General features: G+C 41.8%; 4 protein-coding genes across 5 annotated transcripts in view; 3 read left to right on the top strand and 1 right to left on the bottom strand.

The window, feature by feature from the left end:
• sv2bb (synaptic vesicle glycoprotein 2Bb) overlaps nt 1-12,657 on the top strand; it is a 41,334-nt gene extending 28,677 nt beyond the window's left edge. For both annotated transcript variants that reach the window (XM_029757979.1, XM_029757978.1), the window contains exons 2-13: nt 1,420-2,162; nt 5,587-5,767; nt 6,732-6,883; nt 7,355-7,488; nt 7,689-7,778; nt 7,908-8,021; nt 8,124-8,212; nt 8,413-8,577; nt 9,098-9,231; nt 9,552-9,752; nt 10,081-10,240; nt 10,406-12,657. In XM_029757979.1, coding sequence (XP_029613839.1) covers nt 1,700-2,162; nt 5,587-5,767; nt 6,732-6,883; nt 7,355-7,488; nt 7,689-7,778; nt 7,908-8,021; nt 8,124-8,212; nt 8,413-8,577; nt 9,098-9,231; nt 9,552-9,752; nt 10,081-10,240; nt 10,406-10,589 — 2,067 coding nt within the window. In that variant the 5' untranslated portion in view covers nt 1,420-1,699 and the 3' untranslated portion in view covers nt 10,590-12,657. The remainder of the gene's footprint in view (nt 1-1,419; nt 2,163-5,586; nt 5,768-6,731; nt 6,884-7,354; nt 7,489-7,688; nt 7,779-7,907; nt 8,022-8,123; nt 8,213-8,412; nt 8,578-9,097; nt 9,232-9,551; nt 9,753-10,080; nt 10,241-10,405) is intronic.
• Nucleotides 12,658-14,838: 2,181 nt separating this feature from the next.
• mespbb (mesoderm posterior bb) lies at nt 14,839-15,946 on the top strand. The gene has a single exon (XM_029759567.1). It carries the CDS (start codon nt 15,113-15,115, stop codon nt 15,944-15,946), a length of 834 nt encoding a protein of 277 aa, XP_029615427.1. The 5' UTR covers nt 14,839-15,112.
• A 7,806-nt stretch (nt 15,947-23,752) lies between these two features.
• LOC115197772 (mesoderm posterior protein 2-like) lies at nt 23,753-24,891 on the top strand. Its single transcript, XM_029759568.1, has 3 exons — nt 23,753-23,770; nt 23,976-24,659; nt 24,841-24,891. Exons 1-3 carry the CDS (start codon nt 23,753-23,755, stop codon nt 24,889-24,891), a joined length of 753 nt encoding a protein of 250 aa, XP_029615428.1.
• Nucleotides 24,892-26,721: 1,830 nt separating this feature from the next.
• On the bottom strand, nt 26,722-60,355 carry LOC115197773 (aminopeptidase Ey). Its single transcript, XM_029759569.1, has 40 exons — nt 59,654-60,355; nt 59,406-59,548; nt 59,140-59,288; nt 58,849-58,975; nt 58,105-58,259; nt 57,738-57,851; nt 57,412-57,555; nt 57,192-57,257; nt 56,917-56,982; nt 54,902-55,089; nt 54,626-54,702; nt 54,293-54,426; nt 54,133-54,188; nt 53,873-54,020; nt 53,648-53,739; nt 53,355-53,465; nt 52,814-52,981; nt 52,441-52,581; nt 52,224-52,305; nt 51,943-52,098; nt 42,491-43,026; nt 39,466-39,608; nt 38,825-38,949; nt 38,480-38,606; nt 38,223-38,377; nt 38,006-38,119; nt 37,694-37,837; nt 34,359-34,424; nt 34,055-34,120; nt 33,450-33,625; nt 31,763-31,839; nt 31,490-31,617; nt 31,334-31,389; nt 31,088-31,235; nt 30,882-30,973; nt 30,674-30,784; nt 30,354-30,521; nt 28,958-29,098; nt 28,238-28,319; nt 26,722-28,008 (listed from the first exon to the last, which is right to left on the bottom strand). The coding sequence occupies exons 1-40, from the start codon at nt 60,304-60,306 to the stop codon at nt 27,856-27,858; spliced, it is 5,778 nt and encodes a 1,925-aa protein (XP_029615429.1). The 5' UTR covers nt 60,307-60,355; the 3' UTR covers nt 26,722-27,855.
• Nucleotides 60,356-60,948: the final 593 nt, after the last annotated feature.

Here is a 60,948-nt window from a genome sequence, read left to right on the forward strand (position 1 = left end):
ATGTCAGACTTGATTTGCCCTAACAAAAATTGTATCAATTATAACCCACATAATAGTTCACATTGCCTGTTACTGCAAGATTATTTTCCTGCTGTAAAAAACTGGCTCAAATTAAGATCCTACATTGGTGTGATCATGTCCCTACAAAGGAATACCAAATGTATACTACTACACTTCAGAATGTAGGCTATTACATCCTCAAAGGTTGGCTGATATAGAATATTTGGAGGAAAAAGGAATAACTAAACATTTTGATTATTCTCAGTGAGACACGTTTGTCTGATTTCTAATGGATTAATGATTAAACTATGATACCCATGTAACTCCACTTCCTCGACAGCAGCCACAGTGTCCTCTCAGTGTAGTGACACAATGGTAGTAAGTGATAGGGGGGGGGGGCGATGCGGTGTAGTTCAGGCATCCAGAGAGCCAGTAGAGACTAGTGACAGCCAGCCAGCATTAACCCGGGCGAGACAAATCTCATTTGCAGCATTACCAGGTTCTTTGGTGTGTGAGAGGGCTGAAGAAAAGGCTTACTTGTGAATGTGACAGCGTGGCTTCCCTCCTTTACCACACTCAGGCTGTAGAGATGTAAAGAGAACTGTTATGGGGTGGATTAGTGGGGGAGATTTGTTCGACTGGTTATGTCATTATCAGAGTTGTCAAAGACGTGAAACTGCTTCATCTGAAATAGAAAAAAGAAGACAAAATATAAATAAAATAATTATCCTTCAAATTGTATTGTTTGCTCGGCAAAGAGTTGATACAGAATTACCAAGATGTGATCTATAGGTTTAGAGGTTTAAACTAGAATCTAGATTTCAAACTGCGCCATGTGAAACAAATTAACTACAAGTAGTGCAGAATTTATTTTGCAAGTGATTCATATCCAAGAAATAAGAAAAATATGTTTTTATACGCTTAATAATTACACAATTATACGTCTCATTGGGTGTGGTGTGTGTTAATATTGTTGTCTACTACATTCCATTTGTGTTGTAGTGTGAGCTGAATGATCCAAGAGGGTAGGACATTATTCATCAAGGCTATGGCCTAAGGTAGCATATTACTACAGACATGTTTAGGTAGCGGTAGGAATTCTCTAAGGAACCTATTAAAATGGATCATTTCAAGGAATTAATTTATCATGCCAGTGAACCTCCGGTGACATTTTCATGCAATTTGAAACTGCATCCAGCTGTTTCAGTATTGAGTGCATTAGGACTGGGAAAAGACCCTACAGTAGATAGACGCAGTAGGTCCCAATGATCTACAGCATGCCTAGTGTCAGCTCCCAGTCAAATCTATACAAAATGGATGAAACATTCCCAAGTGTTCTGAGTAAATCAACAGAGTATTGATTTTGCTATCAATCATAAAAAATATGAATAGCATAACTGAATGAACTTTCTCTTTCAGGTTCAGCATGAGGCCTTGTGAAGAACTGAACAGGCAAAGGTAGCTACTCGACAAAAAAACACTATTGTTCCAATACAGGTACTGCTAAAAAGAGTAGTTGAACAACAACCTCCTCAGAACAGGAACAAGAAACAGCTGCAGCATAGCACCTGGAATACAAGAACACACACGGAACAAAGCACCGGAACAAGGTGCCCAGGAGTATGTCAGTCTAGTCCAGAATCATCTGAAGGATTTCACTGCAACAGTGCTGACTTGGCTGTAGCGTCTCAGCGGCATCATGGCTGACCCTTACCAGAACAACGTGTACAACCAAGAAGGAGGTGACCCCTACGGCACCTACGGAGAGGGAGGAGGCCAGGGGGGCTACGGTTACCAGGGCGAGTCCTACCCTCAGGAGGAGGACGCAGCCAGCGATGCCACGGAGGGCCATGATGACGAGGACCAGATGTACGAGGGGGAGTACCAGGGGATCCCCCACCCTGACGAGGTGAAGGCGGCCCAGAGGGCAGCGAGGGCCAAGGCCAGGCAGGCTCAGGCAGGGGCCACGGAGCTGGAGGAGCTGGCTGAGCAGTATGAGGACATCATGGAGGACTGTGGGCATGGACGGTTCCAGTGGACCCTGTTTATAGTGCTGGGCCTGGCCCTCATGGCTGACGGGGTGGAGTGTTTTGTGGTGGGGTTCGTGCTGCCCAGTGCGGAGAAGGACATGTGCTTATCCAACGGAGAGAAAGGCATGCTAGGTGAGTCATGGCTAAATGCCATTACTTGTTAGAAGACATACAGCCCATACTAACACGTTTACAATGTCTGGGTCAACTGATTCCAGCCAATAGCAGCCTGGCAATCAATGCAAGCCAGCAGGTACTTAAGTACTCCGTAAATTAGAAATGCTCTCAAATTAGCTAATGGCACAGTCGATTTCAAGATTAATCTGTTTGCTTGTCATGCTGACTAAAAATGACTAAAAAAATGCTCTACTGGACGTCAATATATTCCTGCTTAGTGAAGCAGGTGGGAAATTTATGATCCGTATCCCCACAGCAAACAGCACATTATTTTTGGCAACCGGAACGGGTCTGCGGCACGCCACCAATCACACTGATTGAGACCATGCAGCATTTTGCAGGTCCATGTCTGAGGGAAATGGGGTCCTCTTTCCATTCCACCTTAACAACAGCAGCTAGCTAAATAAGCACGTCAGACGAGTTCACAACATTTCTGAACGGATCTTCTCAGAGACTGACTCAGAGAATAATAGAACACATAAAAGGGCATTCAAATGTTCAAGGTTTTCTACTCAAAGGCTTGATAAATGTCCGCCTATCTAAAAGAACCGGCCTATCTAAAGTAACTGACGGAGATAAATCAAACTAGACATGGGAAAATTAGGTTGAGAATAGGACGTCTTTGAAGAGTGGGACACATTGTTCTAGTGCAGTGGTGAATTAGTAATTCAGAGTTAACAACGCGAGACAAGTCCTTCACTTTGAAGCCTGTGGGTGGAAGCTGTCCAAGGAGACAAATATCTGGGATGAGAGGGCAGTTTTTTTTCTCCCTCTCTCCAGCCAGCAGCCTCCTCCCAGCGGCCACAAGCAGGCTGTACTGACAGTACTGAGTCAGCAGGTAGCTGAGGAGAGGAGATCGATAACTACTCTACTGACCTTGCGTCTAGGATACGCACTGTTCGCCTGCTGCTTCACTTTCCTTCGGCTAACTTATGCTGCAGCAATCACAATCAACTTTTATTCACTGCACTGTACATTCTGCAGCCCTCACATCTCAGACTGACTGACATGCCCAAAGTAATGGCACTTCGGGTATAAATAATGTTTTGAATTTAATTCAATTAAATTGAATAGGTATGGTGGTGTCAGGGTACTTTTAGGTACTCGGAGGAAACAGGATATGCTTGATCACAGTGGAACATCTCATGTAGCATCTCCTTTTAAAAGGAGTAAGTTAGCAGATGTTCTGTTTAGGTGTGGCATGAATGCTGCTCTTTACAGTAATTTTATCTACATATTTTAGTCCAAATTTACAGAATACACTCTGGTTTCTCTTCAAGGGTTGATATGTTCACTCCTTAACTATAAGCAATCAGCTTCAATGGGACTGAAATATGAGCTGCCTCTAATTCACACTTTCACTGTGATCACCACAGCATACATTCTGACTTAATGGGGGTAAGCTGTCCAATCAGAAGGCAGAGTGGCAGCAGTGTCACTATCCTTCGGGGAGAGGAGGGTGGGGGATTGGTCGTATTCTCCTTATCCGGTGATGGGCGGGCCTTCGCTCTCACACCAGTCATCGCCCACACCCCCCATGGCAGTGCCATCTGCAGTGACATCGTGGCCCAGAGCGTGATACCAGGCTTTGGCGCTAGGCACATTGATACATTTAGTTATTTTGGGAAGATTCTTCCCCGGTGATAGATGGGTATGGTTGATAGGCTACATGTAAGCTGAGGGAAGCTTTAGGCGTACATATACAGTACAGTGCATAGAAAAGTGTCACAGAAAAGTACTGGAAGGGTCACATAAGTTATAGGTACTTATTTGGGGCTTAAATAGTCTTTATCTGAAAATACTGTACTTGCTTGCTGAGGCACAAACACAGCCAACTACAGGATTCTATCAAATGTCAGCATTTACTTGAACTAAAATAAAATTATACTTGACACAGGCTTTCATCATATGCTAAAAATACTTGTTCCAGCTGAGCTTTGCAAGATGGACAAAGGTACACAATAAACAGTATGTTCTAAAAAGAGACACCCCACTGAGAAGTAAAAACACAATAAATCATTATGACATCTAAATAGCATACCTGTTACCATTGTTAAGGCTTAAGGCTTTACAAAAGACCACTCAAGGCTATTAAATTTGACCAAAAACACTTAGTCTGTTGTTACCTTAGAAACACGATTTTACCTCTCTGACCTAGCCCTTGAGAGAGTAAGAATGCAGAGTACAAAAAATGGGTATAAACATGTACAATTATTCCAATAAATGTTTGTGTTTGTCTTTGAGTGTGTCCAATTAAACATATTTTTTATTACACTAATTATTTCACTAATGAGAGATTTCTCAATACTTTTCCATAGGACACTGTCCTGCATTTTGGACGGGGTAGGCCATCATCTCTCAGGAGAGATGGACAAGCCTGCCCCATGGTGGACAACATCAAAGTGTCACCAATGCCCAGCTATCACAATGTGCTGGGGCTACTGTGGCTCTTTCAGTAGTTGAGCAATTCAAGAACAACTCTGTATATTGTATGTTCCCTAAAATACAATGCTGGGATCCATAAAAACACAACCAGAATGTATGGTCACAACCAGAATGTATGGTCACAACCAGAATGCATGGTCACAACCAGAATGTATCAAATCAAATCAAATAAAATGTATTTATATAGCCCTTCTTACATCAGCTGATATCTCAAAGTGCTGTACAGAAACCCAGCCTAAAACCCCAAACAGCAAGTAATGCAGGTGTAGAAGCATGGTGGCTAGGAAAAACTCCCTAGAAAGGCCAAAACCTAGGAAGAAACCTAGAGAGGAACCAGGCTATGAGGGGTGGCCAGTCCTCTTCTGGCTGTGCCGGGTGGAGAATATAACAGAACATGGTCAAGATGTTCAAATGTTCATAAATGACCAGCATGGTCAAATAATAATAATCACAGTAGTTGTCGAGGGTGCAAGTCAGCACCTCAAGAGTAAATGTCAGTTGGCTTTTCATAGCCGATCATTGAGAGTATCTCTACCGCTCCTGCTGTCTCTAGAGAGTTGAAAACAGCAGGTCTGGGACAGGTAGCACGTCCGGTGAACAGGTCAGGGTCAGGGTTCCATATGGTCACAACCAGAACGTATGGTCACAACCAGAATGTATGGTCACAACCAGAACATATGGTCACAACCAGAATGTATGGTCACAACCAGAATGTATGGTCACAACCAGAACATATGGTCACAACCAGAACATATGGTCACAACCAGAATGTATGGTCACAACCAGAATGTATGGTCATCTCAACAGTGTGTTGAGTGGAATCTGCCTTCCACTTTATTCACAGAGTTAAAATCACTAGATACATGTCTGCTAGTGAACTGTAGCTTGGCTGGCCTCTGACTGTGTCTTGCCTCTCTCTCTCTCTCTTCTGCAGGTTTGATAGTGTTCCTGGGCATGATGGTTGGGGCGTTCATCTGGGGTGGAATGGCAGACAAACTGGGCCGCCGGAAGTGTCTGATCTGGGCCCTCACCGTCAATTGTGTCTTTGCCTTCCTCTCCTCCTTCGCCCAGGGATACGGCTTCTTCCTCTTCTTTAGGCTCTTCTCTGGCATCGGGTAAGAAAGACCCCCCGTCTATAGAGAAAGTGGAAACAAGGGATGAATTGCTCCTCGAAGGAATTTGGGTTATAACTGGGATTGGGGCTTAACCTGAACATGATCCTCTCCACCTGATAAAATGTGTGCTGTACAATGTTACGTATGTGTCGCACGACGTGATGCTTACAGAGCTTCTAAAGATCTACAACAAAGAAGAAATAGTTACTGCAGGACAACACATTCAGAGCCTTCCTCCTCCTACAACAATGCAGCACTGTGCTGTATCAGAATAGTGTTGCTCCACAGGGATGTAAGCCTATGCAGACTCCAGAATCAGGTCAAAGCTACAGTACGCAAAAACATTGTGTTGTGTAGAAAGAAAAGCTCAGCTGCAAGAGCATGGTGTATTAGGTCCGTGTGTATCCATGTATGTTTGGATATTTGTGGACGCTCAAACTACTGACAAAAATCTACCAAAAAAATACTATTCTCCTTTATGTCTCCTGCTCCAAAAATATATTTCAGTACCAGTAATTTCCACACTATGAGGTTGGAATAATACTGTGTAATTGTGAAAATGATCATGCCCTTTTAGTGTAAGAGCTGTTTGAAAAGACTGCTTGAAATTTCAGCCTGTTTTGGTGGGATAGAGTTCTGGCCTGTCTTGTGACAGGCAGTAAATTACTTAATAGACCAATAAGAAAGAGAGTTCCAAACCTCTCTGCCAATAAAAGCTTTTTCCCACTCAGAACATTCCCAGTCAGTCCTAGCAAAATTCTTGCTCGAGAAATTGCTCTTTGCTAAGAAGCTGTTTTTCTTTCTTTTTGACCATTTTAATTGAAAACAATCACAGTAAAGTAATTCATTGTTACCCAAAAAACGGCTGCATTGGACCTTTAAATAAAGATAATACTTGCAAGATTACACATCTGTTGTGTAGTCTACAATCTCGGTGAGTTCCTTCCTGTGTTTCTCCCTTCAGCATCGGAGGCTCTGTCCCCATAGTCTACTCCTACTTCTCAGAGTTCCTGCAGATGGATAAGAGAGGGGAGCACCTGAGCTGGCTGTGTATGTTCTGGATGGTGGGGGGCATCTACGCCTCCTTCACTGCCTGGGGCATCATCCCTCGCTACGGTATAGTACACACTAAGCTCTCAACAGGAAACTCTTACTATGACCTGGGATCAATATTATCTTGCTGACATAAGCAAGTTTAGCCACAGTGGTCCATGTATTGGATGTTGTGTAAATGTAACCAAATTATAGCATATGTATTGAGTTCATTAACTGGCTGATTGATTTTTTAAGATATTAGTCTGTAAACGCACAGTGAAATATATTTCAGTACCAGTAATTTACTCTCTAGGTTTGCATTGAAATACATCTCAGTGCAGTCCAAAATGTGATTTTCCTGTGTTTTACATATATTTCTATGAGGTTGGAATAATACTGTGAAATTGTGAAAATGGTCATGCCCTTTTAGTATATCTTAGTGTGATGGTTTTCTTGACACATTGAGAGATTTTGGTTGTGTTATGTTCCAGGCTCTTGAGTCTAGACGTAAAGAATGAATAAGGATTGTGTTGTGGCTGTGTTGTGTTCCAGGCTGGGGCTTCAGCATGGGGACGGAGTTCCAGTTCCACAGCTGGAGGGTGTTTGTGCTGGTCTGTGCCCTGCCTGCCATCACCTCCCTTGTGGGACTCATGTTCATGCCTGAGAGCCCCAGGTTCCTCCTGGAAGTAAGATCTGTTTTCTCCAATTAAAGATTGTTCACAGATGAACAGTTCAGGAATGTTATACTCTGGGTTTAACATATTGTGTCGATCATTTTTTTCCGTTCATAAATCAACACCGATTTTCTTAAATAAAACTGATCGATAAAAAGTGTGTGGACTACTATCCTGAGGTTTCACTCAGAGCGTGTGGTTGTCTTTGTCAGAATGCCAAACATGACGAGGCCTGGATGATCTTGAAGAATGTCCATGACACCAACTGGAGGGCTAAGGGCCAGCCTGAGAAGGTCTTCCAGGTGAGTGGAGACACGACAACAGTTTGACAATAAATAACACGCTCTTGAAGGGCTGCTTTGCCGTTTCTCAGCATCACAGAATATAATGAAACCTAACTAGAGGAGTGACCATCATTTCATTCCCGTCAGGTGACCCACATCAAGGCTCCTAAGACCAATGAGGATGAGTTCATTGAGATCCAGAGTGCCACAGGGACGGCTATACAGCGATGGGCCGTTCGAACCCTCACTCTGTGCAAACTGGTAGGCCCCAAAATGTCCTGAAAACAAACGTGTTACCTAATGAGACCAACAGTAACAGGCTATTAGTAGGTGACGTGTCACTATGCCATGTTTTCATTGCAGATGCTGAAGAACGTTGCTTCTCTCTTGGGACCTGAGCTGAGACTGAGTACGCTGTTCATGGCCATCATCTGGTTCACCATGGCCTTCAGGTAAATATATGCACAATATATGTGATTCCAAAGAGATAAGAGTGTATATATAGTGTGTGCAGCTGATTGTAAATATATCAAGACTGTGTCACAAATGGCACCCATTCCGGATGCAAAAATACTGTATGTGTATTCTAACGTTGGTTGTCAATGTTCCTTTTTACATTGGTCCAATAACTCTTGTTACCATTGTGTTTCAGTTACTATGGACTGGGTGTGTGGTTCCCTGACATGATCAAATACCTGCAGCAAGAGGAGTATGAGTCCAAAGTCAAGGTGTTCCACAGAGAGAGAGTTGAGCGCTTCCACTTCAACTTCTCCCTGGAGAATCAGATCCACAGAGAGGGAGAATACATCAATGACAAGTATGGCATCTCTATCGCCCCCTTCTGGCCCTTCTCACTACTACACCACAGTACCACGTGTAGTAATATTACAACAGTCATTTCATTATCATGTCTCTTTAATATGACAATGTAACATATCATTCTATGTAAGTATGGCGCCCAGGGGAGCAACTTTGGTTTTAGAAGTGGGGAGGACATAATTATAATATATATTTTTTATCCAGTCAGATAAACACTCCAAACAGCCTACCCGACCGCTCGGAGACGTCCGCATGGTCCTAAAGCACACCGTTACCTCGATTTGTATCACATTCCAATGATAAAACAGGGGGGGGGACAAAAAAGCTATTTCAGAATGTGGGGCCCCGTCCCCAGTGAAAGTTGCGCCCCTGATGGAACGTATAATTTCTTTCAAAATTCTACAGACAATTTTGAAGAGGGATAGTGCTGTCTGTCACGCTAGCATGTAACCATTAGTTAGCTGTGTGCCACTTGGTCAAAAAGTCAGGAATCATGCTTTTGTGTTTCATCCCTTTAGGTTCATCAACATAGAGATGAAGTCTGTAAAGTTTGAGGATTCACTGTTTGAAGATTGTTATTTTGAGGACATCAAGTCCACTGAAACAATGTTTGAGAACTGCACCATCAGATCCACCGTCTTCTATAACACAGGTGGGAGCTGCTGGAGGTGTTACAGTAGGCCAACCAATGCATCACATAGTTAACAAGTTTAACCCTTTGGAAAGTTTCCAAAATGAAAAAAAGGTTAAACGGAGATTGAACTTTTGCAATAATCAAGTCCTGCTCAATATGAATGAAACATTGTGACCATACAGTATCTAATGCATGCCAACATCATCAATTACTATTGCTATGTTTCACTGTAAAAAGACAGTACATATTGACCAATGGACTAAGAATTGCAAAGCCATGCATGTTGCTCCATGTATACTATTTATGTATTATCAATGCCATTGTCACGTTTCCTCCAGACCTGTACGAGGAGAAGTTCATAGACTGTAAGCTGGAGAACACCACGTTCCTCCACAACAAGAGGGGCTGTCACCTGGACATCGGCGAGGAGAACGACGTGCTTATCTACCTGGTCAGCTTCCTGGGGTCCCTGGCTGTTCTGCCCGGCAACATCATATCAGCTCTGTTCATGGAGAAGATAGGCAGGGTCAAAATCATAGGTGAGTAGGTCTGTATTGGACAAAGTACAATGGTAAAAGCTTCCTTTCATTTTAGCTGTATTAGCTCTTACAATGGACAGGTAGGACAGATAATGTGTAGAGCAGCAGCTCAGCTATTGCTCCCCTGGGATTCTGCTCTGCAATTGTCAGATGACAAAGGTGTTATGGAGTTATATCTATGGGTGTGAGCCTTGAAATATGATCAAGGAACACTGAAGTGTGAATTAATCGTACCGCACACCTCACGGCTACATCCCCCTCTGCATACGACGTGCCACTGAGCTAAGCGACATTCTACCGTGAGCCCGCTCTGCTTCTCTCTTTGCAGGCCTCTCCATGCTAATCTCAGCTGGGTGCACCTTCTTCCTGTTCCTAAGCTTCAGTCAGGCAGCCATCATAGCCTGGCAGTGTCTGTTCTGTGGGGTCAGCGTGGCAGCATGGAACGGCATCGAGGTCATCACAGTGGAACTCTACCCAGCCTCCAAAAGGTACAGTACAGCAATTTCTTAAATTGGCCTATTGGAAATAGCTAGATCATACTATATCGTATGATTGATTTTTATACTCTTAGAACTATGTCAACCCATTGTTATAAAGTTATAAAGTTAGTTTCCTGTGGTTACTTAACCTGTGTCCCTAACCTCCTCCCACAGAGCCACAGCGTTTGGGGTGTTGAATGCCCTGTGTAAACTGGCTGCTATCCTGGGTAGCTCCATCTTTGCCTCCTTTGTGGGGGTCACCAAAGTTGTCCCCATTCTCCTCTCCTGCGCTGCTCTGGTGTGCGGAGGCCTGGTGGCCCTCAAGCTACCCGAGACCCGGGAGAAGATCCTCCAGTGAGGTGGTCATACTTGCCAAAAGGTCAAAGGTGCCAGGAGCAACCTTTACAGGCGGAGTTACTCTGAGAGACACACAGGCATTAAGCCAGATTGGCTGTAACCAACAGGAATTGACGAGAGTTTGTTCCAGCAACATATTGAGAACCTTTAATAACATGCTAACTAACAGTGTGCTTCATTGTCTGTTCTGTCTCACCAGTCATGACGTGTTTGGAGTGAAATGCTTTAAAATCTACTCCATATATAAATTATTCTTGGGACCAAATGGACATTTTCTCTAATTCAATCGCTTATTTATCAGTCTATGAATCCTAATTTGCCCTACTAATGTATGATACTGTACATCTGAGTCAAGATGAAAAATCTGAAAATCTATAAACCTCGACGGAGACTTTGGTAACCAGAAACAGATTTCTGGTCATGGAAATCTTTCCCCAGTGCCATTTTGAATTCACATACTGTTGTTTTGTTCTGCCAGAATTATGTTTTTTTTTTATCTTGGCCCTGCCTCGATGAATAGCTCTCAACTCACACCCTCTTTTACTTTCTCGCCAAAATGTAAACTCTCTGTAGACTGTCCCTCCCTGTTCTTGTCTTGTGTTACAATCAACCTACAGTATGGAGTGGGAGAACAGCAAATATCCTTCACCACATCTGTACTGTATTTTTGAATTTCTAACTTTAGTTGAGTGTTAAGAAGTTATAGTCCCTCAGTAGGTCGCCACAAGGGAAACATCACAGAACTGAAATTTACTGCAGTATTTGCCCGTTCCACTCTAATATTATTTTCCTGATGAATATGCCCTCGGAAACCACAATAAATCGATTTCTTTGTCGATTTTTGTGTTCCAACTTCACAATTGAATCAAACAAGCAACTTCATTTAGCAAACTGGTTGGTCCTAGAGTGTGTTTGTGTGCTTGCTTATAAATGTTCTCAGTTTCAGCCTCCATGTTACTGCACATGATGCTCTTGGCTGTGCTTTAGTTGTGTTGTCTATGCGACGGCATCTTTAGTTTTTCTGTTTAAGTGGTACCACATAGAAATATGAAGGAAAATGTGTTTTACAATATGTGGGGGAAATGCTCTTATTGTATTGGGGATGGGGGATTCACTGAAGCACACAGTGCTGTTACTGATAACTGTCGACTGAGTTGCATGTGTGTGTGTGTGTGTGTGTGTGTGTTATCTACCTACCAGGTAATGTTTCTGTGTCTTTTTCATGTGTTGTTCAAAAAGCAAGTAGCCTGAATGATGTTTGCTGTCAATGTAAATAACTGACTGGATTGTAGCCTGTACCGGCTCGAATTAACATTCATTTTAGTTAGTTTAAGCATTCATAAGCTGTTTCTTGTCAAGTATTGAGGAGCCAATTGCATTTCTTTTCCAATACAAAACAAGACTTTTGCCAATTATTTCTGTCATACTAACAATCAAACAGTTACACGCTTTGCTGTTGAAACACTATTTTACATTTGACTATCGTTATTGTATCTACACTATATTCACACAATAACGTAAGGCATTTTTAAATAGAGAACGTTAAAAACCAAGAATGAAGGTGATATTGAATTATTCTTCTTCAAAGTGTAGCTTTGGTTTCCTTTAGCTAGTCTATCGAGCACCTGTACCATCCTCCGGAGGTAGACACAATCACATTATTGCCGATACATTATGTAGTAATACCTGTTATACCTCTCTTGAAAACATACACTGATCTGTTATCAACTGAGCTGCAGGAAGTTATCAGCCTTACCTGAATGCAACGGTTCTGTCGAGCCGTAAGGCACACAGTGTTTCCAATAAAACCTTGTTTCTTTCTCAAGCATACGTTTGAACTGCATCACCACCGTTATCAAGGGATCGGCTTATGAATACAGTTCTTAGGCGGTTTGTTTTTCTGAGTTAGTTTGTGTGTCCGTCATTGTAAAACAGAAAAAGCCATGCTTTGTTCTTTGATTTTTCTATTTTGATCTCAAAATATTGTCTGTCGCGGTAAAAGACATTAATTTCACATACATGTTTCGTTTTGTGACTGTGAAAAAAAATAAAATCAATCTATCAGTGTACTGTGAGCGATGTCTGGTTTCTACTTGGCATTAGGGCTGTAATACGCCACTCGGTGGTAGACAGACCTGGTTCAGGTTTCTCCAGTGATATGAAAGGAGTAAAACACGAGCATGAGGAACTACACAACTCTCATAATGCATTCATTCTGAGTTGGAAACACGCTCTCTTTACGCTTGGTTGAGATGTTTTGAGTCAGACATAGAACCCATTCAGGGCTTCCCGTCATTTCACCTGTTTTGAGTGGGGGGACATTGGAGGCGTGGGGGATGGTCCTCAACAGAGAGCATTGAAGGGGGGGGGTAGATTTGTGGGTGGTGATGTTTACTCTACCAGAGGTGTGAAACAACTCACTTCCCCAGGGACAACATCAGGACACCAGGTCCAATACAAGAGTAAAAATGGGAGCTGTGGATATTTATAGGTAGGGCAGGACAGAATACTAACAGTGAATCAATCATATTCCTTGGTTTGCATATTGTATGAGGAATTGTAAACAATTATACAGGACATAATAGAGGTTAACTGCTATACAAATATGAATCTGGTGAAAATCCATCACAGCTCTTCTCTAAAACCACAAACTGGGTTCTAAGGCAAAAACTAGACTCACTGCTTTAAACAACTGTGGAGTGCTGAGTGTGCGCCCCTGGGAAGGCCTGGGCCATGTCAGGCAGGCTGAGGGTTCTGGTTGCGTGGGGGGCGGACAGGACAGGTGCCAGCTCTGTCTCTAGCTGTAACTCTGAGGTGCCAAAGGCCACCACAGGCCCACTGGCCTCACCCCCGCAGACCCACTGGCCCCTCTCCCCCCGACCAGGGTGAGCCTAGGGTCACTCAGGGCCAGGGCAGCTGGGGATGGGGATGGATGCCAACCATTGTACAATGTGTACAATAATGGAACACTGTAATACAGATACACTACTGGCTCCACTTAGAAACGTGACTGAGAATGATTGGCCAGCATTTTCAAGTATCCGGTAGCTCAACTCTCAAATGAAATGAACACATTTTCTTTTGTGGTTTAAATGTTTAGTCACGTAAGGAAAAGCAAAGTTGTGTGTACAGCACAGTGCTGTAGGTACATTTTTTTCACAATGTCCAGATCTAGACATTCTATTCAAAGCTATATACTTGATCTATCTACGGAGGGAAATTCAGTGATCTTGACCTGTTCACCAAGGGTCAAGACGGGTCATGTAATTCCTAATCCTGCATTGTTTCCCATGGAGATGTTCACGAGTTCACAAAACCAGGCTTCAGTATAAACATAAACGTGTGAGGAAAACCCCCACGGACCTCCCCCAGTCTCAGTCCCAGTGCATCAGGTGGGCAACTCATCCATGGCTTATGGTGCTACTAGTGGTTGCGTAACTATCAATAACATTCTCTTTGGCTCACATTTGAATTAATGTCAATATATAAGGAGTGTGTGTTGGTGTGGGAGGGGTACAGATGTGTCGTTCAGGGTGAATGTACATATCTACTATGGCAGCCTAAAACCACAACATGACAGGTCAACTGGTCACAGAGTACACCGATGGTCAGTTTAGAGGTTCAGAGAAGAGTCCGGAGTGACTCTCTCACAGCCAAGGCGTCACTTGGCACCTCTAATGAGCTCAGCTAAAGACACAACCACTGTGTGAACCAGTAATGGAAAGTCACGCCACACGTATAACTGGGACTAAAGAGATAATCAAACATAATTAAGACCTTTGATAATGGGCTGTGATGACCAAAATGTACATATAATGCCATGCCCAGGAGATGGTATGCTGTAACTGACTTATATTGTTAAAAATGATACTACGCAGCAGTCTTTCACATTTTCCCTACATTATATCAATGATTAATGATCAAGTGATGGATTGACAATTATTATAAATATTAAATTATATTTAATTTAATGTGTGATAATGGCTCTATATGCATAAACATTTGTTTCAGTCATTGTGTTTGGAGCAAATATTTCCCACCTCATGAAAAATGAAGGCAGTCAATGAATCTGAAAATTCTGCCTCTGAACCACTATGGTCTAAATGAATAACTTATGAACAGTGGCCTTTTTCAAATTAGTGGCTGATGTAACTCATGAGGGGAATTATTACAAAACCAGATGACTTGAGGCCACAATGGCAAAAACATTATGAGAGCAAAAATGTTTATTGTTTTGGTCAGGGGTCAAATTTGACACGTCTCTCTCTGAGCAGCAGTAGTTGTATTATTTCCCAGCAGAGGACTGCATGGTGGCGCCTCTCTCTGTCCAGTAGGGCTGAGCTCTGGGAAGCTCTGAGAAGCTCTGGGAAGCCATGTTGATGGCCTGAGAGGGCCTGCAGAGGTGTCACTTCACACCTCCAACTCCTGCATAAAACCAGGGCTCTCCTCTTCACCAGCCCACAGGCCAAGCTCTTCAGTTCAGTCATACCGCTCAACACGCAGGACAGGACGCAGACAGACAGCATGGATATCTCTGCCCCTCTTCTCAGCAACTATAGTGTTGGTGTTCAGTACCACTGGAGTTATCCCAGTTCGGACTCTGAGTTCTATAACGTCTCCTCTCCAGAGACCTGTATCCTCTCCCCTTCTGCCTACACGGACTTCTCATCCTCCCGCCTGCCTCGGGGGACCGCCACAGAACCTCACAGATCCACACACTCTGGAGGAGCCAAGGCATCCGCTTCCCCATCCTCCAGCGATGAGGGAGGACTCTCCGGAGGGAGGATTAGAAAGAACCGCTCCAAGAACCCCAGCAAGCAGAGACAGAGTGCCAGCGAGAAGGAGAAGCTGAGGATGAGAGACCTGACCAAAGCCCTCAACCACCTCAGGACCTACCTGCCCCCTTCTGTGGTTCCGGCTGGACAGACTCTGACCAAGATCGAGACGCTGCGCCTCACCATCAGCTACATCTCCTACCTGTCGGCGCAGCTGGAGCTCAGCGAGGAGGCTGTGTGTCAGAGGAAGGAGCTGAACGTCAACGTGTCGGGACACCACGTATCACCTCAACAAGACTCTGTGGGCCTGTGCCAGTTCAACACCTCCTCCTCAGGGTACTGCTGGGGCGAGGAGGCAGAGGTGGGGAGACGTGCAGGGCAGGAACAGATCCTCCACACAGCTACGCCCACGTACCCGCTCCACAACACTGGGATGGAGAGGCACCCACTCAGCAGTGAGATGGACACGTGTGCTTACGACAACAGCTTCAACTCTAGTATGGATTCGCTGTTGGAATCGCCAGAGTACGCAGAGAATGCACAGTCATGTCAGGTATGTACAGATTCAATGTACGGTATTTAGATGTTCAAATATTTGTTCATTTATATGGTCAATGACAAGTTTTACTGCTGTTAATTTTGTTTACTAACAATAATTTGTATCACTCACTGCAACTTTTCAGTTTGATGGTTTTAAGGAAATTAGAATATCTGTTTGAACCAGTAAACAAAATCTTTTTTTTCTCCTATCAGATATACAGAAAAGAGGTCCACTATCAGAACATTCCTCAAGACTTCTGGATGTAACAGAAGTCCTCATCAAGAGAATCTACTGCCCAGTCATAGACGTTTACTTTGATCTACAGAGTATTTATATGTTAATTTAACTCATTTCTATTACTTTCAAATTCTAGATTTTATACAACGATCATTGTAAATACAAAACTATTTTTAAATGTAGAATAAAATATTAACTAATAACTAACTAATGTGTCTTTGGCTATTCCTGTATTAAAAAGTAAGGGTTTTGTAAGTAAATTAGTAAGTTTGTAAGTAAAGAAGCATTTTAAGTTGTAAGTAACAGTATTGAAATATTAATGGAATATTCTGTACTTTTAAGAGAATCTACTGTCCAGTCATAGACATTTCAAATCTACAGAGTATTTATATGTTAATATAACTAGTTTATTTTACTTTCAAATTCTAGATTTTATACAACGATCATTGTAAATACAGAGCGTATTCTAATATGTATAATAAAATATTAACTAATAACTAACTACTGTGTCTTTGACTAGTCCTGTATTTGATTCTTAAGGGTTTTGTAAGTAAAGTAGTACATTTGTAAGTAAATAAGGATTTTAAAATGTAAGTAACAGTATTTAAATATTAATGGAATATTCTGTACTTTTTCTGTCTAGACAGTTTTACTTCCTCCATATAAATCAGCCCACACCACCAGACATCTACAGAGGCATACGACACGGAGTGCATTTTGTGATTATGGAACACAGCATGGCAGACTTGCCAGCATTATAACGGCTTTGATAGAAATTAACTCAAACAGTTCGGCTGCCAGCTAACATTACCACAGCACCAATTGAATGAAAGCGAGCGCTCTGTCGGTCAAAAACGTCATTTTCAAACCAATATTTTAAATGCATTAGTAGCCTATACCTTCCACATCAGTAAACACACTGAGGAAAGAATAACATAATCAAAAATGACTATGAAACACAGGCCATCAATAAGTCCACTAAACTTTTGACTCCATTAAATAGTTACTATGCAGATGTAGGAACTTAATTTGAGCTACAGCAGGAAAATAATCCTGCAACAACAGGAAATGTGAATCATTATGTGGATTATAATTAAAGGACATTTTTGTAGGGGTTGATCAATTTTTCCTTAGGGCTAATCACATCTGAAAGTGGAAATGACAAACGTTAGAATACTTTTTAAAACTCAAATACACTACAAGTTTGCATTTCCTGCTCAGCAGGAAAATTATCAGCAACAAAGGAGTGATCAAATTAAGATCCTACATCTGTACATACCAAAGCTTCAATCGTTGGTCTATTGTATGCTTCCACACAATCTCCTTAACTTCAGAACACTGTTTATCTTTCACAGAGAAGCTATAAGTCAGGACCCACACTCCTCACTGACATTAGCATTCTAATGACCCCTCTTATCCTAGTCCAGATAAAGAGCTTAGCACTCCCATGCTAATACAAGGATGAGAGAGTACTGGTTAGAGCCCTGGTGGGCAACAGTAAACAACAAGCTATTATTTGCCCTGAATCATAAATCAGATGCATGGAAGATAATTAATGAACTCCTTCACTTATCTAGAATCTTTAACTTTGACTGAAACCATGGTTGCCGGTAACCTGTTGGTAGAACTGACTATATTGCAGTGATATACAGGTAGATCAAGCTTGGATCAAGTGCCATGTTGTGGTCAGTATGCCACTATGTGGCAGAGACTGGAAGTGCTGTCATTCCACACACGTGTCACAATATCAGCTATGTATCGGCTATGTATCAGTATCAACTATGTATCAACTATGTATCTGTATCAACTATGTATGAACTACGTATCAACTAAGTATCAACTATGTATCAGCTTTGTAACAGTATCAACTATGTATCAGCTATGTAACAGTATCAACTATTTGTCAACTATGTATCAACTATGTATCAACTATGTAACAGTATCAACTATGTATCAACTATGTATCAACTATCTAACAGTATCAACTATGTATCAACTATCTAACAGTATCAACTATGTATCAACTATGTATCAACTATGTAACAGTATCAACTATGTATCAACTATGTATCAACTATGTAACAGTATCAACTATGTAACAGTATCAACTATGTAACAGTATCAACTATGTATCAACTATGTATCAACTATGTAACAGTATGAACTATGTATCAACTATGTAACAGTATCAACTATGTAACAGTATCAACTATGTAACAGTATCAACTATGTATCAACTATGAATCAAATATCTAATAGTATCAACTATGTATCAACTATGTATCAACTATGTAACAGTATCAACTATGTAACAGTATCAACTATGTATAAACTATGTATCAAATATCTAACAGTATCAACTATGTATCAACTATGTAACAGTATCAACTATGTATCAACTATGTATCAACTATGTAACAGTATCAACTATGTATCAACTATGTATCAACTATGTAACAGTATCAACTATGTAACAGTATCAACTATGTATCAACTATGTAACAATATCAACTATGTATCAACTATGTATCAACTATGTATCAACTATGTAACAGTATCAACTATGTATCAACTATGTATCAACTATGTAACAGTATCAACTATGTAACAGTATCAACTATGTATCAACTATGTAACAATATCAACTATGTATCAACTATGTATCAACTATGTACCAACTATGTAACAGTATCAACTATGTAACAGTATCAACTATGTATCAACTATGTATCAACTATGTAACAGTATCAACTATGTATCAACTATGTATCAACTACGTATCAACTATGTAACAGTATCAACTATGTATCAACTATCTAACAGTATCAACTATGTATCAACTATGTATCAACTATGTAACAGTATCAACTATGTAACAGTATCAACTATGTATCAACTATGTATCAACTATGTATCAACTATGTAACAGTATCAACTATGTATCAACTATGTATCAACTATGTAACAGTATCAACTATGTAACAAATATGTATCAACTATGTATCAACTATGTAACAGTATCAACTATGTATCAACTATGTATCAACTATGTATCAACTATGTATCAATATCAACTATGTAACAGTATCAACTATGTATCAACTATGTAACAATATCAACTATGGAACAGTATCAACTATCTATCAACTATGTAACAGTATCAACTATGTATCAACTATGTATCAACTATCTAACAGTATCAACTATGTATCAACTATGTAACAGTATCAACTATGTATCAACTATGTATCAACTATGTAACAGTATCAACTATGTATCAACTATGTATCAACTATGTATCAACTATGTAACAGTATCAACTATGTAACAGTATCAACTATGTATCAACTATCTAACAGTATCAACTATGTATCAACTATGTATCAACTATGTAACAGTATCAACTATGTAACAGTATCAACTATGTATCAACTATGTATCAACTATGTATCAACTATGTAACAGTATCAACTATGTATCAACTATGTATCAACTATGTAACAGTATCAACTATGTAACAAATATGTATCAACTATGTATCAACTATGTAACAGTATCAACTATGTATCAACTATGTATCAACTATGTATCAATATCAACTATGTAACAGTATCAACTATGTATCAACTATGTAACAATATCAACTATGGAACAGTATCAACTATGTATCAACTATCTATCAACTATGTAACAGTATCAACTATGTATCAACTATGTATCAACTATCTAACAGTATCAACTATGTATCAACTATCTAACAGTATCAACTATGTATCAACTATGTATTAACTATGTATCAACTATGTAACAGTATCAACTATGTAACAGTATCAACTATGTATCAACTATGTATCAACTCTCTAACAGTATCAACTATGTATCAACTATGTATCAACTATGAAACAGTATCAACTATGTAACAATATCAACTATGTATCAACTATGTATCAACTATGTAACAATATCAACTATGGAACAGTATCAACTATGTATCAAATATGTATCAACTATGTAACACTATCAACTATGTATCAACTATGTATCAACTATGTATCAACTATGAAACAGTATCAACTATGTATCAACTATGTATCAACTATGTATCAACTATGTAACAGTATCAACTATGTATCAACTATGTATCAACTATGTAACAGTATCAACTATGTAACAGTATCAACTATGTATCAACTATGTATCAACTATGTAACAGTATCAACTATGTATCAACTATGTATCAACTATGTAACCGTATCAACTATGTAACCATATCAACTATGTAACAGTATCAACTATGTATCAACTATGTATCAACTATCTAACAGTATCAACTATCTAACAGTATCAACTATGTATCAACTATGTATCAACTATGAAACAGTATCAACTATGTAACAGTATCAACTATGTATCAACTATGTATCAACTATGTAACAATATCAACTATGGAACAGTATCAACTATGTATCAAATATGTATCAACTATGTAACAATATCAACTATGGAACAATATCAACTATGTATCAAATAGGTATCAACTATGTAACACTATCAACTATGTATCAACTATGTATCAACTATGTATCAACTATGAAACAGTATCAACTATGTATCAACTATGTAACAGTATCAACTATGTATCAACTATGTATCAACTATGAAACAGTATCAACTATGTATCAACTATGTAACAATATCAACTATGTAACAGTATCAACTATGTATCAACTATGTAACAATATCAACTATGGAACAGTATCAACTATGTATCAACTATGTATAAACTATGTATCAAATATCTAACAGTATCAACTTTGTATCAACTATATATCAACTATGTAACAGTATCAACTATGTATCAACTATGTATCAACTATGTAACAGTATCAACTATGTATCAACTATGTATCAACTATGTAACCGCTAGGTATCAACAGCTATGTATCAGTATCAACTTCTGAGTGATGCAGCAGTCTAAGGCACTGCATCTCAGTGCAAGAGGCGTCACTACATTCCCTGGTTCGATTCCAGGCTGAATCACATCCGGCCATGATTGGGAGTCCCATAGGGCGGCGCACAATTGGCCCACCATTGTCCGGGTTTGGCCAGGGTAGGACGTCATTGTAAATAAGAATTTGTTCTTAACTGACTTGCCTAGTTAAATTAAAAACTATGTAACAGCTAGGTATCAACAGCTATGTATCTGCCATGCATTAGATATGTAGCTATAATCTATGCATCAGCTATGTATCAGTTATGTATCAAGCCGCAGAGAGACAAACTGATCCTCAGGTCAATAGAGACAACGCTTTGGCACCTCTCAGTCTGGAGAGAGAGTATGATCCCTTATCTTAACCACCCTAATGTGAGAGGGGATGAGCTAGGCTATGCATATCATTGGAGAGGTGAGGTGTTGGATATCTGAGGAATTAAAATTAAGCGTCTGTTTCACCAGCTTACCAAGGGCATTTGATGTGTTAATAGAAAGCTTAAACCAGCCAAACACACCGACAAAGGAAAAGATTTAGACTTATGTTGTTTACCTGAAATATACAATTCACCATGCAAGCTGGGAATAAAACTAGTTCACGTTGATTTGCTACTCAACCTAAGATCATAAAGATGGCAAGATTTTCTAATGCTTATCCCTTATTCTGGTTAAAGGGACCATCATCACATGTTAGAAATCTCCTTTAGAGTTGAGAAGTATATACAAGAAAAGAAAATATAACATACAAGGATATACAAAGCAGAGATATTATTATTACGTGTCACTCCTTAATATTTCATCATTCAAAATTGATAATACAAAAAGTTATGAGTGTTAGAAAATGTAACACCGACAAAATACTACTATGATACAAAGTCATGGCAAAGAATTATGTCTCATATTTTGGCTTCACTAACCTCAATGAACTAGCCAGTAGCTAAACACTCATAATATTACATGTGCAATACATTCAGAAGGGTCAGATTTAGAGGTTAGGCTGAGGTTATGAGATGAGACGGGAATGTTACCTTCTGACCTGTTCTTCAGGGCATCTGTCAGTTGTGTCAGTGCCACAGAGGTGTCTCCTCACTCACCATGCTTCCTTTAAAAAAACAGAATGAAATCAGTCCGTAGAGAGTCAACTACTCTAGTAGTTTTAATTCTACCCATTCTCCTTTTTTTATTACCAAATGTGGCTCTACTGTGGAATGCGGGCATTATATTTGTACTCACTGTAGAAATTAATAACAACCATCGGTTGTGTTGCTGTGAGACATGTTCTGTGTGTGTGTATGTGTGTGTGTTAATGTGTGTGTGTGTGTGTGTGTGTGTGTGTGTGTGTGTGTGTGTGTGTGTGTGTGTGTGTGTGTGTGTGTGTGTGTGTGTGTGTGTGTATATATTCTGGCCATGTTTTAGGTCTCATCATCACAGCTCTACACCTATGAGGGAAGGGGATAAATGTGACTCTCTTCTGTGGGAACATTCTCTTATGACCAGTTCCACAACCACTGCAATCCACACTCCCGGGGTGGGAAAGGTAGAGGTGCCAAATAGCACCTCAGGCCCAGAAACACAGCTAAGACCACAAAAACACAATGTTATTTCTGTGCACAGGGTTTATGAATATGGAAAAGGAGTTAGAGGTTGTTTATGATAAAATTACTCTTTCCAAAAGTTATCATTAGAGCCCAGTTTCAAGTTTTGTATACAGACAATTACTATAGACTCGTTTTCACCCACATGTGTGATATCACATTGAGACATCCCCAGACAATTATTTATTTTTGCATCCAGTGACTAATTCAATTGCTGCATAGAAAGTCACGCATCACCTTGATCTTGGCAGAGCCAATCTCTTCAGAACAACGACTCACCATAAATTGTGATACGACATTTAATGTACTCAGCATGAAGGGAGAAAAAACAAACAATATGGTTGGCAAATAATAGTCCAAACAGCTATATTCTCTCTGTTTCCCAAGGCAGTGTAGGAGTTGTCTGCTTGTCTAAACAGAGGAGAGGTGTGAACTTCACACTTTACAGCTGGCACACTTCTTTTACCAGTGAGGGCTGCTGCCATGGGACTATTGGTCATTGAGAATGATAAGATTCTGCTGAAGGCCAGCAACGTGTTATGTAGATATAGGATAGTATTTGGGTTTTTAATAGTTATTTGCATAATCTGTATTCCAAAACACAAATATAATAATTATAACTTTTTTTTAACAGTCCCCACCCACTGGGCACAGACGTCAGTTCAATGTCTAGTTTTGATTTACATTTGGTTGCGTTGTCAAATAATTTCACTGTGAAATCAACCAAAAATAAATAAAGTTGTTTGAAAAAAAAAAGACTTTTTGCAAATCCAATCAGTTTTCCACATTGATTCAGCGTCATCACATTGCTTTTTTTATGGTGTGGAAACAACCTTGATTCAACCAGTTTTTGTCCTCTGTGCATATTCAAAAGCTGCCAAAAATGTAAATAATCAATACATTCCTATCCGATACTGCCCAATTTAGTGAATTGTTCAAAACAATAATCTCTCCCACCATGAATTCTTGAACTTGATGCAGATTTCATTCTAATCTGCCTGCCACCTAACACCTGGCTCTAGGAGGATGTTTCCCAGGGACCCCGTAAGTCTAGTGTGATCTGTACTTGGGCACTTTGAAGTCCAGGCACCCTGAAGGTGCCATATCACACCTGCCTGTAGGATAAATTGGGGAGCAGCTCTGGGGTCCTCCAGTACTCCTCACAACCTCTCCAAGGACAGACATTCATAGCTCAGAAAACACTGCAGTAATGGATTCCGTTGATTTCTCTAAACTCTTGTTTCTTCAGGCTGGAGAGCATCTGCTGGACAGTGATGGCTTTCTGAAGCCGAGCTGTCCCAGCTCCGACCCTGGTTATTACAGTGCCTGTAGTAGCCTGTCACCTGCCTCCTCCATTGACTCCTTCTGCCTCTCTCCCCCTTGTTTACAGTGGGGAGGTGGTCAGGAGAAGGAAGATTCCAACGCTTCAGGCTGCATCAGCCATGTTGCCAAAAGAAAGAAGATAGAAAAACTCCCAGCTCAGGAGAAGAGGTCTAGGTCCAAGTTCCCTGGGAAGAAGCGGGAGAGCGCCAGCGAGAGGGAGAAGCTGAGGATGAGAGACCTGACCAAAGCCCTCAACCACCTCAGGACCTACCTGCCCCCTTCTGTGGTTCCGGCTGGACAGACTCTGACCAAGATCGAGACCCTGCGCCTCACCATCGGCTACATCTCCCACCTGTCGGCGCAGCTAGAGCTCAGCGAGAAGGAGCCATGCCTGAAAAGAGAGATGGAAACCACACCATGCCAGTATATGCCACAATGCCCTCAGGGAAGCTCTATGTCTGGAAAATGGTATCAGGAGAGACTACAGGGGAACATCCAGAGCAATGATCATTACTGTCTGCCACTGGTCACATCATGTACCAACAACACAGAGCCACAACCAGACTACCTGACGTCAGCGGTCTCCTATCAGGACATGACCTTAAATCCGGTAAATATGCCTCTATATCACCTCTATAATATTGTCTGTAATCTTCTAATTGATATTATCCAATAGCAAACAATGCTTCTGTTGAGAAAGAGCAATATATAAAGCAGATAGTTTGTATCCTATGTCCTCTTTGAATTCTACATTTTATCTGAAACTAATAAGAATGTACTCTCTTCTACAGATGCACAACCAGGTGTTCCAAAGTGACATTGATATGGCCTACTACCAATAATGAGTGAAGAGGTGAAAACACCTGAAGATACAGTGCCCTAGATCAGAAACATTATGGACCAAAAAATGTACCTAATATCTATTTATAAACTGTGATACTGACAATTCTTGATTGTTTCAATGAAAGTGATGATATATGTATGTAGCTATTTATGAGATTATATTTTTCTAAATCTAATTTATGTGTGTCTTTGATCATATGTTTAATAAAAACAGACAATAATATTGCTTTGTGTATTTTATTATTTGAATAACTAAACAAACTCGAACATGTTTTGGCCTTCAGTAAGCCTAATTACAATTTATGAAATATATCCATTGACTGATGAATACTTCAAATGTGCCTACCTTAGTGAGGTTAATAAACAGGTCTACAACATTGTTTGTTTAAACTTTGTTAACGAGTGACCCTTGATGATGAGGATAAAACATCTGATGAAGTTAACTCTAACACATTAGACCACCAATCCCGTGCAAGGACTAACCTAAAGTAGGCTAATTCTGCACAAATATTCTGCAATTTGTAATCGTGTAGTATCCCTGAATCATCCTGCATCGCCAAACAACCTTCGCGCTCAGCTCACCTCAGCCTCGCCCAATCTATTTTTTTACAAACATTACTGTAGCCAAATATTCGATGAAAATGCTTTGCCTTCATCCTGCTTTCTCAATAGATAGTTTTATTTAGGACATAAATTATTTTCATTGCAAACCAGAGATTAGATTTTTGCCTGCTGGGCTCCCGTGTGGCGCAGCGGTCTAGAGCACTCCATCTCAGTGCAAGAGGAGTCACTACAGTAGCTGGTTCGAACCCAAGCTGCATGACATCCGGCCGTCATTGGGAGTCCCATAGGGAGGCGCACAATTGGTCCGGGTTTGGCCGACATTGTAAATAACAATGTGTTCTTAACTGACTTGCCTAGTTATTTAAAGGTTAAATCATTTTAAAAAATCAGCAGGGATGCTTTTTTTTATACAGTAGGCCATATTCCTATTGTATAGGACAAAAAAACGGCGCCCGGTAAAATGAAAATAAACTTGAGTTAACTATTGAGAAAGATATTTACAAAAATATATACAGGTAAGTCGGAACAGATCTGCATATTAGGCTACAGCAGGTCGCGTATTGTAACCTAACCTAACGTAGCTGTCGCAAAAGAAAACGCCTGACCCTAGTTTTTGGTTTTCAGCGGAAAAGGAACCTAGGTTGAATTAGCTGTATCCCTGATAAACGAATACATCCGGTTGTTGGCAACTAATTGTAACTGCGTTTCTTCCTCGAGCGTTGAAGACGGAACGAAGCTGACGTACGTACAGGCGGTTGGAGAGGAAACGGTATAAACATCCCATGACAAAAACTTTTTTAAATTTGTATTTTGAACCTTTATTTAACTAGACAAGTCAGTTAAGAACAAATTCTTATTTACAATGACGGCCTACCCCGGCCAAACCCAGGCGACGCTGGGCCAATTGTGCGCCGCCTTATGGTACTCCCCATCACGGCCGGATGTGATACAGCTTAACGTCAATACGAAATATATACAATAGTATCTAGTCATAGTACAAAAGTCAAATTTGATATATTATTCAATCACTCCCCTCACAACCATTTTAGTATGTGAATGTAAAATGTTAGAAGGCCTAACTAATAACTGTGTGTACTGGATGGCAGATCAAACACATATTCAATCTTCCTTACACAGGGGTGTTAATTGAACCATCACGAGGCTTGTAAGGGTTTCAGAGGATTATCAGGGGCTGGACATTGAGCTAATTGACAATAAAGCTTCATTTCTTCCTGGCCTGAGTAAACAAATGAGACCTATAAGCCCAGCAAAAGCCCTCTTTTGTTATTCATTCAGTACAGACAGCACCATGTTTACTCAAACGAGTAGCTTTTTCTGAGTGAAATATCTTGGTTTCAGATTCCACAAGAATTATTGATCTACAGTAGCCTACGTTAGTCCAATATCAAGATGGCAGTCATGGGGTATGTTTTTCTGTGCACAGCCATTATATACTGTAAATTGCTTGTAGAGTAAACCTTAAAGAAGGGGTGGGTGGTCAGACTAGGCAGGTAAAGCTTAAATCCCTGCATGTGCTTTGGGTGAGTCAAGGTGACAGCTAGTCCCCCTGCTGTCCATGTGTCCTGATTCCCAGACAGTCAGTGGCAGAATGTCACACTGCATCTGTCCCATCTACTTGCTCTTGCCAACACTTTGAAGGCCATTAACATGACAGCTTGACAACCGTTTTGTAATGGACAGGTTTATTGTTTTTCAACTAAATAGCATATAGAAATTATTTCTCTGAAACTCTAAAATAATAGAAGTTCATAGACACTCATAACATTATTGTGCTCTGGGAAATTGCAGTATGGTCCACAGAGAAAAATATGGTATATTGACTAAATGTTATCAACAGGAAGTTGCTGACCTTACCCCAACATTTCTGATTTAAAAGCCCAGTGCAGTCAAAAACGTGATTTCCCTGTGTTTTATATATCTTTCCACACTACGAGGTTGGAATAATTCTGTGAAATTGTGAAAATTATGATAATGCCCTTTTATTGTAACAGCTGTTTAAAAAGACCGCCTGAAATTTCTGCCTGTTTTGGTGGGATGGAGATTTGGTCTGCCTGGTGTCATCACCAGGCGGTAATTTAGTTAATAGACCAATAAGAGAGTTCCAAACCTCTCTGCCAACAGCTAGTTTTCAGTATTCCCATCACCACTCCGTCACTCTTAGTTCTTTGCTAAGAAGCTATTTTTATTTTTGACCATTTTAATTGAAAACAATCACAGCAACGTACTTAATTGTGACTGATGATTTGATATTGAGATAAAAACTCCAGCATTAGATGTTTAACATAAAATTAAAACCCAGCAAATAATCCAAGCACTTTGTCTGCCATAGTAAAATAACACATTTAAGCCTGTTGGACAACCAAAGCATTGAGGAGTTTTTAGGCAATCTCACTCAAGAACCATTCCCACACTTTCATCTTGTTCTCATCCACCCATTTGATATTGGCTGTAGTTCTCTCAATGGCCTGCTCCAATGCCAAGGTCCCTGAGCCAAAACCAATCTCAGAGTTGTCCTCCTTGAATTTCTGGAGCTGACATCATGAAAAACAAAGTTACATTTTAGTCTTAGTAACTATTCCCCAGGTCATTGGTGTGAATGAGAATGTGTTCTCAATCAACTTACCTAGTAAAATAAGGGTTGAATTAAATAAATACAGATATAGTCAGTACAATTCTTAATAAAGTAAGCTATTTCTTAACAGTACAGCTAAAGAAAGTACTGTATACCCAGTCATTGAAACACTTCAATTAAAACATTACCTCCTCAAGTTGAGCTTTAGTTGAGAATCTCATTGTCACACCACTTATAAGATTGGCAAATGAGAAGGATCCAACACCATACCTAGGAAATATGACAATTACAAGTTAATAATGTCCATACACAAACCAAGTATACACTGAGTGTACAAAACATTAAGATCACCTGCTCTTTCCATGACATAGACTGACGAGGTGAATCCAGGTGAAAGCTATGATCCCTTATTGATGTCACTTGTTAAATCCACTTCAATCAGTGTAGATGAAGGGAAGGAGACATGTTATAGAAGGATTTTTAAGACTTCAGACAACTGAGACATGGATTGTGTATGTGTGCCATTCAGAGGGTGAATAGGCAAGACAAAATATGTAAGTGCCTTTGAACGGGGTATGATTGTAGGTGCCAGGCGCACCGGTTTGTGTAAAGAACTGCAACACTGCTGGGTTTTTCACGCTCAACAGTTTCCCGTGTGTATCAAGAATGGTCCACCACCCAAAGGACATCCAGCCCACTTGACACAACTGTGGGAAGCATTGGAGTCAACATGGGCCAGCATCCCTGTGGAACGCTTTGGACACCTTGTAGAGTCCATACCCAGATGAATTGAGGCTGTTCTGAGGGCAAAAGAGGGTGCAACTCAATATTAGGAAGGAGTTCCTAATGTTTTGTACACTCACTGTATTTGATTTACTGATATAAGTGCCTTTTGGGGTACAACTTACTGTGTGAACATGTACTCCCAGTTCTGTGTCACAAAGTCCCAAGCCAATGTTTGGCCTTCAACATTACTGGAGATGTACACGATGACAGACGTTGCATCCTGCTTACGGATTTTGTCTGAATCCAAAGTGTATCTCAGGTACCTGAATTGAGTCCATAGAGTATTGATACGTTTAGACAGATTGTTATAATTGACTGTATTTGTCAATATGAAGACAATGGAAAGCGAAAACAACAGTTCAATATGATACAGTGCATTCGGAAAGTATTCAGACCCCTTGACTTTTTCCAAGTTTTGTTACGTTACAGCCTTATTCTAAAATGAATTAAATAAATACAATTCCTCAGCAATCTACACACAATACCCCATAATGACAAGGCGAAAACATTTTTACTTTTTTTACAACTTGATTGGAGTCCACCTGTGGTAAATTCAATTGATTGGACATGATTTGGAAGGCACACACGTGTCTATATAACGTCCCACAGTTGACAGTGCATGTCAGAGCAAAAACCAGGCCAAGAGGTCTAACGAATTGTCCGTAGAGCTCCGAGACAGGATTGTGTCGAGGCACAGATCTGAGGAAGGGTACCTAAACATTTCTTCAGTATTGAAGGACCCTAAGAACAAAGTGGTCTCCATCATTCTTAAATGGAAGAAGTTTGGAACCACCAAGACTCTTCCTAGAGCTGGCCACCCGGCCAAACTGAGCAATCGGGGGAGAAGGACCTTTGTTCAGGGAGGGGTTTTTCAGCGGCAGGGACTGGGAGACTAGTCAGGATCGAGGCAAAGATGAATGGAGCAAAGTACAGAGAGATCCTCGATGAAAACCTACTCCAGAGCGCTCTGGATCTCAGACTGGGGTGAAAGTTCACTTTTCAACAGGACAACGACCCAAAGCACACATCCAAGACAGTGCAAGGGTAGCTTTGGGATAAGTCTCTGAATGTCCTTGAGTGGCCCAGCCAGAGCCCAGACTTGAACCCGATCGAACATCTCTGGAGAGACCTGAAAATAGCTGTGCAGTGACGCTCCCCATCCAACCTGACAGAGCTTGAGAGGATCTGCAGAGAAGAATGGGAGAAACTCCCCAAATACAGGTGTGCCAAGCTTGTAGCATCATACCCAAGAAGACTCGAGGCTGTAATCGCTGCCAAAAGTGCTTCAAAAAAGTACTGAGTATTTTGAATACATTTGCAAACATTTCTAAAAAAACTATTTGGGCTTTGTCATTATAGGGTATTGTGTGTTGATTGATGAGGGGAAAAAAACATTTAATCAATTTTAGAATAAGGCTGTAACGCAACAAAATGTTGAAAGAATCAAGTGGTCTGAATACTTTCCGAATGCACTGTATGTCTAATAGTACCCTCACAAAATAACCAGATGTAACCTACTTATTCAGAAGTTCATGGTCCTTAGTACATGCCAGAGATGACATCAGTTTGTCTGCGTCGCTGGCAATAGTGGCATTCTTGAACATGTTCCAACCAAAATCCCACTCTACAGCCCCGCCTGCTGCAATGGCACTGCAGTACACTGTCATCCTCAAATTAGGATGTATCCTGATATCAAATGTTTTACATTGTTACAGGGTAGTATTCTTTGTTGTTGAAAACCACGCAAAAATTCCAGATATACGGTAGTATAGGCTAAATTATTGATACCAGACACTTCCTATAGTTTATAAATCAATGGATAACCAATATGAACTCACAGATTGTTGTCAGGGTCAGCCATCCATTGACTGTACCAGCTTTTAGTCAGATTCTGACACTCAACCAGTCCACTGCTACAGGCCATCCTAATGGCATTCACCTGGTTGTACCTGGAAGTGAAAGGTATTCCTTGTTATTACAAAGCCTTATACTCCTTTCAGACCACATCAAATACACCATATCAATGCTCTGGGTCATTCCACTCACTGCTCATTATGCCCATCAGGAACTTTACTCCAGTCTGCAGTAATAGTCTTGAAGTGTTGAAAAAGGGGTGTCACTAGATTCCTCACATAATGCTATGACAAGGACAGAGAATAAGATGCTACGTATGTATTAAAGTGAGATCAGTATATCTATATCAGTCTCAAAATATCTCATGTGTAATTGTCACAAAATAAATGACACTCCACCTGCATAGTCCCATAGACCTCAGTGCGATCAAACATGAGGTAAAAATAATCCAAGTTGTTCAGAGCCGACTCCCACGGTATATATTCAATTTCTTTGGAGAGGTATTTTGTCGTTTTCAGAGCTAATGTTGTTGAAATGAACTTTGCCCTGTGTAGGGAAATAAGGTTTAGAAATACAATCACCAAAATATGATGCACACAACACTTTGTGACATTGTGATGGTTCAAAAACGTCAAAACCCCAACCTTGCTAGATTAAAAGCATCATCCACAAGTTGTGCCCTGTTGATAACTGGTATGACCTGCAAGAGAAAAAAATCTGACTCTTATCAATGTTGTATTGAAGCAAAATAACAGTAATACCCTTCCAACATAATGTGATGAGTCAGTTTTTCATTTTACCTGGTGATTAGTTCTCAGTTGGAAGAGGAGACGTTCCCAGTTGCCACAGTCATAGTTAACCCTGTAGTATCCAGTCACATTGATGTTTGCTAGTACCCAGTGACCACTTGTCAATTTATTGTTTAGGGCTGAGGGGGGAAATTAATTCATGACAATGAAGCTACAGATAGTAGATCAAATCTGCATATTATTTCATCTGACTATTTTCTGTGTTCATATTCGTCCACAGTTTTCTACAGACGGCACTAGTTAAGAGGTTTTCTGTATCCGTACCCTCTTTCTCAAGCAGCCATATCTCTTTCTGAACCACTCCTGCGTCCATCCATTTGATTGGTACTATCCACTCGTACCTAGGCACCAAAATGAACTGGGCTTTTTTATTATATATATTTTTCATATGTAATACATAAATGCTATGACCACTCATTACATATACGGTGCATTCGGAAAGTATTCAAACCCCTTGACTTTTTCCACATTTTTTTAGGTTACAGCCTTATTCTAAAATTTATCAAATGTTTTTTTCCCCCTCATCAATCTACACACAATATATCATAATGACAAAGCAAAAATTAAATAAAATTTTTACAAAAGTATTCAGACCCTTTACCCAGTACTGTGTTGAAGTACCTTTGGCAGCAATTACAGCCTCGATTCTTCTTGGGTATGACGCTACAAGCTTGGCACACCTGTATTTGGGGAGTTTCTCCCATTCTTCTCTGCAGAGCCTCTCAAGCTCTGTCAGGTTGGATGGGGAGCGTCACTGCACAGCTATTTTCAGGTCTCTCCAGAGATGTTAGATCGGCCAGTCAAGGACATTCAGAGACTTGTCCTGAAGCCACTGCTGCGTTGTCTTGGCTGTGTGCTTAGAGTCATCCTGTTGGAAGGTGAACCTTCGCCCCAGTCTGAGGTCCTGAGCGCTCTGGAGCAGATTTTCATCGAGGATCTCTCTTTACTTTAATCCGTTCATCTTTCCCTCGATCCTGACTAGTCTCCCAGTCCCTGCCGCTGAAAAACATCCCCACAGCATGATGCTGCCACCACCATGCTTCACCGTAGGGATGGTGACAGATTTCCTCCAGACATGACGCTTGGCATTCAGGTTTCATCAGACCAGAGAATCCTGTTTCTCATGGTCTCAGTGTCTTTAGGTTCCTTTTGGCAAAGTCCAAGTGGGCTGTCATGTGCCTTTTTCTGAGAAGTGGCTTCCGTCTGGCCACTCTACCATAAAGGCCTGATTGGTGGAGTGCTGCAGAGATGGTTGTCCTTCTGGAAGGTTTTCACATCTCCACAGAGGAACTCTAAAGCTTTGTCAGAGTGACCATCGCATTCTTGTTTACCTCCCTGACCAAGGCCCATCACCCCCGATTGCTCAATTTGGCCAGGCGGCCAGCTCTAGAAAGAGTCTTGGTGGTTCCAAACTTCTTCCATTTAAGAATGATAGATGCCACTGTGTTCTTGGGGACCTTCAACGCTGCAGAAATGTTTTGGTTCCCTTCCCCAGATCTGTGCCTCGACACAATCCTGTCTCGTAGCTCTACAGACAATTCCTTTGACCTCATGGCTTGGTTTTTGCTCTGACATGCACTGTCAACTGTGAGACCTTATATAGACAGGTGTGTGCCTTTCCAAATAATGTCCAATCAATTGAATTTACCACAGGTGGACTCCAATCAATTTGCAGAAACAGCTCAAGGATAATCAAAGGAAGCAGGATGCACCTGAGCTCAATTTTGAGTCTCATAGCAAAGGGTCTGAATATTTATGTAAATAAGTTATTTCTATTTTTAGTTTTCTATACATTTAACCAACATGGGGTATTGTGTGTAGATTTCTGAGGAAATTGTTTCATTTAATCCATTTTAGAATAAGGTTGTAACATAACAAAATATGGAAAAAGTCAAGTGGTCTGAATACTTTCCGAAGGAACTGTATGTCTCTCCAGACCAATCAGACGTACTTGAAGTCAGATGGTGGTACACTCCCCACAGAATCAGGGTCCAGTAAGAAGTGCTTCTGGGTGATCAGTCCAGTGGCTGTGTTTATGGTGACCACTGGAAAGCCCATCTGAAGGACCCAGCGGTTCATGATGTCATGCACTGTACCAGGAAGTTCTATGTCACTGTCATCTACTGCCTAGAGAGGGAGACACACAGGAGAACGATTAGAGATAGTATTATGTTCCCTGAACCATAGGAGGGCAGCATTTTCATAATAACTACAATTCAGAAGTCCACATTCTCATTGATATGACTGTAAATACAATGTGAGCTCGGTCAGTATCATTTGCTGCTGTAAAGGCACACGTAATATCCAGGCTGTATCACATCCGGCACACAATTGGCCCAGCGTCGTCCGGTTTTGGCCGGGGTAGGCCATCATTGTAAATAAGAATTTGTTCTTAACTGACTTGCCTAGTTAAATAAAGGTTAATAAATAAATACATATTCTCCACATTCTGACGGAATGTGTAGTACTGCCACAGATTAATCATTAATTCCAACAGTACAAAGTTGAAAATAGGAATAGCCAATGCACGCTATTGATTGTTTCTAAGGGACTTACCCGTTGTAGATGATCCCAAAGGTCTGTCCCCACTGTGTTATCGTAGGCAAAGTGATTCAGGTAGCTCTAGAGAAAAATATGTATTCTGCACTTAGAACCATTAATCATAGGCAATATATTCTACAGTTAATAATGAGAAATTCACTTCCAACACAGAGCCCAAGGGGTCTACTCACTTGTTTTCCCTCTCACAGACTATACAAACAGCTTTCCTTAATGCTTAACATAACTATGATAAATGTGTATCATATCAAGAGAAGATCCTGGGCTGTAGCAGTGCCTTGGGACAGTAAGAAATACATACACTTAGTCCTTGGACGAAGACTGGTTCAGTTAGAAAATCTGACAGCATTCTCAACACTGATGCCCCCTGTAGAGAGAGTACAAAATGGCTGAAAACTAAAATGCTTTCAAAACAGAAATAATGAAACAGAAATTGAAGAGTGTAGGTTGTAGAACACTATCATTCACAACACTACATTGACACATTTTATTGAACCTTTATTTAAAAAAGAAAGTTCACAACCCTTACATTTTTCCACATTTGTTGTGTTACAGCATGAAGAAACATTTATTTTTATTTTTTTGTGACTGGCAAAAGTCAGATGGTGGTACACTCCCAACATATTCAGAGTCCAGTAGGAAGTGCTTGTGTGTGTGTGTTTATGGTGACCACTGGGAAGCCCATCTGAAGGACCCAGTGGTTCATGATGTCATGCACTGTACCAGGAAGCTCCATGCCACTGGCATCTACTGCATAATTCCATAATGTCAAAGTGGAATTATGTTTTCAGAATTTGTTCAATTTAATAAAAAATGAAAAGCTGAAATGTCTTGAGTAAATAATTATTCAACCCCTTTGTTATGGCAAGCCTTAATAAGTTCAGGAGTAAAAATGTGCTTAACAAGTTACATAATAAGTTGCATGGACTCACTCTGTGTGTGGTAATAGTGTTTAACATGATTTTTGAATGACTACCTCAACTCTGTACCCCACACATGCAAATACCGTGCATTCAGAAAGTATTCAGAAGCCTTGACTTTTGCCACATTTTGTTACATTACGGCCTTATTCAAAAAGGGATTTAAAAAAAAAAATCTCAATCTACACACAGTACCCCATAAGGACAAAGCAAAAACAGGTTTTAGAAATTTTAGCAAATGTATTAAAAATAGAGAACTGAAATATTACATTTGCATAAGTATTCAGACCCTTTACTCAGTACTTTGTTGAAGCACCTTTGGCAGCGATTACAGCCTCGAGTCTTCTTGGGTATGACACTACAAGCTTGGCACACCTGTATTTGGGGAGTTTCTCCCATTCTTCTCTGCAGATCCTCTCAAGCACTGTCAGGTTGGATGGGGAACGTCGCTGCACAGCTATTTTCAGGTCTCTCCAGAGATGTTAGATCGGGTTCAAGTCTGGGCTCTGGCTGTGCCAGTCAAGGACATTCAGAGAGTTGTCCCGAAGCCACTCCTGCGTTGTCTTGGCTGTGTGCTTAGGGTCGTTGTCCTGTTGGAAGGTGAATCTTCGCCCCAGTCTGAGGTCCTGAGCGCTCGGGAGCATGTTTTCATCAAGGATCTCTCAACTTTGCTCCCTTCATCTTTCCCTCGATCCTGACTAGTCTCCCAGTCCCTGCCTCTGAAAAACATCCCCACAGCATGCTGCCACCACCATGCTTCACTGTAGGGATGGTGCCAGATTTCCTCCAGACGTGACGCTTGGCATTCAGGCCAAGGAGTTCAATCTTGGTTTCATCAGACCAGAGAATCTTGTTTCTCATGGTCTGAGAGTCCTTTAGGTGCCTTTTTAGCAAATTTCGAGTGGCTGTCATGTGACTTTTACTGAGGACTAGCTTCCGTCTAGCTACTCTACCATAAAAGCCTGATTGGTGAAGTGCTGCAGAGATGGTTGGCCTTCTGGAAGGTTCCCCGATCTTCACAGAGGAGCTCTGGAGCACTGTCAGAGTGACTATCGGGTTCTTGGTTGTTTCAAATGTCTTCCATTTAAGAATGATGGAGGCCGATGTGTTCTTGTGGATCTTCAATACTGCAGACATTTTTGGTACCTTTCCCCAGATCTGTGCCTCGACAAAATCCTGTCTCGGAGTTCTACGGACAATTCCTTTGACCTCATGGCTTGGTATTTGCTCTGACAACTGTGGGACCTTATATATGTTTACTTTTCCAAATCATGTCCAATCAATTGAATTTACCACAGGTGAACTCCAATCAAGTTGTAGAAACATCTCAAGGATGATCAATGGAAATGGGATGCACCTGAGCTCAATTTCGAGTCTCATATCAAAGGGTCTGAATACTTATGTAAATAAGGTTCTGTTTTTATAAATTTGCAAACATTCTAAAAACCTGTTTTCGCTTAGTCATTATGGGGAATTGTGTGTAGATTGATGAGGATTTTTATTTAATCCATTTTAGTTAATCCATTTTAGAATAAGGCTAACGTAACAATGTGGAAAAAGGGAAGGGGTCTGAATACTTTCTATATCTGTAAGGTCCCTCAGTTGAGCAGTGAATTTCAAACACAGGTTCAACCACAAAGAGTAGGGAGGTTTTCCAATGCCTTGCAAAGAAGGGCACCTATTGGCAGATGGGTTAAAAAAAAGCAGACATTGAATATTCCTTTGAGCATGGTGAAGTTATTAATTACACTTTGGATGGTGTATCAATACACCCAGTCACTACAAAGATGCAGGTGTCATTCCTAACTCAGTTGGCCAATGGTGACGTTAAAACAGTTTCAGAGTTTAATGGATGTGATAGGAGAAAACTGAGGATGGATCAATAACATTGTACTTAGTCCACTATACTAACCTAAATAACACAGTGAAAAGAAGGAAGCCTGTACAGAATACAAATATTCCAAAACATGCCACCTGTTTGCAATAAGGCACTAAAGTAATACTCCAAAAAATGTGGCAAGGCATTTAAGTTTTTGTCCTGAATACAACATGCTATGTTTGGGGCAAATCCAATACCACACATTACTGACTACCACTCTTCATATTTTCAAGCATACTGGTGGCTGCATCATGCTATGGGTATGCTTGTAATCATTAATGACTGAGGAGTTTTTCAGGATAAAAAAGAAACATAATGGAGCTAAACACAGGCAAAACCTGGTTCAGTCTGCTTTCCACCAGACACTGGGAGATGAATAAACATTTCATCAGGACAATAATCTAAAACAAGGCCAAATCTACACTGTAGTTGCTAAAACAACATAAACCAAGAAGACAGGGAATGTTCCTGAGTAGCAGAGTTACAGTTTTGACTTAAATCTACTTGAAAATCTATGGAAAGATGGTTGTCTAGCAATTTCCAACAACCAATTTGACAGAGCTTGAAGAAATTTGGAAAGAATAATGTGCAAATGTTGCACAATCCAGGTGTGGAAACTCTTAGAGACTAACCAAGAAAGACTCACAGCTGTAATCTCTGCTTTTCACTTTGTCATTATGGGGTATTGTGTGTAGATGGGTGGATTTTTTAAATGTAATTCATTTTGAATTCAGGCTGTAACACAACAAAATGTAGATTAAGTAAAGTGGTATGAACACTTTTCTGAAGGCACTGTACATAAATGTTTTGACTGAGTTCGTATTGTCTTATGTTTACCTTGCTGTAAGAGATGACATCAAACTGTTCACTGATTTGCTCAGGCTTCTGGATGTCATCGTCTTTGGAGGACAGGGGGTGAGAGGAAGCCAGGGCATCCACTGCAAACACCCTGTGCACATCATCAAGAACTATGAGATCTTTCTGTGGAGGAGAAACATAGGGCTGTAGTATACTGTACATGTGACTTTCAGTGACTGCTTGTACACAGAAAGGTAGATTACTAGTCACATTTGGCACCACTATCACCTTTTTATTAAATGCTAACGGGAGGGGATGGATGCGTGTCTTGTCTTTAATGGGAAACCTTACCACGTTCCAAGTGGATTCAGCATAATCAGCCCCAAGATAAGACACGTAGGATGCAAAGCCCTCATTCAGCCAGACTTCATTCCACCATCTCAGGGTCACTAGATTTCCAAACCACTGACAAAAAGAAAGACCATGACAGATAAAAATGAAATTAATGTTTGAATTCATATTTTTAAGAACGAGCAATGATAGTCTGATTCCCTGGACTGTATCCTACCATGTGTGCAAGTTCATGTGCAATGATGGTGGCTGTTCTCTCTTTGTTTCCATTGGAGGATGTTATAGGATTGTAAAGCAGATTTGTTTCCCTGTAGGTAACTAGTCCCCAATTCTCCATGGCCCCAAAATAGAAGTCAGGAAGGGCAATCTGGTCTATACAGGGATGTTTGAAAAGAAATTCAACAATTATTTTATTTTCCAAATCATATCATGATGATATCATTTGCAAATCACGTGGTCAATTTAAAATCTTACCTGATTTGGAGAGAGGGTAGGTGGCATTGTAATACACCTCAAAAAAGGACAGGATTGGTCCTGTTAGATTGAGCGCATATTCTCCATGTCCTTCACTGATGGCTTTTCTACGAGCCCAGATCCGAATCTGCACGGACAGGCCAGGAGACTTATTCCAATCACAACTCTTACTGATGTAAACCCTTACAGTACACTTTGTACTGTAAACACCCACCCAACATGGACAAGAATCATCACTGGTTAGATTACTGTTGAGAAAGTACACGATACATCCACAGGCTCAGTACCTTGTATGACTGTTGTTACTGCAGTGGAATGATGCAAAAATGTAGTTGATTTCATTACCTGAATATTTCCCTCCTGAGCGCTGATAAATGAATAGTCACAGACAATCAGGGCCAGTAGGTAGGTTGACATTCTCTTGGTTTTCTCAAATCTGGTCTCTGTGACAGTGTTTACAGTGGCGTTAACTGTTTCCAAAGAAGAGCAGAAACAGATTGTCAGGACAATATGATCCCTTGAAAGAAGGGCTGTCAAATGGTTTCAGTATAAACAGTAACATAATACAGTATTTAGTTTAAAGGTGCAATATGAAGAAATCACTCCGCCATTTCCAAGGTTGCTAAAATTTGAATAGTTTGCCTAATTTCAGTTTGTGACGAACAAGCAATGCATAGTGTAGAGAATCATTGTACCATCTAAACCGCTGTGAAATATATTTTCATTAACCAAAAATATTCGATTTTCAGCTGTTTGAATCTGGTGTACAAAACCGAAAGTAAAAGATGCAAAAACGAAATTTAAGATTGGAAAGCATAGAAACAGCACGCATAGAATATCTACAGCTTTTTAGACCTGCTTTCATAACTTATATTTCTATGTGAATTTGGTCAGGTCGCCCAAAAACTTACATTTTGCAGCTTTAAATACTTGTGATTCCTGGAAACTAGGGCTATGTTTGGATGCATATAGCCGTTTCAACTAACCTAGCTCCTTGCTGTTTGACAGGGCCACAGTCCCACGGGGATGGAGGAGTGTGATGTGGAAGACGGCTTTCCTCGCAGGCTCATCAAAACAGGGGAATGTTTTCCTGGTGTGAGTAGGGTGCATCTGAGAAGTAGCTACAACCCTGTGAAGGGTCAAGCATAGTTTGATTATTACTGAGTCTGTGCATGGAAAAATCAAGAGTATAACGTGTACCACCGTTGAGGTTATACCATTTAGACGTACATTCATATTGAAGACAAGATTTATGATATGCATAATACACTGCTCAAAAAAATAAAGGGAACACTAAAATAACACATCCTAGATCTGAATGAATGAAATAATGTTATTAAATACTTTTTTCTTTACATAGTTGAATGTGCTGACAACAAAATCACACAAAAATAATCAATGGAAATCCAATTTATCAACCCATGGAGGTCTGGATTTGGAGTCACACTCAAAATTAAAGTGGAAAACCACACTACAGGCTGATCCAACTTTGATGTAATGTCCTTAAAACAAGTCAAAATGAGGCTCAGTAGTGTGTGTGGCCTCCACGTGCCTGTATGACCTCCCTACAATGCCTGGGCATGCTCCTGATGAGGTGGTGGATGGTCTCCTGAGGGATCTCCTCCCAGACCTGGACTAAAGCATCCACCAACTCCTGGACAGTCTGTGGTGCAACGTGGCGTTGGTGGATGGAGCGAGACATGATGTCCCAGATGTGCTCAATTGGCTACCTCTGGCGAGCACATGGAGGGCTGTGCGGCCCCCCAAAGAAATGCCACCCCAAACCATGACTGACCCACCGCCAAACCAGTCATGCTGGAGGATGTTGCAGGCAGCAGAACGTTCTCCACGGCGTCTCCAGACTCTGTCACGTCTGTCACATGTGCTCAGTGTGAACCTGCTTTCATCTGTGAAGAGCACAGGGCGCCAGTGGCAAATTTGCCAATCTTGGTGTTTTCTGGCAAATGCCAAATGTCCAGCACGGTGTTGGGCTGTAAGCACAACCCCCACCTGTGGACGTCGGGCCCTCATACCACCCTCATGAAGTCTGTTTCTGACCGTTTGAGCAGACGCATGCACATTTGTGGCCTGCTGGAGGTCATTTTGCAGGGCTCTGGCAGTGCGGAGGTAGCGGTCCTGCTGCTGGGTTGTTGCCCTCCTACGGCCTCCTCCACGTCTCCTGATGTACTGGCCTGTCTCCTGGTAGTGCCTCCATGCTCTGGACACTACGCTGACAAACACAGCAAACCTTCTTGCCACAGCTCGCATTGATGTGCCATCCTGGATGAGCTGCACTACCTGAGCCACTTGTGTGGGTTGTAGACTCCGTCTCATTAGAGTGAAAGCACCGCCAGCATTCAAAAGTGACCAAAACATCAGCCAGGAAGCATAGGAACTGAGAAGTGGTCTGTGGTTACCACCTGCAGAACCACTCCTTTATTGGGGGTGTCTTGCTAATTGCCTATAATTTCCACCTGTTGTCTATTCCATTTGCACAACAGCATGTGAAATGTATTGTCAATCAGTGTTGCTTCCTAAGTGGACAGTTTGATTTCACAGAAGTGTGATTGACTTGGAGTTACATTGTGTTGTTTAAGTGTTCCCTTTATTTTTTGGAGCAGTATATTACGTAGCTGAGTATCTGTGTATTGTTGTTCAAAGGTTGGTAAACAAACAGCGTGTGGGACATTTTAAAGGGAAGACTAATCACTCACTCCTCTAAAGCTACTTCCTGTTTCGCTGTGGGAGAAAAACTTCAGGTTCCTGTTTTTCAGTGGAAACCCACCTCTTGATTTGTACATATTTACGATACACAATTTTGCTGAATGTAAATGATTAGATATGATTGAGTTTATTTAACCTATTAGAGTTTTCAATGCAGTATGACACTGCGGACTGATAAGTGTTGTGAGAAATGGAAGAAAATATTAAACATTTTAAGTCATGTAGCAGATGCTCTTATCCAGAGTGACTTACAGGAGGGGGGGGGGTTACTAAGCTATATGGAATTGTTTTAAGAAGGTCATACCAAGGATCATTTAGCTATTTGATTATGAATTTTAAGACCCCTTGAAGTATCAATTTATTTTTGGCCTTACTGCTATTAGCCCAGATAACAGTCCCAAAAAATATAAAAAACAAGTTTGTTCTGAAGTGTCTCTCCTATATCTGAGAAACATAAGATAGATCAGGAAACATTTGTTTGTTTTTTACATGTATTTAACCCCATATGTTTGGCATTAAACAGTCTCAATTAAATACTCAGCAATCTACACACAATACCCCATAATGATAAAGAGAAAAACAGTTTTTTACAACTGTTAAAAAATGTTTTATAAATAAAAACAGATAAACCTTATTTACATAAGCATTCAGACCCTTTGCTATGAGACTCAAAATTGAGCTCCGGTGCATCCGGTTTCCGTTGATCATCCTTGAGAGGTTTCTACACTTGTGATAAATTCAACTGATTGGACATGATTTGGAAAGGCACACACCTGTCTATATAAGGTCCCACAGTTGACAGTTCATGTCAGAGAAAAAACCAAGCCATGAGGTCAAAGGAATTGTCCGTAGAGCTCCAAGACAGGATTGTGTCGAGGCACATATCTGGAGAAGGGTACCAAAAAATGTCTGCAGCATTGAAGGTCCCCAAGAACACAGTGGCATCTATCATTCTTAAAAGGAAGATGTTTAGAACCACCAAGACTCTTCCTAGAGCTGGCAGCCCGGCCAAATTGAGCAATCGGGGGAGAAGGACCTTGGTCAGGGAGGTGACCAAGAACTCGATGGTCACTCTGACAGAGCTCTAGAGTTCCGCTGTGGAGATGGGAGAAGGAAGGACAACCATCTCTGCAGCACTCCACCAATCAGGCATCAAGAGCAAATCGGGATACATTTTATCTAGTTGGCCCCGGGATTAAAAACCAATGACCTTTCGGTTACTGGCCCAACACTCTTAACCACTAGGCTACCTTCCCTGTTATCAAAATGAAGATTCAATTGACTCACTTTTTAACTCCATCTTCTTCATATTCACTCCTATAAAAACCTGCTAGGTCATCAGCCAGCTCCCCAACAAACACTGTGTCCAGCTGGTAGGATTCTCCAACAGCTAACTTGCCATTCAGTTCCAATACCAGGAACTGAGTTGTTGGCTGTAGCCAGGATTTCTTTATGGTTGGTGCGGGTGTGCTACCGAGAGCAGACAGTTTAGCCAGATGGCCATCAGCCCACTTGGTGTAGTTCAGCTTGTTGGAGTGTATGAGGATCAGGTCTGTCTCCTTCACACATTGGAAGACCACATAGGATTTCCCTGTGAAGATGTAGAGGCCTTGTGCGTTAGCGGTGAGACGAGGCCACAGAGTTAGGTTGTAGTGGTCAGGCTTCAGGGTGTCTGGGAGACGGTACTTGTCCCATGGGGCGACGACCTCTACGCTATTTGTCAGTGCAATAGTCCACAATGTAACAATGGTCGCCACAGAGAGGACTCCCAGCACAACGCAGAGAATAAAGAACTTGCTGATTTTGCAGGATTTCTCCATGTCCTAGAGGAGTCTCAGCACGCACTAAGTGAGAGGGCTGAGCTGATACCAGTGCTTCCCTTCAAAATTAATGGATGATCTATTTAGTAATAGCTTTTGTGGGTGGGGAGTTGCTGACAACTAAAAGAAGATAAGAGAGAAAAATGGGCGGTAATAACTTTTTATTGTGTTGTTCCTTAAGCAACTGGCATTTTTACACATTCATCGATCACCATTCCAGGGATGACCAGGGTTGGGTAGGTTACTTTCTAAATATAATCCGTTACCATTACTAGTTACCTGTCCAAAATTGTAATCAGTAACGTAACCTTTGGATTACCCAAACTCATTAATGTAATCTGATTACATTCAGTTCATTTTAGATTACTTTCCCCTTAAGAGGCACAAGAAGAAGATAAAAATGTATGTTACCAAATGAACGACATCTATTGCAGGATAAATCAATGTTAAAGTTTACATTGCTGGCCATATATGGATGTTAAATTTGTCACGACTTCCACCGAAGTCGGTCCCTCTCCTTGTTCCGGCGGTGTTCGGCCGTCGACGTCACCGACCTTCTAGCCATCACTGATCCATTTTTCAATTTCCATTGGTTTTGTCTTGTCTTCCTTCACACCTAGTTCCAATCCCATCAATTACATGTTGTGTATTTAACCCTCTGTTTCCCCTCATGTCCTTGTTGGAGATTGTTTATTGTATGTCTGTACTGGTGTGCGTCGGGTTATGTTACCCATTGATTTTTATTATTGTTTTCTGGTGAGTTTTTTGTAAATAAACTGAGCCGTTGGAAACCGTTATTTCTCTCCTGCGTCTGACTTCTCTGCCGCCAGTTTAACACCCTTACAGAATCTCCAACCTTACTATGGAGTCAGCAGGAAACGGTACCCCGGCCATAGGAGTGGAGGAGCACGTCCAGGAGCATGCAGCAATACTACACCATCTTGGCACCACCATGGACCGCGTTGTCCAGACAATGGACCACTGGGAGAGACAGGGAGTTCTTCCAGCGCCTCCACCAGCACAGCCAGGGTCTCCCCTGAGCGCCCCATTCCCGCCTGAACCCAGTGGGATTCGTCTCTCCTTGCCCCAGGAGTACGACGGGAGGGCTGCAAACTGCCAGGGGTTCCTGTTACAATTAGACCTCTACCTGGCCGCCGTCCACCCAGCTCCATCGGGTCTTGAGAGGGTGTCCGCCCTCGTCTCGTGCCTCACCGGGAAAGCCCTGGAGTGGGCCAACGCCGTGTGGAGAGAGGGAGATGCGGCGTTGGACCAGTTTGAGGAGTTCACCTGCCATTTCCGGGCAGTCTGCAAACACCCGCCCAAGGGTAGAGCGGTGGGTGAACGCCTCTACCATCTGAGGCAGGAGACGAGGAGTGTCCAGGAGTTCGCCCTGGAGTTTAGGACCCTGGCTGCCGGCGCGGGATGGAACAACAGGGCCATGAACGACCATTACCGCTGCAGTCTGCGCGAGGACGTCCGTCGGGAGCTGGCCTGCAGAGACACCACCCTCACGTTCAACCAGCTGGTGGACCTGTCCATCCGGCTAGACAACCTGCTAGCTACCCGCGGACGTCCAGATCGGGGTCTGGTGGTTCCATCCTCCCGCACCCCCTCTCCGATACCCATGGAACTGGGACGGGCGGTGCGCAGGGAGACCGGAGGGGGTTCCCGCTCGTGCACCATCTTTGGCCGCAGAGGTCACACTGCCGGTCGGTGCCGGGTTGGTTCCTCTGGGAATCGAGGCAGGAGGCAGGGCGCTCTGGCATCACCCCAGGTGAGCCGGCACCATTCTCACCCAGAGCCCTCTGTTGCACATATGTTTGTCTGTCACTTTTCCTGAGTTTTCCCCGCATTCCCAGCATAAGGCGCTCATAGATTCAGGCGCGGCTGGGAATTTCATTGATAGAGCGTTAGCTCATAGTTTAGGGACCCCCATTGTTCCCATGGATGTGCCCTTCCCCGTTCACGCCTTAGATAGTCGACCATTAGGGTCAGGGTTGATTAGGGAGGTCACCGCACCTTTGGGCATGGTGATGCAGGGGGGTCATACGGAGAGAATTAGTCTCTTCCTCATTGACTCTCGGGCATTTCCCGTGGTGCTGGGCCTACCCTGGTTAGCTTGTCATAACCCCACTGTTTCTTGGCCACAGAGGGCTCTCACGGGGTGGTCGCAAGAGTGCTCAGGTAGGTGTTTAGGGGTTTCCGTTGGTGCTACAACGGTGGAGAGTCCAGACCAGGTCTCCATTCCCCCTGAATATGCCGATTTGGCTCTCGCCTTCTCCAAAAAGGCGACTCAATTACCACCTCATCGACGGGGCGATTGTGCAATAGACCTCCTGGTAGACGCTGCACTTCCCAGGAGTCATGTGTATCCCCTCTCACAGGCGGAGACAGAGGCTATGGAAACATATGTCTCCAAATCCCTGCGTCAGGGGTACATTCGGTCCTCCGCTTCACCCGCATCCTCGAGTTTCTTTTTTGTGAAGAAGGAGGGAGGTCTGCGCCTGTGTATTGACTATCGAGGTCTGAATCAGATCACTGTGAGGTATAGTTACCACTACCGCTCATAGCCACAGAGATGGAGTCAATGCACGGGGCACGCTTCTTAACTAAACTAGATCTCAGGAGCGCATACAACCTGGTGCGTATCCAAGAGGGAGACGAGTGGAAGACGGCTTTCAGTACCACCTCTGTGCACTATGAGTACCTCGTCATGCCGTACGGGATGATGAATGCGCCATCAGTCTTCCAAGCCTTGGTAGACGAGATTTTCAGGGACCTGCACGGGCAGGGTGTGGTGGTGTATATTGATGACATTTTGATATACTCCGCTACACGCGCTGAGCATGTGTCCCTGGTGCGCAGAGTGCTTGGTTGGCTGTTGGAGCATGACCTGTACGTCAAGGCTGAGAAATGCCTGTTCTTCCAACAGTCTGTCTCCTTCCTAGGGTATCGCATTTCCACCTCAGGGGTGGAGATGGAGAGTGACCGCATTGCAGCCGTGCGTAATTGGCCGACTCCCACCACGGTAAAGGAAGTGCAGCTGTTCTTAGGGTTTGCCAACTACTACTGGGGGTTTATCCGGGGTTTTGGTCAGGTGGCGGCTCCCATTACCTCACTGCTGAAGGGGGGCCCGGTGCGCTTGCAGTGGTCAGCTGAGGCAGACAGGGCTTTTAGTCAACTGAGGGCTCTGTTTACCTCGGCTCCCGTGTTGGCCCATCCGGATCCCTCTTTGGCGTTCATAGTGGAGGTGGACGCGTCCGAGGCTGGGATAGGAGCGGTGCTCTCTCAGCGCTCGGGTACGCCAACGAAGCTCCGCCTCTGTGCCTTCTTCTCGAAGTTTCGCTCCGCCAGGCTGAGCCTCTATGATATGGGGGACTGGGAGCTGTTGGCTGTCGTCAAGGCCTTGAAGGCATGGAAACATTGGCTTGAGGGGGCTAAACACCCTTTTCTCATCTGGACTGACCACCGCAATCTGGAGTACATCCGGGCGGCGAGGAGACTGAACCCTCGCCAGGCAAGGTGGGCCATGTTTTTCATCCGTTTTGTATTTACCCTTTCCTACAGACCAGGCTCTCAGAACGTTGAGGCAGACGCATTGTCCTGGCTGTATGACACAGAGGAGCGGCCCATGGATCCCACTCCCATACTCCCGGCCTCTTGCCTGGTGGTACCGGTGGTGTGGGAGCTGGACGCAGACATTGAGCAGGTGTTGCATACAGAGCCTGCTCCCCTTCAGTGTCAGGATGGGCATCTGTAGATACCGTCTGCTGTCCGCGATCGGCTAATCTATTGGGCCCGTACGTCACCCTCCTCTGGTCATCCTGGTATCGGTCGGACGGTGCGCTGTCTTATTGGAAAGTACTGGTGGCCCACTTTTTAGCTAAGGACGTGAGGGTTTATGTTACCTCCTGCTCGGTGTGCGCCCAGTGCAAGGCTCCTAGACACCTGCCCAGAGGTAAGTTATAACCCTTACCCGTTCCACAATGGCCATGGTCGCACCTGTCGGTGGATTTCCTGACTGATCTTCTTCCTTCACAGGGTAACACCACGATCCTGGTCGTTGTGGATCGTTTTTATAAGTGTTGTCATCTCCTCCCGTTGCCCGGTCTCCCTACGGCCTTACAGACTGCGGAGGCTCTATTTACACACGTCTTCCGGCACTACGGGGTGCCTGAGGATATAGTGTCTTATCGGGGTCCCCAGTTCACGTCGAGGGTCTGGAAGGCGTTCATGGAACGTCTGGGGGCCTCGGTCAGCCTTACCTCAGGTTTTCACCGAGAGTAACGGGCAGGTGGAGAGAGTTAACCAGGATGTGGGTAGGTTTCTGAGGTCTTATTGCCAGGACCGGCCGGGGGAGTGGGCAGCGTTCGTGCCCTGGGCAGAGATGGCCCAGAACTCGCTCCACCACTCCTCCACTAACCTTTCTCCCTTCCAGTGTGTATTGGGGTATCAGCCGGTTCTGGCTCCTTGGCATCAGAGTCAGACCGAAGCTCCTGCGGTGGACGACTGGTTCCGGCGCGCAGAGGAGACATGAGATGCTGTCTATCTTCAGCGCACCATACTGCGCCAGAAAGTTGCCGCAGACCGTCACCGCAGTGAGGCCCCGGTAATCGCACCGGCGGACCGGGTCTGGCTCTCGACCCGAAACCTGCCCCTCCGCCTGCCCTGTCGGAAGCTGGGTCCGTAGTTTGTGGGGCCATTTAATGTCCTGAGGAGAGTGAACAAGGTATGTTACAGCTTCCCCCCGATTACCGCATTAACCCCTCGTTCCATGTGTCTCACATCAGGCCGGTGGTGGCTGGCCCGCTCCAGGAGTCTGAGGTGCGGGAGGTTCCTCTGCCCCCTCTGGACATCGAGGGGGCCCCGGCATACTCCGTTCGTTCCATACTGGATTCGAGACGTCGGGCGAGGGGCCTTCAGTACCTCGTGCACTGGGAGGGGTATGGTCCGGAGGAGAGATGCTCGGTTCCATTGGAGGACGTGTTGGATCCTTCTATGCTGTGAGATTTCCACCGTCTCCATCCGGATCGCCCTGCGCCTCGCCCTGCGCCTCGCCCTCCGGGTCGTCCCCTAGGTCGGTTCCGACGCGCTGCTGGAGCCGCACGTCAGGGGGGGTACTGTCACGACTTCCGTCGAAGTTGGTCCCTCTCCTTGTTTGGGCGGTGTTCGGCGGTCGACGTCACTGAACTTCTAGCCATCACTGATCCATTTTTCATTTTCCATTGGTTTTGTCTTGTCTTCCTTCACACCTGGTTCCAATCCCATCAATTACATGTTGTGTATTTAACCCTCTGTTTCCCCTCATGTCCTTGTCAGAGATTGTTTATTGTAAGTGTACGTCTGTACTGGTGTGCGTCAGGTTATGTTACCCATAGATTTTTATTATTATGTTTTCCGGTGGGGTTTTTTTTGTAATAAACTGCGCCGTTGGAAACAGTTATTTCTCTCCTGCGTCTGACTTCTCTGCCGCCAGTTAAACACCCTTACAAAATTGTACTTGATGGGTTGGTTATGTAGGCTTCTTGTAACCCATAGCTTTCTACTACATTAAATGATATCTTTACATTTAATATATATAATTTATAAGTCCAAAAATGGATGTAGCAACTACAGATTGCCCCTTTAAGTCTATCAAAAGTGTGCGAGTTTGAGCAAGTGTCCATTAGGCCTATGGATGTATTTTCTTCTCCGCATGAATTAGATTGAGTAATAAAAGCCCTACATTTATTCCATAGGCTGGGATCTGCACTATGCAGCTGTTGCAAGGGCTCATTTTTTGCTGTCCACTGGTTTCAAAACCAATGATTGATAGGCAGCTTAAACTTCTTGAATTCAACCATTATTGGGTTCAAATACACATTTAGATTTGTGAACAGCCATCCACAATCCAACCAAAGGCGCAAATAGCTAAATCAGAGAGTAGCAGTGTGATTTATATCAATGCGCTATGTACAGTACCATTCAAAAGATTGGACACACCTACTCATTCAAGGGTTTTTCTTTATTTGTACTATTTTCTACATTGTAGAATAATAGTGAAGATACAAAATGATGAAATAACACATGGAATCATGTAGTAACCAAAAAAGTGTCAACCAATTGAAAATATATTTTAGATATGAGATTCTTCAAAGTAGCCACCCTTTGCCTTGATGACAGCTTTGCACACTCTTGGCATTCTCTCAACCAGTTTCATTAGGTATTCACCTGGAATGCATTCAAATTAACAGGTGTGCCTTGTTAAAAGTTAATTTGTGGAATTTCTTTCCTTCTTAATGCGTTTGAGCCAATCAGTTGTGTTGTGACAAGGTAGGGGTGGTATACAGAAGATAGCCCTATTTGGTAAATTACCAAGTCCATATTATGGCAACAGCTCAAATAAGCAAAGAGAAACAACAGTCCATCATTACTTTAAGACATGAAGGTCAGTCAATACGGAAAATGTCAAGAACTTTGAAAGTTTCTTCAAGTGCAGTCGCAAAAACCATCAAACGCTATGATGAAACTGGCTCTCATGAGGACCACCACAGGAAAGGAAGACCCAGAGTTAACTCTGCTGCAGAGGATAAGTTCATTAGAGTAACCAGCGTCAGAAATTGCAGCCCAAATAAATGCTTCACAGAGTTCAAGTAACAGACACATCTCAACATCAACTGTTCAGAGGAGATTGCGTGAATCAGGCCTTCATGGTTGAATTGCTGCAAAGAAACCACTACTAAAGGACACCAATAAGAAAAAGAGACTTGGTGGAAATTAGTCCAAATTTGAGATTTTTGGTTCCAACCGCTGTGTCTTTGTGAGACGCAGAGTAGGTGAACGAATGATCTCCGGATGTGTGGTTCCCACCTTTAGGCATGGAGGACGAGGTGTGATTATGTGGGGGTGCTTTGCTGGTTACACTGTCTGTGATTTATTTAGAATTCAAGGCACACTTAACCAGCATGGTTACCACAGCATTCTGCAGCATTACGCCATCCCATCTCGTTTGCACTTAGTCCCACTATCATTTGTTTTTCAACAGGACAATGACCCAAAACACACCTCCAGGCTGTGTAAGGGCTATTTGACGAAGGAGAGTGATGTAGCGCTGCATCAGATGACCTGGCCTCCACAATCACCCGACCTCAACCCAATTGAGATGGTTTGGGATGAGTTGGACCGTAGAGTGAAGGAAAAGCAGCCAACAAGTGCTCAGCATATGTGGGAACTCCTTCAAGACTGTTGGAAAAGCATTCCTCATGAAGCAGGTTGAGAGAATGTGAAGGGTGTGCAAAGCTGTCAGCAAGGTACTTTGAATAATCTCAAATCTCAAATATATTTTAAATTGGTTAGCACTTTTTTGGTTACTACATGATTCCATATGTGTTATTTCATATTTTTGATGCCTTCACTATTATTCTACAATGTAGAAAATAATAAAAATAAAGATAAACCCTTGAATGAGTAGGTGTATCCAAACTTTTAACTGGTAATGTAGATATCAATAATAAGTGATTATGTTTCGCCGTAGATTACACCACTGCTGCTATCATTACCTCCAAGAGTTTATTCAAGTTGGATAATCTTTGGATGCCGACGGCAGTTGCACCATTGGAAGAAATGTTTGGACTGTGGCCTAAAAATCCTATTCCTGCTCTTTTTTCGTGATCCATCAAACACATTTGGTGTGTCATCATAGTGGTCTCCTTGTGGTCAGACTCCCTCAGGTGGAACAAACTAAAACTTGCGCCTTTTTTCAATGCTGATTTGAATGTCATTGGGAAAACAGAAGTGTCAAATATTTTTTTCCACAAACATCCTTTCTGAATTTAAAAGTGATCCTTAATCATCTAGTTTTCCAAAAGTATCTATAATCTGATTACAATATTTTTGTTGGTAATGTAACAGATTACAGTTACCGTTTTTTGTAATCCCTTACATGTTGCTCCCCAACCCTGGGTATGAGACATACTGTCACGGATCCCTCGGGAACTGTGTCATTACGCACACCCGGTCCCCATTTCCCTGATTGTAATTGTACAAATGTGCCCTTTGGTTCACCATTGGGCTGTCGATTAGTGTTCCAATGTCCGTTGGTTGTGTGAGTACCTGTGCCTTGTTGTTTTGACTTTCGTGCCGCTTGTATTGTGCAGATGATTACAGGTCTCGTCCCGTGTGTTAATCATTGTGCGCTGGTGTTATTTATTCGAGGTACTCTTCGCTCTTTTGTTTGGGTTTCAAGCCTGGTCTTCGTCCCCGTGCAAAATACTTCTAGGCAACCCATTGAATTTGTTTTTATACTATTTCTGTAATTACAGTGTAACAAGTATTGTAAACACTCTATTTAGGTTAGAGCTAAGGTTAGGGTTTAGAGTTTTTGCTGTGAGTACAGAATTGTAATGAGTAATTACAATACGTGTTACACTGTACTTAGATGCACTTGACACCCTATCAACTGTAATCAAATATGTTTGCCCAGTGACTATTTCAGAGTGCTAGTCCTCTGATTATCATTGAATGATGTATTACCTTGTTATAAGGAGAACCGTTTATTTCCAGTAATGTAAAAGTCCGTAAGAAGCACAATTATATGAAAGATGCAGTGTCAAACAAGTGTAATATTTCCACAACAATAAACCAGTGTTTTATAACAAATCAGCATTGTAGATAGTTACTGTCTTCAAATATTAACAGTATTAACTTAAGCAAAATATACTATGATAAAAAATAAACTTCCCCAAAAAGTTATTCAGGATGCAGGCATATATCAAAATGTCTTTAGTCTTTGCTAGAAAAAGCACATTTCAATTCATACATAGTATTTCTGATTAAGCGGCAGGATAGCTGTAGTATCAGAATGGTCCTTAACCGTTAAAGAGACATAAAAACAGGGAACATAGCTTTTGGATAGGTGTTTGTTTCTCCATGTGACCCTTATTCTTTAGGAACCTCTGTGTTAAACCATGCCTGCACTGAGTCCTTGTTCTCCGCCACCCATTTGATGTTAGCTGTTGTCCTCTCAATGGACTGTGAAACTGCCAAGGTACCTGAGCCAAAGCCAACCTCAGAGTTGTCCGCCTGGAATTGCTTGAGCTGTGACAGCGAAGAGAAACATGAACTTATTGTGTAGAAACCTCAATATTCAGGGTCCACATAGTATCCCAATACAAACACGTTGAGCAGTAAATGCTGAAAAATCCCCTAAACTTTCATTTTACCTGTTTGAGCTCAAATTCAGTTGAGAACCTCTTGGTCACACCATTGATGAGGTTGGAGAAGGAGAAGGATCCACCACCGTACCTATGACAGAATAAGAGGTAAAGCTAGAGAACAGCATCTAGTGAAGAGTTAGATCAAATATCAGTCTACCAAATGTGACATAATTACTTTGAAAATGAAACAATCAATACAATGTGTTTAAAAGCTCAAACTCACTGAGTAAAGATGTAACTCCATCGGTCTCTCATAAAGTCCCAGGCCAGAGACTGGCCCACCACGTTGCTTGCAATGTAAACAATGGTAGAGGTAGCATCCTGCTTGCGAATTTTGGTTGCATCCAGGGTGTATTCCAGGTACCTAAATGTGGCATTGAGGTACAAAGACAATATGAGGCATTGAAGCACCTCATATTCATGTCAAACACACAAGTCTCTTTCAAGCATTGTTTTAATATTTATCCTTTTGACGGCAGGCAGAGAATCAATGCTTTGCTGCGTATTGAATACTCTGACACGTACAGGAGGGCTAATAACAGATCGCAATTTTAGGTTAACATTACTATGTCTGGCCTGGATAAACTTGAACTCACTTGTTGAGTAGCCAGGGCTGCTTGGTACAGGCCAGGGCAGATCGAAGCTTGTCTGCCTCAATAGCGATGGTGGCAGCCATGAACTGATCCCAACCAAATTGCCACTCCGCAGCCCCCCCTGCAGCAATAGCACTGCAGTACACTGTCGTCCTCAAGTTGGGGTGTATCCTAATAGGATATAAAATATATAAATATTTCAGCATCCATCATGCTGTGTCGTACTCAAATGTTGATATTTACTGTTACAGGTGTAGGATCTTAATTTGTAATGAATGATAAACATTTATAATTAAAACATTTACTAATTTAAAACACTAAATCCTTCTGAAGTTTGTAATTTCCATTTTGAAATTTCAGATGTCATTTTCCCTTAGGAAAAATGTTTGAACCCCTACAAAAATGATATCTACATAATAATTTACATTTCCTGTTGCTGCAGGATTATTTTCCTACTGTAGAAAACTGGCTCAGATTAAGATCCTACATCTGTAAAGGTATTCAGAAATGAATCCGAATTGCATTCAAGTCCTACTGAACTCACGGATTGTTTGCAGAGTCTTTCATCCACTGACTGTACCAGCCTTTAGTCAGAGTCTGGCACTCTTCCATACCAGTGCTGCAGGCCACCCTGATGGCATTCACCTGGTTGTACCTGAGGGTGGAAAAATACAAGTAAAGGGAGAGTAGAGTAAGGGGATTGTCTTGGCCTTCATATACTTAAGTAAGCCATAGTGATATTGTGAAAAGGATACTTTTTTTTGGACATGGCTGGGTAAAAGCAAAAATAAAATGTTATATTATAATCAAGAAATGTAAGGCTATTGATCTACTCACTGGTCCATATGTCCAGTGGGTACATCCGTCCAGTTTCTAGTGATATTCCCAAAGTGCTTAAAAAGTGGTTCTACTTGATATTTTAGGTAAGCCTAAAAGATCAAAACAAACATGAAAAAAAAAGTGTAATTTACAATGCTTTTTTTTGTTTAGTATACTGCCCATAATATCATTTGTAACATGCTTTATATTTTTTAGCACTGCTTTTCTAGATAATAAACCAACCTGCATATCCCCAAAGATTTCACTCCGATCAAACATGAGGTAGAAAAAGTCCAAGTTGTCGAGAGCTGACTCCCACGGCATATATTCCCTTTCTGTTCTGAGATACTTCGTTGTTCGCAACGCTAATGTTGTGTCGATATATTTTGCCCTTTACAGAGAAAATATACAAAATAATTGATAATCCTTCTAGGCCTACTATTTATCAATAAAATGCCAAGTATTACTATTTAAATCACGCATACAGTAAACGATGTACTCACCTTGCAAGGTTAAAAGCATCATCCACCAATTGAGCTCTGTTGATAACTGGAATAGACTATGCAAAAACATTACCATCAACATTAGCATGAATGACTGTTTCTGTATTTTGTGTAATTTGAGGTTTATTTGGAGAATAGGTTGTTTTCATCAATGGCTGACCTCATGATGGATGCTCAGTACATTGAGGAGACGTTCCCAGTTGGCGTTATCATAGTTAACCCTATAGTATCCAGAGACGTTAAGGTTGGCCAGTATCCAGTCTTCCTCAGTGACTGTCATTTCAGGCTTATTAGCTTAATATTTAGGGACAAAAGCAACATGTCAGTTTCCAAATCATCATATTATATCTCAATAATGCTCTTTGATAAGATTCTCTTGGCTGTACTGTAATCCCTAGCTTTTGCTCATCTCCATCTGTGAACTGTTTATAGCTTTAAATATACCACAATACATTTGACAGGTTCCCACACCGTCAGTGGTTGTAATGCCTACCAGTTTTGTCCAATAGCCATGTCTGTTGCTGTACAACTCCTGTGTTCATCCACCTGATTGGTACTATCCACTCATAACTGGGGAAAGAGGTTAGGTTATTGCGGCGCAATACATTTTTTTTATTAGTAGTGATTAAGGTTGTTATGAATGATACTGTGACACTTATAAAGGTGTTATGACTGGTTTAGAAAGGTGTTATGTATACCCCCCTATACTAAAGTGCTATAATTTGTTTATCCTCAACTTAGTTTGCAATTATTCATCATTCAGGCATACTTGAAGTCAGATGGTGGTACACTCCCTGCAGTGGCAGGGTCCAGAAGGAAGTGCTGCTGGTTGATCTGTCCAGTGGCTGTGTTTATGGTAACCACTGGGAAGCCCATCTGAAGGACCCAGCGGTTCATGATGCTGTGCACAGTTTGGCCAGTGGGAAGTGACGCACCAGTGCCAGTGGAATTTACTGCCTAGAGACGAAGGAAAGAAATGTTAAGGTTAAAACAAATATATACAGGACCAGTCAAAAGTGTGGACACACCTACTCATTCTACAGATTTGTGAACAGCCATCCACAATCCAACCAAAGGCGCAAATAGCTAAAATCAGAGAGTAGCAGTGTGATTTATATCAATGCGCTATGTACAGTACCATTCAAAAGACTGGACACACCTACTCATTCAAGGGTTTTTCTTTACTTGTACTATTTTCTACATTATAGAATAATAGTGAAGACATCAAAATGATGAAATAACACATGGAATCATGTAGTAACCAAAAAAGTGTTAACCAATTTAAAATATATTTTATATTTGAGATTCTTCAAAGTAGCCATCCTTTGCCTTGATGACAGCTTTGTACACTCTTGGCATTCTCTCAACCAGCTTCATGAGGTATTCACCTGGAATGCATTTCAATTAACAAGTGTGCCTTGTTAATTTGTGGAATTTCTTTCCTTCTTAATGTGTTTGAGCCAATCAGTTGTGACAAGGTAGGGGGGTACAGAAGATGGTCCTATTTGGTATATGGCAAGAACAGCTCAAATAAGCAAAGAGAAACGACAGTCCATCATTACTTTAAGACATGAAAGTCAGTAAATTTTGGAAAATTAAGAACTTTGAAAGTTTCTTCAAGTGTAGTTGCAAAAACCATCAAGGACTATGATGAAACAGGCTCCTATGATATTCGCCACAGGAAAGGAAGACCCAGAGTTACCTCTGCTGCAGAGGATAAATTCATTAGAGTTAATTGCACTTCAGAATGCAGCCCAAATAAATGCTTCAGAGTTGAAGTAACAGATGCATCTCAACATCAACTGTTCAGAGGAGACTGTGTGAATCAGGCCTTCATGGTTGAATTGCTGCAAAGAAACCACTACTAAAGGACACCAATAAGAATAAGAGATTTGCTTGGGCCTAGAAATAAGAGCAATGGACATTAGACTGGTGGAAATCTGTCCTTTGGTCTGAGGAGTCAAAATGTGAGATTTTGGTTCCAACAGCCGTGTCTTTGTGAGATGCAGAGTAGGTGAACGGATTATCTCCACGTGTGTGGTTCCCACCGTGAAGCATGGAGGAGGAGGTGTGATGGTGCTTTGCTAGTTACACTGTCAGTGATTTATTTAGAATTCAAGGCACACTTAATCAGCATGGCTACCACAGCATTCTGCAGTGATACGCCATCCCATCTGGGTTTACGCTCAGTATGACTATAATTTGTTTTTCAACAGGACAATGACCCAACACACCTCCAGACTCTGTAAGGGCTATTTGACCAAGAAGGAGAGTGATGGAGTGCTGCATCACATGACCTGGCCTCCACAATCACCCGACCTCAACCCAATTGAGATGGTTTGGGATGAGTTGGTTTGGGATGAGTTGGACCGCAGAGTGAATGAAAAGCAGCCAACAAGTGCTCAGCATATGTGGGTACTCCTTCAAGACTGTTGGAAAATCATTCCAGGTGAAGCTGGTTGAAAGAATGCCAAGAGTGTGTCAAGCTGTCATCAAGGCAAAGCGTGGCTCCTTTAAGAATTTAAAATATACTTTGTTTTGTTTAACACTTTTCATTTTACTACATGATTCCATATGTGTTATTTCATATTTTTGATGTCTTCACTGTTATTCTACAATGTAGAAAATAGTAAAAATAAAGAAACCCTTGAATGAGTAGGTGTGTCCAAACTTTTGACTGGTACTGTGTGTGTGTGTGTGTGTATATTTTATTGTAGATAGGAGTTTCATCAAGTTATCACTACTGTTGTTTCAGCGTTTGATTATGTAATAGAGAAAACGTACCATTTGGAGGTGATCCCAGAGGTCAGTATACACTGTGTTATCATAGGCAAACGTGTTCAGGTATGTCTGTGGGAGAATAGGGGAAAGAATATAAAGAAAGGTTATTCAGCAACACAATAAACATATTTGCTTTGAACTTAGATGCATTGACGCATTTTACTACATCTACCCTGTACTTACTCTTCTCTTATGACAGTGACAATAATTATTTCTACCACCTGCAGTACAGTGTTATTCAGGATTATATTAATAATATGGTAATATACTGTACATACACTGAGTCCTGTGGAGAAGACCTCTTCAGACAGGAAATCAGAGAGCATTCTCAACACTGATGCTCCCTGTGGACACCACAGAATTCAATTCACAATACATGATATAGCAACAACTAAAACAAATCTATATTAATCAAGTAAGATACTTAATGTCTGCAACACAATAAGTCAATGTTATTTGTTCTTCAAAGATCATGGCAGAGAAAATACTTGAGCGTACCTTGCTGTAAGAGATGGCATCAAACAGTTCACTGATTTGCTCAGGCTTCTGGATGTCCTCCTCTTTGGAGGACAGGGGGTGAGATGAGGCAAGAGCATCTACTGCAAACACCCTGTGCACATCACCCAGAACTATCAGGTCTTTCTGTGGAGGGAAAGGACATGATTATACACTGAGACAATGAGGGGACCTCTCCAGTCCACTCCATGTGGACAATTGATATGCATTGTCTTCATAATTTGTTCAGCCAAATAAAATAATATTAATGACAGAAAGCTGTCCAAATGAAGGTCTGAGATGAATAGAAAAATAGTTGAAACACTTACTATGTTCCAGTCAGGCTCTGCTTCATTTGCCCCAAGATATTCTACATAAGACGCAAAGCCCTCATTTAGCCACAGGTCATTCCACCACCTCAGTGTCACAAGGTTTCCAAACCACTGAACAGAAGAGATTCATGTTACTTACAAGACCATTCAAAATAAAAGGTTGACTTCAATCCAAAGTAATCAGCTAACATAAGACATTACGATAATATACAGTAGGTTATGATTTGTTAAAACATACAGTAACTGCAATTACTCACAAATGTCTAATCAAGTTAGCCAAAGTACATCACCCAGTTAATCGTTTTATGAAAACACAGGGAAGTACAATATATTCTATGTACAGTACTGTATGTAGTTCACATACCATGTGGGCCAGTTCATGAGCAATAATGGTGGCGATCCTTTCTTTGTTTGAATTGGAGGACATATTAGGGTCGTACAAGAGGGCTGTTTCTCTGTATGTAATGAGTCCCCAGTTCTCCATTGCTCCAGCATTAAAGTCAGGCAAAGCAATCTGGTCTGGAAGAGTCAGCAAACAAAAAGGATGACACATTCTCAGCCATATACGGTACTATAGAGCTACTATAACTGCATGAATAAAGACTTATCAGATGCCATATAAGAGTTAAGAACAAAATAGTTATTACTTTTTAACAGTAAGTAACTGAAAGCATACGGCTTCCCATTGTCACGCTCGTGATAATGGACAGACCAAGGCGCAGCGTGATTTGAGTTCCACATACTTTTATTAAGTGAAAACTTCTCAACAAACAATAAACAAGCACCGAAACATGACTTACATGGTGCAACAAGCACAAACAATATCCCACAAAAGCAGGTGGGAACAGGGACACCTTAAGTATGATCCCCAATTAGAGACAACGATAATCAGCTGCCTCTAATTGGGAACCACACTCAATCTCAAACATAGAAATAAATCGACTAGAACACCCCCTAGTCACGCCCTGACCTACAACACCATAGAGAACCAAGGGCTCTCTATGGACAGGGCGTGACACCCATAAAGAAGTGTCTGAAACCTATAAAGAAATCTATAATCTAAAACCTTATAAAGATGTAAGAGATTCTACTTCTATAAAACCCTTACCTGACTTTGGCAGAGGGTAGGTGGCATTGTAATATTTTTCGAAGAATTTCAGGATGGGTCCTGTTTTGTTGAGGGCGTACTCGCCTTGTCCATCAGCGATAGCTTTTTTGCGGGCATAGATCCGGATCTGAAAACAATTTAGCAGCATTGCACTTCATACTGTATATCAGAAACACAGTTATATCCACATAGACTTTATGACACTTGAACATTATGAGTTTTTCCTTGAATGTGACACACGGCAAAATAGGACTGAACTTAGTTATTCTAAGAATAGGTCAAATACATTACCAGAACATTGTCTCTTGTGCTGTTAATATAGTCGTAGTCACTGACAATAAATGCCAACAAGTATGTTGACATTTTTTTGGTTTCATCGAAAGATGTCCTCCAAACTATCACAGGCCCCTCGGTCCCCACCTCAGTGACTTCAACAGGAGCTGAGCAAGAATTTGGAAAAGAGAAGAGCGGACAATAAGAAGATGTTTTGATAAGAATCATAATGCCGCATTTCTGCATTATGACCAAAGCGTTCTTTAAACATTCACAGTACTCACCATGCTCCATGCCGTTGGACAGGGCCACTGTCGTCGGGGGGTGAAGGAGTGTGATGTGGAAGACGGCTTTCATTGCAGGCTCATCAAAACAGGGGAAGGCTTTCCTGGCATCTGTGGGCTGCATTTGAGTTGTCGCAACAACTCTGAGACAAACAGTACAATGGTTCAGAATTGTTTCGTCAAATGTAGGTGTAATCTATCAAGTCAATCTACATCAGCATTACAGTTTAAGCTTCATTACAACTTACTTTTCTACTCCTTCCTCCGTATATACACTCCTATAAAAGCCTCCCAAGTCATCAGCCAGCTCCCCAACAAACACTGTGTCCAGCTGGTAGGATTCTCCAACAGCTAACTTGCCATTCAGTTCCAATACCAGGAACTGAGTTGTTGGCTGTAGCCAGGATTTCTTTATGGTTGGTGCGGGTGTGCTACCGAGAGCAGACAGTTTAGCCAGATGGCCATCAGCCCACTTGGTGTAGTTCAGCTTGTTGGAGTGTATGAGGATCAGGTCTGTCTCCTTCACACATTGGAAGACCACATAGGATTTCCCTGTGAAGATGTAGAGGCCTTGTGCGTTAGCGGTGAGACGAGGCCACAGGGTTAGGTTGTAGTGGTCAGGCTTCAGGGTGTCTGGGAGACGGTACTTGTCCCATGGTTCATTTGAGGGTACAGTTGTGGGTATGACAGGTGTGGTGACCTGTGGCTTGACAGTTGACCCTCCAGGTGTGGTGACCGGTGGCTTGACAGTGGAACCTCCATTAGTCGGACTGACAGCCTCGTTGTTGGCTACCTCTTGAGAATAAACGACTGCCAACGCAATGATGGTGGCCACTGCCCCTGCACCAAACACAATGCCCACCACCCCAACAAACTTACTGATATAGAAGCCTCCCCCCATGTCCAACTGGCGTAAAACTACACAGCAAAAGAGATGATGTGGTGTCTGTTCAGTTTTTTATATAGCGGTACACCAGTGGACTCTCCTCCCATCAGGACTAATGGCTCAACCATTAACACGACATAGCTCTGGTGGGCAGAGTCACACAGTTACTTCTAGGGGTCACAGATCTAGGTTCATTTTCTTTATTTAACCAGGATCGTCCTCTTAGTAACATTTGCCACTGCTTGACAGGAGGTCTTAAAAAAAGGTGGAGAAAGAGAATTGAAGGGAAATTTTGAGACGGTATACTATTCATGTAATAGCAACACCATTTAATACGGTCTATCAAAATATTACACATTGTAAATAAACCACTTTATCCAATTCATCATACATAGAAATGCAGTCTTTTAGATGTTGAAAGCACGTTGTTGTGGGTATTAGATGTCTTTAGACATGCTTGGTGGTAGTTTCATTGCACATTCAAGCTACATTACCTCACCAGGTAAAGTCTTTACCACAGCTTCAGTAAAACTACATTTGATTGGTATGAAGCCAGAATACATAATAAAACTGTTAAAGGATAACTTGTTGTTTGTTACATGCACAAGTATTATCTTGTATTGTTAGTAATAGAATTATCCTCACGTGGAAGGCCTC

This window comes from Salmo trutta, chromosome 7 (assembly GCF_901001165.1).
Source record: "Salmo trutta chromosome 7, fSalTru1.1, whole genome shotgun sequence".
In the NCBI taxonomy this organism is placed as follows: domain Eukaryota; kingdom Metazoa; phylum Chordata; class Actinopteri; order Salmoniformes; family Salmonidae; genus Salmo; species Salmo trutta.

Excerpts from the sequence above, each read along its gene's own strand:
- mespbb (XM_029759567.1), top strand. The coding sequence starts at position 15,113 with ATGGATATCTCTGCCCCTCTTCTCAGCAACTATAGTGTTGGTGTTCAG.
- LOC115197772 (XM_029759568.1), top strand. Across the intron at positions 24,660-24,840 it reads AGGACATGACCTTAAATCCG|ATGCACAACCAGGTGTTCCA; the intron begins GTAAATATGCCT and ends TCTCTTCTACAG.
- LOC115197773 (XM_029759569.1), bottom strand. The coding sequence starts at position 60,306 with ATGGGGGGAGGCTTCTATATCAGTAAGTTTGTTGGGGTGGTGGGCATT. Across the intron at positions 59,549-59,653 it reads ACGGAGGAAGGAGTAGAAAA|AGTTGTTGCGACAACTCAAA; the intron begins GTAAGTTGTAAT and ends TGTTTGTCTCAG. Across the intron at positions 37,838-38,005 it reads CTGAATCCACTTGGAACGTG|AAAGATCTCATAGTTCTTGA; the intron begins GTAAGGTTTCCC and ends TCTCCTCCACAG.